This window comes from Podarcis filfolensis, assembly GCF_964270895.1.
Source record: "Podarcis filfolensis genome assembly, chromosome: 9".
Classification (NCBI taxonomy): domain Eukaryota; kingdom Metazoa; phylum Chordata; class Lepidosauria; order Squamata; family Lacertidae; genus Podarcis; species Podarcis filfolensis.
The window spans coordinates 43,249,230-43,314,493 of record NC_139610.1 but is presented as its reverse complement, the minus strand read 5'-3'; the positions used below and the strand labels follow the sequence as shown (position 1 = coordinate 43,314,493).

The 65,264-nt window shown below is 41.2% G+C and overlaps 3 protein-coding genes across 8 annotated transcripts in view; 1 reads left to right on the top strand and 2 right to left on the bottom strand.

The window, feature by feature from the left end:
* The window catches only part of NOCT (nocturnin), a 14,125-nt gene extending 11,908 nt beyond the window's left edge, over positions 1 to 2,217 (top strand). For all 3 annotated transcript variants that reach the window (XM_083571558.1, XM_083571560.1, XM_083571559.1), the window contains exons 2-3: positions 1 to 123; positions 841 to 2,217. The exon at positions 1 to 123 is cut by the window's left edge and continues 147 nt beyond it. In XM_083571558.1, the coding sequence (XP_083427684.1) occupies positions 1 to 123; positions 841 to 1,676 (959 nt within the window). In that variant the 3' untranslated portion in view covers positions 1,677 to 2,217. The remainder of the gene's footprint in view (positions 124 to 840) is intronic.
* Positions 2,218 to 5,298: 3,081 nt separating this feature from the next.
* ELF2 (E74 like ETS transcription factor 2) lies at positions 5,299 to 45,137 on the bottom strand. 4 transcript variants are annotated; one of them, XM_083571372.1, is made up of 9 exons: positions 44,765 to 45,137; positions 30,242 to 30,473; positions 29,257 to 29,422; positions 12,742 to 12,855; positions 11,466 to 11,639; positions 10,989 to 11,078; positions 8,285 to 8,477; positions 7,483 to 7,821; positions 5,299 to 7,013 (listed from the first exon to the last, which is right to left on the bottom strand). In XM_083571372.1, the coding sequence occupies exons 2-9, from the start codon at positions 30,314 to 30,316 to the stop codon at positions 6,386 to 6,388; spliced, it is 1,779 nt and encodes a 592-aa protein (XP_083427498.1). In that variant the 5' UTR covers positions 30,317 to 30,473; positions 44,765 to 45,137; the 3' UTR covers positions 5,299 to 6,385. The 4 variants fall into 4 exon arrangements, with proteins under 4 accessions (XP_083427498.1, XP_083427499.1, XP_083427500.1 ...); XM_083571373.1 differs by lacking the exon at positions 44,765 to 45,137 and adding an exon at positions 31,866 to 31,915; XM_083571374.1 differs by lacking the exons at positions 29,257 to 29,422; positions 30,242 to 30,473; positions 44,765 to 45,137 and adding an exon at positions 21,267 to 21,584.
* Positions 45,138 to 57,953: 12,816 nt separating this feature from the next.
* MGARP (mitochondria localized glutamic acid rich protein) overlaps positions 57,954 to 65,264 on the bottom strand; it is a 13,176-nt gene continuing 5,865 nt past the window's right edge. The window contains exons 3-4 of the mRNA XM_083571984.1: positions 64,643 to 64,748; positions 57,954 to 60,532 (exon numbers count right to left, since the gene is read on the bottom strand). Coding sequence (XP_083428110.1) covers positions 60,291 to 60,532; positions 64,643 to 64,748 — 348 coding nt within the window. The 3' untranslated portion in view covers positions 57,954 to 60,290. The remainder of the gene's footprint in view (positions 60,533 to 64,642; positions 64,749 to 65,264) is intronic.

Genomic DNA, 65,264 nt, shown 5'->3' with positions numbered 1-65,264 from the left:
AATGCCAGATGGTTCTTCAGAAACGTCCTGCCCGGTTCCAGAGGGACTTTGTGAACCTGAGGACCAGCTTTTCCAGAAGCCACCGACCTATTAGGGTCATGCAGTGGAACATCCTTGCACAAGGTATAAACCCTGATTCTTGAGTCATTGTAGAGTACAAATGTGGTTGTGGTTGGGAAAATACAGACAGAATACAGTTGATCGCTCTCCTAGAGTATAATGGGCAAAAATCGAGGTGATCCATGCAGAGAAAACATGGAAAATCTGGTGTATTGACTTGGACTGTGGCATCCAAACAGCATCAGCTTATATAATATTTTTGAGATTGAAAAACTATTGGCAGTGTTTGCTGAGGAAGGGTTCAAAAGGGCAGGGTTTCTATCTCTATACATAATCATGGGGAGAACTGGGGGCATCAAAAGTAGCTCTGTGAAATGAGCAGCATGTAAGTTTGCTTACCTTGCATCATTTGCAAGCTACAGAACTCTGACCCATTTTATTTAAAAAAAATAAGTATGTGGTAGACACAGCCTTGGGGGGGGGTGTATTTGCTCTGTTTTTGTAAGGTCCCTTGAATGATTTCATGGCAGAAAGAAAACAGGAGGTTGAAAACCTTTAGGAGTACTGGGTATTTTAGAAGCTTGAGGTGCTCTTTAGACACACATCTCCTCACATGCTTAAACTGCTTCTAGTCTCTTAGCTGGCTAGTAAAAAATAATTTCCAGCTTTTGTGGGCTTATATTGCAACGCTTTTCTAACAAATGGAATAGGCTACTTCTTTTCCCACAAGTGTGTTTTGGAAGGGAAAATAATGCTATGGGTTTATTGCTTTCCTTCCAGCTCTTGGAGAAGGCAAGGACAACTTTATTCAGTGCCCGATGGAAGCCTTGAGGTGGGAAGAAAGGAAATGCCTCATTTTAGAAGAGATCCTGGCATATCAGCCAGACATCTTGTGCCTACAGGAAGTGGACCACTACTTTGACACCTTCCAGCCTCTGCTCAGCCGGCTGGGCTACCAATGTACTTTCTTCCCTAAACCGTGGTCTCCATGTTTAGACGTGGAATGTAACAACGGGCCCGACGGCTGTGCCTTATTCTTCCTCAAGGACAGGTTCACTCTCGTCAACAGCACCAACATCAGGCTGACCGCCATGAAGCTGAAAACCAACCAAGTCGCCATTGCTCAGATTCTGAAATGTAACGAAACCGGCAAACTGTTCTGCACTGCTGTTACTCACCTGAAAGCTCGCAACGGCTGGGAGAGATTTAGGTCTGCGCAAGGGGCCGATCTTCTGGAGAACCTGAAGAGGATCACCCAGGAGGCAGAGGTCCCTCTCATCGTCTGTGGCGATTTCAATGCGGAGCCCACCGAAGAGGTGTACAAGGAATTCTCAAATTCTAGCCTGAACCTAAACAGCGCTTACAAGCTGCTGAGTGCAGACGGACTGTCAGAACCTCCCTATACGACGTGGAAGATCCGACCCTCTGGAGAGTGCAGGCACACCCTCGATTACATCTGGTACTCCCAACATGCCTTAAACGTGAATGCTGCTCTCAGTCTCCTGACTGAGGAGCAAATTGGACCCAACAGGCTACCGTCTTTCACTTACCCCTCAGACCACCTGTCTTTAGTATGTGACTTCACATTTAATGAAGATCCCGACAGGCTTTTATAAATAGGTGCAAGTAGCTGGATGTGTGGGTGTGTGGTTGTTTTTTATATTTAAAAAGATGTACTGTGTTTATGCAGTGGCCTTTTAAAATGGGCTTCTGAAGACTTCAGGGGGGTGGTTATTTATGAACGGAGAATTAATGGTTTTATTTTCAACTCTCTTGTCGAAAGACACTTTTGTCATTAAACACCTTGCTGTGATATTAGAAGAAAAAACAAACAAACCAACAAAAAACATGGCTACTTAAATTTGAGGCATGCTTTATGTTTTCGCCGTCCCCTGGTTTGGAGGACTGATTCTGTAACAAATGCAGATCTTTATTTGAAGACCTTTGCTAGAGCAGTTGCCCTCAGTGTAGCATGGTTATTCTGTATTTGAACGAAGTGGGCCAAAAGGGTATCACACACGATAGGGTGTTTTTTCAATATTGCAATTAAAGATGTGCTGAATGACCAAACTTTGGTAGTGTAGGACCTGTTACATTTTGAACATGTAAAGGACTATAGCACTGGTGTTAGCTAATTAAAATATTCCTGAACTTGCACTGGATGATGTCTCTTTCCTGAGTAAATTGAGGCAAGACTGGTCAACCTTAGAAGCGCTATTGAGTTTGCAACCTTTGCTGTGTTGAAGCTGCCCTATTCAGGGGAGAACGTGCCGATTTAGCTCTCTGCTTCACAGCGAAGTTGTTTGGGAAGAAGTTTCTTTGCAGAACATTATGGGCAGCAAGAATTCCCTAGGCTACCACAGTCCCAACCTGAATTGAGAGACCTCCATCTGCTTTTAGTCCCCATGTCTTGTTGAACTCAGGAGAATCTGCCATCAACTTAATATACCTAGGAATGTGCTGTTGACCCACAATCACCAAAGCTGGCAAAGCCACAATAGCAGCTGTAAACCTTAATCCCTTTTGAAACCCTGAAGGTATTATGGGAGGGAATGTGAACAGGGACAAAGCTGTTTCCTCTTAACGCCAGGTTACCAAGTGAGAATGCAGCCCTCAAAAGTAGGTAGGAAATGAGATGTCCTCTCTTCTCCATGCATGAAGGACTGCGGCCCGTCTGCCCAACCCAAGGTCTTTTCCCACCCATGTTCAATGCCAGGTTCCCCTTTTTTCCCCCCTTTCAGGTGCCTGTCTCTTACTTTCCCCTCATTCTCTTGAACAACTTCCTTTTCGTACTCCGTCTGTGACCCGAGTAACTTTGTCAACGTTGCATAGCAACCCTTCGAATTAGTGCAGGAGTCGGAATGGCGACCAGAGGCCCTGTGACACAGATGGGCAGTTGAGCCAATTACAGCTGAAGATTCTGGACTGCGTCCAGGGGTGGCATTGCCTGTGTGGAAAGTACTTTTACTGTTGAAAGGCAGGAAACAGATTTTGTTTGGGGATCCCTGCTACCCACTTAAGACCCCAATTTTGAACTAGCAGGTGCCCTTTCCACCAAGGTAAAATCACCTTTGGATTGTGTTGTTAACAAACCACTACAGCTAACACAAAATTTTAAGCCCATTACACTGCCAGCAGTAACAACTTCAGGGCTTACATCTTGACTTCCAAGTAATTCATGGAATTCATAGTGCTAACGTGGAGTATTGGCTGCTTGTGAAGACACTGGAAAAACCATACACGTTTGAGAGGTACTTTTAAAATAAGATATACATTTAATAAGCAGGTTTGATGCTGCCGAACGTAAGGGTGATAGCCAGAAAAGAAAGGGTCTTGGCCTGTGTGCATTTGATTTTAAAACAAGAAATTAAAATCTGCTATTTGGAATTTTGCTGAACTGACTAGCAATAGTGTCAAAGAATTGTTATGATGTGTATTCTCTTTGCCCAGCAGTAAAAAAAACCCAAGACATGAACTGCACAGTGAACAGTGAGTTACTTACAAAAAAGAGGAAATCCTTCAAGGGAGACTCCATTAGTAAAAATACTGCCCTAATGTATTGCTTAGTTTCAAGGGAAGGGAATTCTCCGCTTAGCTCAAGCTTGTCTGTGTAGTTCCAAACCATGGATTGTTGAATGTCTTCAATTAAATTTGCAAAAGCAAGAAAACTAGATTAAATTATTTTCCCTGTTAAAAGTAAAGTAGGATTGTCCAGGCCTACTAAACTGCTGAAAAGCCACTAAAGTATTGTAAATAGTCCCTGCTGGCAGACTTACAAGAAGGCTGGGAAGAAAACAAGGAAACTCAGGCTCCCAGTCTTAAAAGTGAGCAGTTTGACTGGAAACAGGGAAGGAACCAAATTGCAGGCGATTGGGCTCTGCCTTTCCCTCTGCTACAGCTTGCTGAAATAGTCACTATTAGCCCTGTTATTCGCCCCCTTCCCTCACTTACATTGGGAATGGCACCAGTGCTTGTAGAAAACCGTGCACCAAAGCTGATGCAGTGCAAGGCGGGTTTCGTACATACATCCACAAAAAGTTGCAAAATATTGTTAGATTGGCTTTTTGTTTTCTCATATAGCGCTCCCAGCACACATACATATTCCTTATGCCAGAAGGGCAGCTGCTGCATTCGGCACATTTAGAAAGGGAGATGGCAAGTAGCATTTTCAGTGAGACTTAGTACAGGCATGTCCAACAAGAAGTAGGGTGTGATCTACGATCCAGTATAAAAACTGGCAGTAATCTACCACCCAGGGATGGGTGCAGGGTGGGCGGGCGATGCCGATCCTGCCTCCCTACACCACCACCACCACCACCCCAGTCAAAGAGAGCCACTCAGGCGATCCTGATGCCGATCCTGTCTTCTCCCCCTGCCTCCCTCCACCCCTGCACAGGCAATGCTGTTGCTGGTCCTGATCCCGCCTTCCCTCATCAGAGACCCGGCTCCTTCTACGCCCCCCCCCCAGCACATCTCTCCTCAAACTGGCTGGGCTGTGGAGCTCTTTCATGCCCGCTTTGGAGCCCTTGTCTTTCTGGCTGTTGAGGAGCACCCTGTGCTCTGGCTGCCTTGGGCCCGCAATCGACCCAGATCAAGCCCGTGATTGACTGATCGATCAGGATCGATGGGTTGGACATGTCTGCTGTAGTACATAGGTACTTTCAACAAAAATACATTGCGCTCCCAAAATGATTTCCCTTCACAGGTTATAACGAATGCTGCTTGTGTGGTCAAGTGTTGCTGGAAAAACACACAGAAGAATGGGAAACACCAGAAACCCCCTCAAATGGTCCTTGGTATCTTGAAATAGTTGTCTCTTACGTTTAAAATTATTAAAATTATTCTGCAGCAGTTTTCCACTGATGCCTCCTGCTCACGTTATGAACTGGGTATTACGGCTGTACTGATTCTGTTCCAGTCTGCCTCTAAACCACCCAATTTTCTTCCCTCCTTTCACACTTACCGGTAAATGTTTTGGGCTAACTGCTCCCTCCACCACCACATTATCCCTACTAATATGAAACCAAGTCAGTAAACACACAGGCCACAATTCACATCTCAGAAGCAAGACTGTGGAACCTGTTATCTCTTGCTACATTTTTCATAGGCTAAGCTACTCCATTGCTTGACATTTCTTCAAATTATGAATTTATAGTTTCAGAATAATGGAAGAATGAAACTGCTGTACTGTGTTATCTGCATGAACACCAGAGACTTTTTAAAAAAGAGAGACTAAACTTAAATTTCATGTTTGTATTTCAGTAAAACCTACTTGAATACACTTTGAAACAAGAGTACAACAAAATAGAATATACTTTAAATGTTGAATATACAAACTATTATAGTTCATTCTGAACACTGGTACTTCCCTCTAACTTTAACTAAAAAAAAATGTACAGGCTCTTTTAACTACCTGACAAGAGTTCATGCCAAGCGTGACCTTTCAAGTGACAGAGTAGAAGCTGAAATTGAAATGTATGCACAGATGTCGAGGCTAAGTGGGTGACCCAGGCCTGTGGCAGCAAAAGGCCACCGCAACCCTATGGCCACTTTGTCCACAATTAAGAAACTGACAGACTTAACTACCATACAAAATATGTTACATGTAATCCTATAACAATACTGTGCTAGGTATAAGATCTTTAAAAAATTGTTTTAATAAAAAATGCTTTACACAAACAAGCCATTAGCTTATTTCAAGAAAGAGAACTGAAAATCAGTCTAAGGCTTTCGTTTTAAATCTGCTTAAGCTGTATGATACAAAAATCCCTCTAGATCTTCGTCTTCTTTTAGAAGCTTTTTAATCCTCTCCTTTAATTCACATTCTAAAATACCTAGTAGCAGAGTTATTCACATAGCACCAGTTGAATTCTGTGAAGACACAGTAATAATTGCTGGTATGCACATTAGAATGCATCAGATTTGTCATGTAACAGTGAGACTCTTTCCCGCCGCCCTTCCCAGAGACATAAACCAGGAACCCTTCACAGAACCAGCTTAGTGTTCCATGCCTTAGTGTAACTTGATAATGCAGTGAGCCTCGAGCCCCACTCGACCCCTGAATTTTTCCTTATCAGCTTAGCAGTTTCCCACTTTGCAAGAGGCAATTGTGTCAGCGTGAGGATGTGGTTCAATTCCCACTGAAACATGGGACATCAATTCATTTCCAGTAAGTTTCAAACGTATGCATAACTATTAACAATTTTTAAAATCAGTTTTGTTTTGTTAACTTCTTGATTGTGTCCATTTCCCTGCCTCCCTAAATATGTCAGTTTACTTAATTCCACAATGGTCTATGTAATTCATGTCCATAGCTGCCTTTTCTTCATTTCTCGCATGTTACCATCCCCTCCGTTTTCACAGTTACAGGGAGGGCAATAGCCGATGGCGTACTGACCACAACCACATGCGTAACCGTCTTGGTTCCATCTGCAGGCTTTTCTTCCTGAACAAGCTGCAGCGTCTTAACCTCCCGCTCCTGCTTCAAAGCCATTGCTTCAGATTTCACCTCTGGACCTTTTATGACTGCGCTAATAACTCTGGGAGAGGTATGGCTACCTGCCTGCTGGGCCGGCATAGATAGTCTCATCACGGGTGTCCCATGGGCTATGGACACAGGAGTAAGTGCTCTCACGGCTAGTGGCGTTCCAACTATGTTAATGCTTCCTGTCCCGGGCAAACCAGTTTTTGTTTGCAACTGGCACTGCGCGAGCTGCGTAGCAGGGATGGTAATGATTTTCGTAGGCTGCATTGTGATTTTCTCTCCATTTTCAGCAGATGCTGGCATCACTGTAGGGATTGTCTGGATTACGACCTTTGGAGTTGCTGCTGTGGTTGGGCTTGTGCTGGTAATCAACGGTGACCCTGCATTTACTGACTGCACTGCAACAGTCGATATTTTCTGTCCCAGAGACGTCATTACGACAGGCACTTGCATGGCCACACGAACAGTTCTGTCAAATAGATGAGGACAAAACATTGCATTAAGACCAAGCAAGCCTCATGGACAAATCTGCTAAATAAAGAACTTGCCACAAATCTAGGCCTGTTTGCCTATATACAAAGAAAAATGTTGTTATCCCCTATAAATAAGAATTGAAAACTGAAGACTTCCCCAGGCCAAATTTCATGCTTAAAATGCGAAGGCTACTTGTGTCTCTACTCATTCGATTGCTTGAGATTCACAACAGAAATACCAAAAAGGTTTGTTTTGTAGGACTAGACTAGATTAACAGTTCACCTTTAACAGATCCCGTTTCAAACTCCTGTGTTTGAGTAATCTGGATTATGGATGTTGTACTGAGAACATCTGCCTATATTAAAACTGAGAATGTTTCCAGAAAGACAGGTACGTCATTCAATAACACTGTACTAATTCTTCAAGCTTTGGCCTATCCAACAGGCAAATCATGCAGTGCTAACCTGGGAGCGGTTGTTGCTGGAACGGTGGTTGTGGAACAAGATGTCATTTCATGCCCAGGTGAGGAGATATTCACCACTCTGGTAATGGGCTTCTCTGCTCTTGTGCAGTTCAACTGAGAAGCGTTTTTTCCTGCACGAGCAGAGGCTGCTGCTTTCAAAAGGTTTTCTGCAGAAAGTGACACTCGCTCCAATGACTTCTCATCGGTGGCGATTGATAAATCTTCACTGCCACATTCACTTTTGTCATCAATAACCACAATGTTTTTGGGCATTTCCTTGAACTGATATACAAGTCTTTGTCCTTCAACTTTTGCCAGAATTCCTCTTTGATAGTAGTATCTGAAGGGGAGGGAAGTACAAGAAAGGTTTATATGATGTTCATATGAAGCACCTTTTAAGTTTATAACAATCAAGAAACCCTTGTTGGGATGACCAGAGTCTTGTTTACCCCATCATAAATTACCTATCTTTTTGTAATCAGCATTGAGGTGGGGATTGTTAAAAAAACCAACAACCTATCAAGCGGTATATATATTTTAAAAATAAAGAAATACTCCTACATATGGGATTATAAAAAGCATGCAAGGTAAAAAACAGAACATTTTTTTAATAATTAATGCTGTTGCCACAAAGAATAAAAAACTAGAAACTGGCTTAAAAAGCGAAATGCCATTTTATCAAATAAAATTCTCCAAAAAAAGCCTGAAGCAAAGTTTCAAATCAGCTGTAACACAGTGATTTGTTTAAAACAAAAAACTTCAACATTCTTCATCCCCCCCACCCCCATTTTCTTTCTTTTTACCTCAGAGCCCTTCCCATTGTTTCGTAGTTCATATCAGGCTTGTTTTTGTGTTTTCCCCATAGTTTGGAGACTGCTTTAGAATCTACAAGCTTAAATATGCCCTTCTCCCGCTGAGTCCACTTGATATATCGAGGACAAGTATTTTTGTCCTGAAGAAGATCTAGAAGGAATTCCCACAAGTAGGTTGTATTTCCTATGATAAAAATATAAATAACAGGCAATTAATCTCTTTAAAGATCTCTAAAACTTAAGAAGAGCATTATATTCTTACACAACTAGCTATTACTAGCCTATGGTATGTGAGCACTTGTTTTTGAAACTTGTGGAATGGGTTCAGCCCATGTGTAAGGGAGACAGCTGTGGAAGCACAATTAAACTAAATTCTGGTAGAAAAGAAAGTAAAGAGTGGGGTTGGTTGCCAAAAATATCCACATGATGCTAAATCAAGTTCTTTGCAGACACTAATGCCTCTTCCCTCCTGTCTGTGGTTTTTAGTACTGGAACTTCTGATCTTCCGGGCATTTATTTTTTCAATGGGTCTCAAACAAACTCTGTTCCTCCCCCAATAGCCAATCCTAATGATCTTATCAGGAGTTTTTGGTGATAATGAAGCAGGATTACTGGCAATGGTGTGTTCGTCAAGAACAAACTAATCTGGCTCAGCTCTGAAATGTTTCTTAAAGGATTTTTATTAGCCTGATGAATATAGTTTATTTTTAAAGCTTTGTGAGAGTATTAGAAATCACCAGTATATATTTTTTCTAAAATCAATATATAATTCAATCTTCTTCTAATCTAATTTTGTTTAATCTTCCAGCTCTAACCTTGTTTTACATCTTCCAACTTTAACCAAGACTTCTCAGCAGCAGGAAGTTGTCAAGGAAAGATGAATATTAAGATAACCAAAAACCACCTTGCAGTTCTAGACACTTCTACATACTTACTAGGAAAAATATTTAAAACAACTATACGCTTGAATTTTACATAAATTTCTCTTTTAAGTCCCTAAAATATCAGAATTCAGAGTTACTGTGTAGCTACCGATTATTTTGTGGAAGAGTGTCCCTGTTGAGATACCAGTGCTCACGCTTTGTACTTTCCAGAAACAATTGAGAACATTTTTGTTCAGACAAGTTTTTCTAGCTGGAAGCAAGCTTCTGCCTTGCATATTAAGTCTGTATTGTTTTTAAATCTAGTTAGTTAGTTGTTTGTGTTTATGGTATAGTTGTAAATCACTTTGAGATGCATGTAAATAAGAACATCATCTTTTTACTGGAAGTTCAGTAGGGGGCAATCTACCACTAGAGTCCGTCTCTGAATACGCAAGAGTTCTGCTTCCATGAGCTGAACATACTGTGCAAGGTCACCTCAAATAAACTGAGGGCACACACACATATTATATACTTTTACACACACTACGAGGGAGATGGTAGCAAAATGTGATTTCAGAACCACTTAGGTTCAGCTAACAAAGAAATGTTGTTTTTGAATTTCTGAATGTTCATTCTGGTCCACACTCACTCTTACTCCCTTATACCTCTCCAGCACTAAGAGGATATTCAAAACATGACAAAATTAACTTCATCTGGGCATTGAGAATCACCAACTCAAGCAACCTTACAGAGGAAAATAATCAGGCATTAGCTAAAGTGAGCAATGACAAGTCATCAAGTGAGATTAACACACCATCACAGGTCAACATTAATATCGCATGATAAAATGATATTCCCTCCCTACAAAGTTTTTTTAAAAAACAACCACCACCACCTTTGGCCAGTGGCAAGAAAGCTGTAGCCACCCATATGTCGCTGAACTCCAATTCTTGGGGTTGGGGGGGGGTTGCTATTATTGATACTAAACTTTTGTATCTTTATTTTAGCTCTTATGATTTATGTGGAAATTGTGTGATTTGGTTGTGTACTTTTCAATGTTTTACTTATTGTTTGACCTAATGTCAGGGGTCCCTTTACCTACTTATTGTTTATGACTGCTTTTGTTATGTTTGCAATTATGTAATTTTTAAATGCCTTGAGCGTGGCTTTAACTTTGGGAAGGCAGCATACAAATAAAATGACTGATTGAGTTAACTCTCATCAGTCCCAGCCAGCGTGGTCAATGCTCAAAGATGATGGGGTGACTGGACCACAAGTCCTCCCACTTGCTCAGCATCAGGCTTCTGGAATATCACTCTCGTTTTTAGCAGCACAAAAAAGAAGCAGGGCACAACAGAACGGTATCTTATAAGAATAGCAGTCCTGTGCATTGCAAATATCTGAAGAAACTCTCCCAAACTTAAGACAGGACTACCTCAGTCGCCTGCTGAGAAGTTTTAAGCCACATATTTTCCCTAGGCACAGCTATTCAACCCCCTATGACTGAACAGGAGCACAAATACTCTGCATGTCTCTGGCTGCAGTGGCAAATCTGAAGTGAGCAGCACACCACTCCAGCATGTTGAGTGAGTGTATGTTCACTTCTTACTTATAGAAGGTACCTGGTGCACCAGAAATCTAGCAGCAAATAAACAGTTTCAAGAGCTTGCATGAGGCACATCAACACATTTACATTCAAAAGAAAGGTTGCGACCGTTGTTAATAGAGCATTAAGGTATTGTTGCCATGTAATCATAAACACTGAAAATATTAATACACAAATAAAATAAACAATTTATTTATTTATTTGTTTATTAATTAAATTAAATTACCTTTGCCTTCTCTTGGCTTCTTCTTTATACTCAGGTCTGGAGACGCACTGGAAATGGCTGGTGGCACTTGGGTTTTTGGCTTACGGCCAGCTGCAAAAACAGTTGGAAAGACTGAAATATGCATGGAGAAATGTTTCACAGCTTGAGTCCTCTCACAGCTTAGGTTTTCATTCAAATCTAAATAATGGGCCATTATCTGGCGCTACACTGAGATGCTGGCAACATGTCTCACAAATCACAATTTTATCCGATGTTGAATTAAGCAGAATCTCCGTCATACTTACATGTTCTAAAAGAATTCCAACAATTAAACTAACATGATAATCATTCCCCTTGTGTAAATGAATTATATGACAATGATCCATCCATGAACGTAAATGTTATTTCTATGGTATAAACCCCCTTCCACAAAATTTCTAGGACTTTTATAGATCTGTTGCGAGGCTGGATGAGATCAATTACATACTACATATGTACCTTTCTTTTTCTTCATTGGCTCATGGATCTCTGGAGATGTTGGAATAGGAGATGTATCCATTGGTTCAGACTCCTCAGTTGATACTTCCACTACTGTTTCTGTAATGACATCTGGCCTCATAGCAGCATGAATGAACTCTGGAGTTGACACACAAGGTGGGACAAAAACTTCCACTAAAGAAAGCAAATAAATAAATAAGATTAGGCTTTGGCTTAAATCCAACAAAGAAACTGCCTTATCATTTGAAGAACAAAAACAAACTAGTTTCCCACATGTATCACAATACAGGATAAGATATAATACAGTAAGTAACAGAACTGGAGGGGTTTTTTCTTTTCTTTTTAGGTATTACCAAACACTTGCTTCCCAGAAATGTTCATTTATATGAAATGTTCATATAAATTCAACTTTCGAAATGACTGAACCCTGTACTTTTCTACGTTGTTTCCATTATACTTTGCATATGATTTGTAAATTGAGAAAAAGCAAGTAGTTGATTTTCTTTTCAGAATGAAACCCAGTTCACGATTACATGGGTTAGGTCTCAGTCTCAAATAACCATTGTAAAGTACAATTCTTTAGTAAGTCATTTCCCATCTTCTTTGAGTTTTGTCATGTGAATATGAAATTACAGATCCACAGAAAATGTTGCAGTATGACAGGCCAGAGGACAATTATAATATTTCCAATGTCCAAATTCAATTTAAACTTGCCTGTTCAAAATCTCTTCAGTAAATGAAAGAAACCCAAAACACCTGAAAACATGCTATTCCACTACAACCATCAACCTCAACAGGTTTTATGGACCGATTGATTAGTCTAGGGGGACAATTTTAATACCCTGTCATTCTATGCAACCAAATTGAATTTACAAATAATCATCACAATAAAACCATGAGTACTAGTTAGCCATACAGTACAAATCACTAAGATAGTTTGGAAGTGACCTACATGCCTTTCCTTCCCAGTATTGGAAAGTACTGTACCTGGATCAGGCTCAGAGTGGTGGTTGCTTCAAATAGATTAAAGTAATTATTTATATAGAGAAGCACTTTTGTGTAGGGATTGCACAACACTGCTGTCAACACATGCAATATGTAACTTGTAGACCAGTCCTTAAGAGTATTAAAAGCTAATGAATATATCCTTCAGGGGAGCAGACAGCTCTTGGCCCTGAAAGAAGCATACTCGCAAGTTAAACCTCAGGTGCAGTTAATGCAAATTAAGCCACCGTTTCAAAGAGGGCAAAAGATTGATTTGTTATCATTGACATACCTGGAGTTCTAGCATCTCTTAAGCAGGTTGGAGATTCCATATGAAGCAAGGCCTCTGCTGCTTCAATTGTCTTATCCGAACAGTGCACATTGCTGCCATGTACAGATGCTTCCACTGTGCAAAAAACAACAACAATCCATCACACAAGTAGATTTGGTTCATTGCTTTTTCTTTTCTGGCCTTAAGATTTGTTGAAACCTTACAGTCCTATCAATAGGAGCTTGGGCACGAGTTACAGTTGTGCCTTTCAATCTGGCTAGTAAACCATCTGCATTAAGACTGAATACCTTTGCATTCTCACCAATTCACTTGTGTGTTCGTTCAATTAAGGTATTGATAGTCAAAATATTAACAAGAAATCAGCACTTTGTGAAAGTTAGACCATAATGGTGAGGAAAGATAAGAATCTGTCCCACTGCATCAAAAAGGTTCCCCACCCCTGAGAATTCAATCAGCTGGCATCAGTACTAGTTACAGCTTCATCTAACATCAACTCCAGAGAAAGCTTTTTTCTTTTCTGTGCAGCCAATTATTAACTCCTATACGCCACTTATACAGGGGGTCACCAACATTTGAGGACCCTAGGCCCATTTGAAAATCTGAAAAATTATCATGGCACACAACTACAAAATGGTTCATAGTGTGATTGCCACCAACTTGGGTGGTTTTAAAAGAGGATTAGACAATGTCATGAAGGATGGAGCTATCAATGGCTATGAGACATGGCGATAGTTGTGTTCCACCTCCACATCTGAGGCAATACCAGTTGCTAGGAATCACATGTGAGCAGAGCTCAGGTCCTGCTTCTGGGCTTCCCATGGAAAACTGGCTGGCTGTGAAAACAGAGTGCTGGGCTAGATGGGCCTTTGGCCTGATCCAGCACAGCTTTTCTTATGTTCACCTCCTTCCCTTCCTCTGGATGCCTCTTGGCCCTTGTGTGGCTCAGAGGCATTCTAGGGCAATGAAGGGAAGAGGCTGGAGTGGCTGGAGGTCTGGGCTAGTCCAAAGGAGACTGTGGGCTCTCCTTCCTTGGATGCTTTTAAGCAGAGGTTTGATGGCCCTGTCATGGATGCTTTAGCGGAGATTCCAGCATTGCGGGGATTTGGACTAGATGACCCTTGGGGTCCCTTCCAACTCTACAATTCTATGATTCTATGCTTCTAAGTGCAAAAGAAGCGGGGGGTGAGAACACCGCTGCATTGCTATTTTGCATACTAGTTCTACTTCCCAGCAAAGTCTGGTCAAGTATTATTATTATTTGTTGTTGTTGCTAAATCTATATCCCACCTTCCCACTAGCTGGTCCTCCAGGATTGTGCTTCATACATGATATGTTTCTTATTTTTTTTCCATAAAGGGCAAGAAAAGAATGATTGTTGACATGAGTTTGGTATTTCTCATTCAAATTGATATTGCAACCTTATAAATTCCGCAATAAAAGAAGCCTTAAAGTGATTGCATAGATGTATGTAATAGGATCTTGCCTGGAAAACACAATGGGGAAATGCTAGATTTTTAAGTAGTGATTGTGATTTTATAAAAAGGCATTTTCTCTTTTCCCCATGAAGATTTTATAAACCAGCAATACGTAGCCACCTGTTGAGTATCATCCACACATATTAAGGTATACACACACACTCTCTCTCTCCAGTTGCTTTTTCCATTTATGGAAATCTACTCAAAGCTAAACCATTCCAGCTCCGCTGCCAGCGTCTAATCTATCTTTAGAATAACTACAGTCACCTATCTGCAGTGCCAGTAAGCTAATGAGGATTCAAACCACGGTTTCTTCACTGGAAGTTCCTGAAGGCTATCCAGTTACTTCAATATTCAAAATTAAATTAGGGAAGAGGAAGAACATTTTAAAAAAATGCTTCAGTCACCAAGACCCAATTCACACATATGGGTGGCTGCTTGACATTGCAAAAATAGCAACAACCTTTTTTTCAAAAGAGCTCACCACATGACCCAGCAGCCACTAATAAGGAAAACTGGCTGTGTGAATCAGGCCGTAGCACTACCAACAGGAAAGGCTTGGAAAAACTCATAATAATAATAAAGGGGGGTGGTGGGGGAGACCAGGAATACATGTCTAAGTCATCAGATAAATGCCACAGCCTGACTGTGGCACCTGAAAACGTAACTCCGGCACAGCTATTAAGCTTGCTGGTAGCAAAGGACATGGCACTGCTTGAGTCCCCATCTTTAAAACCGGACGCTTGCAAAGGTTATAAAGTACTTTTGTAAGTACCAGAGTAATTATTACTGAATTACCCTGTGCATCCAGAGCTAATTATCAAGAAATGGGAAAGCAAAAGATCTCTCAAGTACAGTGCCCTTAGTCCCAGACAAAGACATCCATTAGCCTGTACTCTGCAATACTTCATAGAACCTGCCATTTCTGCTGTAGAGTTTGGGAATGAGATAGGGCTTTAGGCACATGTATGGGTTACTTCTCAGATACTGCACTAAGAAAGAGGTTCACCTTCAGATTGCTTTTAGACTTTCTCTAAGCAGCAGCTATTACTAAATGCAAGATAGCATACAAACGAATAAACTGCAATTAACTGTAAAATATGTGGAAATCAACCAACCTTGAAGTTAATTGCCATCAAATTTAGCACATGAACAATTCCATTCCCTCCCGCTCCTTTCTAAAGCATCTTCAAGAAGAGAGAACAGGAAGACTTAACATTATAGAACATTCAAAACTAAACTATAGGACAAATTCTCCAATATACACATCCTCAAACTATACTGACCCAGGCAGTTTGAAGCACTGGCAAACAATTTGTGTAAAAATTGAAAATCAGGTGTAGTACACCCAACCACAATAAAAACAGACAAACTGCACCAACAAAGCCAAATTCTGCACACAATCTGGAAACTTGCAGAAATTTATCTGCAGAATCTAACAGAGTGAGAAGAGTGACAGCATAGACTGGAAGTCGTGGAAAGGGACTTTGTGCTCTTTCTCTTAACACGGGAGAGCTACTCAAAAGCCTATTTCTGGGGTCTAATACTTAAGCAGAATTTCATGGGTATGAGCAAGACAAAAAGCACTGGCAAGTGTGGGGAGGGGCTTAACTCACTGATGAGCATATCTTCTCCTGACAGCCACCGGCAGCAGCAAATTCCCCCACTCACCCATCGCATCCTCAACAAAAATATTGGCGTGTTTTAGAAAAGAAAAATAGTGCCCACTCCATCAGAGCTCTGGGAAGCAGCAAGTTTCGCCCCACTCCCCAAATTGTCCAAAATAACCTACCCATTTTGCTCACTAGGTAGCATTAGGCAAGAACACAAAACCTGAACAGTGAACTTCCTTGTTTACAGCTCAGGCTACTATCTGACCCTCACTCTTATAGGTTACACCTTAAAGCAAGGGAGGAGAACCTGTGACCCTCCATATATTGTTACCAACTCCCAGAATGAATATTGTAGTCCAGCAACAATTGGAGAACCAAAAGTGCTCCACCTTCCTATTAAAAGTTCCCCAGCAATGAAGTAATTATGAACTACTGTACTTGTGAAAAGCTAGCGAATACCTCACCTGGCAAGAACATGTTTTATAGAATTAGTAACAGAGTATCACAACTGAAGCAGATATAGAAGAGCTGTGAGAATATAGACTTGTTTTCTGAAAACAAAGCCTAAGCCCTAAGCTGACCCTTCCTGTAGAGAACTTGTTCAGATAATGTTGTTTTATTTTTACTTTTTTAAAAAAGGTGGGCGTTATTCAGAAGGCATCTCCAAAGTCCCAAAAACTTTTTTTAAAAAATTAAGTTGACAACTTGCTCTTAGCTTCAACTCAAGTTAAATGTCTTTAAGAAATTATTTTTCCAAATCAGTGCAATGTTTCAAATCTCCAATACTTGTTATTTTAGTTTATTTTAGTTGATTTAGTTGAATGAAGCTCCAGGACTTCATTCAAACATGGAATAAACCACAACTGTTAAGAACAACCTGGTGAGCCGCCATCACCCAGCTTCTCAGTGGTGTCCCTCCTCTTCCAACTGTCACTGGAAGAGATTCTGAAGGACCATTTTGCCCAGAGGGGAGTAAAGAAGCAGCAGTTACAGCTTATTCTAATCTAAACAAACAGTTGTCGTTCCCGTTTTATTGTAACTTTTGTTTAAAAATTGATGCTTGTTGGTGTAATGCTCTTATGTAAACTGCTTTGAAAGACGTACCTGAAAAGTGGTATGTAACTACCATAAATAAATAAAAATCCTACAAAATGCAGTTTTTTGTGCAATTAAATTGCTCGATAGGCCGTGGTCTACTGCTCATCCACCCACCACACCCTGCCTTTGGATCACAGTCATCAATCATTCTTGCTGCCGGCCAGTAGTATTATACCATGCTCTCCAATGATAATGTACAAAACACACATCTGCACAGCATCACTGTGATATAATCAAACTGATGTCCATAAATATTCCAAGTGTTCCACGGCTGCCACATACGTCCAGATATGGTGGTAATATTTTTTCATATTTATCTAGAAACATGGAAAGCACTAAAAGCTGGACAAAAACATGAAAGAACAGTGGAACATTTGAAGAGGAAAAGCAAGGAGGGAGATGCACAGATATTGTTTGCCCAGCTGGACCTGCAGGTGTTATTTCTGACATGATACAAGTATTCAATAGAAAAGCATAGACCTGTAGTTCCTGTCTTATGATAGCTTTTCCACATATAGCAAAAATACTCAAGATTTTTAAAAAAATCTACAGCTTTATCTTAAAATTGAGTATAAGCTTATTCTATTAAACTTTTCAGTATTCATAGCATTTTTACTCTTGATTTTGATATCTCAGAGAGTATGCAGCAGTATCACTTTGTTACACTGGCATTCATATCTTCTTGTCATGCCAAAGCAACCTTACTTAGTAGAAACTCATTATCATGGATGGAATTCAACTAAGTTTTACTCATGAAGCTCATTAATTTCTATGAGTATCATTCAAGGAAATATTAGTTGAAACATTCCCCAGGGTTACATGCAATGGGAAAAACATCTTCTAAATCCACAGCAATTACATAAATCCCCAAATAATCATGGCATCACATCAACTATGGACAATATGTATAGATAATGTATATAGCAGTAATGTGAATTTTCCTATCCAAATTATGCTCATTTGCATTGCACTGGAAAATTTTCTGCTGCAGGGCTAGGAAACCAGGCCTCTACCAGGGTTTCCCATTAGACCTGCAAGGGCATTTCAGCAAAGCCACACCTGCTGTACAGAAGGCACCAGTTACTAGCAAAGGCAGTGCAACAATTATGTCTACAAATTTTCAACCAACTCCTCTTCCTTCTCCCAACCATAACTTGTCAGGTTGGTAAGCATAAAGAGCAGCTACTTCTTCATGACACTTAGCCCCATGCTTCAGCTCCATGGATATTGCATTAGGAACTGGGAGACTTGTTCAAATCCTGCTCCCCAGTAGATGGCACCATTCCCTATTCTGAGCTTTATCATCTGTCCAAAGACAATGTTTCTGTACAATTCACAATTTATCTGCATAGGCTCTTGTTACAGTAGTAACTATTTTGCAATAGGAGGGACTGGAGGCAGGAAGTGACATGGTGGTAACTGAAAACAGAAACGGGCATGTGCAGAATGAAGAATCTCTGCTCTATGGGGTGGCTCATGGTCAAAGGTGCTGCATTAGGAAGTAGGTAACACTAGTTCAATTTCTGCTCCTGGGTGAAGCTATAGTCCAAGTCCCTCACTTGAGCTCCAAACCTGTGAACATGTACTCCCAAGTTATAGGTAACCAGCAGACACACCAGATCAAACTGATCAATTCAGTAAGCAGTGGAATTAGAGCCCACATCGGAAAAAAGACACAGCACAAATTCTATACAAATCATTCAACAGCCATAAATTTGCTAGGTGGCACAAGAGCATTTGAGTGCAGGCTTGTCCAATTCTTGGCTTTTCCAGGAGCTTGGATTCTGCTATTAAACTACTGCCAGTGTGGTTCTCAACACAAATTTAGTGTTTGGGGATAGGCAGCACATAGGTCAGTAATATCTAGTCCATATTACATCATACACCAGGTGCATTTTAAGCTGTGAACGAACTTTAGTGAAATAAAATCTCTTCACTAATATTTATGGCCAGAATTTCAACTTCCTAAGAGCCACACGTGTTTATAAAGCAGGTAGAACACAATATCTTCAACTGACTGCTTTAGAAAGCCATATTAATAAGTTCTAGAGCCCTGAAGCCACTATTTGGCTGATTATTTCAAATATAGAAAATAAAACCCTACCCCACTCCTGGGTCTTTGTTCCCTAGCTTGTTTCCCAACCCCCATCCATAGGCAAGTATCCCTGTACAATTCTATGCAAAGATTCCACCCCCAGGCTACCTTTCTTCATTCTCATTCCCTCTATTCCCTGCCTCCTCCTCCTCTCTCTCTCTCTCTCTCCACCTCCCTCCCTCCCTTTCCTTCGAAGAGATTGCAGCTCTTTCATTATAACAGCACACAACTCCTTTATATCTAGATCTAGCGTAAGATTTCTCCAGTCCAAGTAACCAGTCATTTCCATTGTGGAAGCTACATCATTCTGTACACTGAATTTTCCCTGTTAGTGTTCAAAATATTTATAAATGTTCTGTAACATCATAGTAGAAGTAGCTTATCTGCGGCAAAAAGCAAAGTGAAACAGCAGGCAAGTAACTATATAACTCTCTGTAGTAGCAACTGGGTATGCAGAATGAGGATACACTTGGAAACCAAGCCAGGGGGAGGGCATTGAAAAGACCACATCTACCTTTGATTAAAAAAACACCATTTACGTGTACAGTATCCTCATGCTACAAAGGAACCACAGCAGCAAACAGCAGTGCACAGACATAAACCCCCAGCCAGCCAGAACAGAGAACTACTTCTACTGAACACCAATGTTGTTGGTGTCCTCAACACTAGCATGCACATGAAATAAGAGACGAACATATCCACACTGCCTCACAGGAAGAGTCTCCTGACTAAATAAGATACACAAAAAGTAGCTGAAGAAGGCAAAGAAAAAACAATGGCCTGTACATCCTTGGAATTCACCTACACTTCACCCTTTTTAATCTCATTCCAATGAAATGGATCCATAAAACAATATAGCTAAAAAAGTATTAATAAACACAGCTTTGAGGTTATTTGGAGGACCATAGTGTTCGAATAATAATTTTTTATGTTGGGATAACAAAACCTTTACACCCAACACTGAAACCTTTACACCCAACACTTGTCCTTCGCACAACAGTATGAAATTTTGTGGTGTTATTGCTAGAAACTCAATTAAAACTTGTGCGAAAAGCAGTGGTTAGTGGAAATGCAGTCACAAAAGCTACTTCGGGGTGGTGCTGAAGCTCTCTCTGTATCATCAACGACGGGTAATTAATTAAGAGGCAAGAACGTTCTGGTCCTAAATGTGCAAAAAATCCCCGTTACCTGTTATCAGATCCAGGAAGATCAGCGCTTCCTGCGCAGGACATTTATGAACGCTGTAAACCCCACTGCGACTCTCCTCTGCTCCTCCCCCCCCCCCCGCGCTCACACCAGCCCCGCCCTCGCTTCCGTATTTACAATCCTTCCTCTTCCCTCCAATTCCGTGCTCGCATTGTCAGAGCCAGAAAGCGCTGCCACTCAACGTCCCCCTCGCTGCTACTGGCTTGGAGGAGCCTAGCCCCGCCCATTAAAGACGGTAGCATTCTGATTTCGAACATTCTTGACAGTTGATTGGCCGGCCAGGCCCGTCACTCCCTCCCCCCCACCCAGCGCACAGGGGCTCCTGAGGGAGCTCGGCGCTTCCGCTATGGTGGTTGGGGGGGGGGGAGAAAATGAGCTAAATATCCTCGCTGGAGGCGGCACATGCCGTTCGCCCCGGGAACAGCAGCAGCAGTACCGATGCCCCCGTCTCCCCCCGGCCCCGGCTGCTCCCACACCCTTCCCAGCGCAAAGCAAAGTTTAGAGGGCAAGAAGCGCCTCCCCAAAAAATGAGGACCTTGAGCCCGTCGTGGCTCCTGCACCCGCCAGAGGCACCTCGGCGCAAGGGAACAATTGTTGGGGACCAGGAAGGAAAGGCGCTGCAAGGGGAGCCGCCTCTCCCTGCTCGGGAAGCGCGGCGTGGCTCGCTGCTTGGCGGGAGGACAAGCGCAACAATCGCCACACGCTCTTCCTGGTCCCGGGCTGCAAAAAGAAGCGCGGCGGCGGCGCCGCAACAGCAGCGCCCAAAGCACGCCGCCCGCAACCACTGCCCGCTCGCCCCGGGCGCAGCGCGGTCAGGTTGCTAACGCGCCCAGCACGCCAAGGTGATCACTTCCTGGATTCGCCCTCCTCCTCCATTACTCCGGCGCCAGTGCCGCCCCCGGGAAGAGCGAGCGAGCGGCGTGCGCGCCTCCCTCCGCATCACCCGCCCTTCGCGTCTCTCTCTCCCCCCCCCCAGCGCCTCCCTTCTCTTCTACCAAGCACCCCGCTCCCGCCCCGCCATTTCGCGGCGCCGCTTACCGGCGCGGATGAGCAGGTCGAGCTGGTTCGTGGGCCCCTCATGCAGGGAAGTCGCCATGTTTATGCCGCTGGAGCGAGCGGCGGCGGCGGCGGCTTCGCATTGACCCGCAGGGGCTCCCTGGCGCTCGGCCGCGCGCGCGCGCGGGCCCCCGCGGCTGGTCGGCGCGCGCCTGCGTGCGCGATCCCGCCCGCCCCGAACGCGTTAAGAGCCGAGCCAACCCGAAGGGCGCCTCGGCCGGATCTATCTCCGCGCGCTCGTTCCCGCGCCCGGCCAGCCAGCCACGCAAAAGGTTCCGCTCGGCTTCCTTCCTTCCCTCCCTCCCTCCCCCCGCGCGTGTAGCGGCAACAACGGCGGCGGCGAAGCAGCAGCAGCGGCAGCGCTTCCTCCTCAAGCGGGGCGCACACGATCCTTCCGCCGCCAGCCTCGCAGACAGGAAGTGCCGGGCGGGCGGGCGCTCGCTCGCTCTCCCTCTCGCCCTCCTCCCCTCCTCTGCTCTCCCATTCTACAGCAGGGACAGGAGTCGGTTCCCACAGTCACGACGAGATGCCGTTCTTCTTGGGTCGGAGGGATCCCACTTCAGTCGGTCCAGCTGGAGGAAGGCAAAATCTCTCTCCTCTTCCGTTATCTTCCATGCAACTAGGTGGCAGGGATGCCAACAGAAAGTAGGTGCCCGCGGCTCAAGGCAATCGACGCCGCCTCCAGAGCCGCTTTTCCTTCTGCCACTTCTTCGCCAGCCTCCCGCGCGTCCCCCTCCGAGATGAACGACGCCTCTCTCTCTTTCTCCAAGATACCGCTTGAGGAATGGAGATAGCGCCCTGTCTTCTCTCCGGTGAGAAGAGCAGCCTTGCATTGGTTCCTGCGGAGTCCCGAAAAAGCCGCCTTAAAAGGAGCTCTGAAATTAGAGGGCAAAGGCACCCGAAGTCTTTTTGGACAACCCGACTGGCTTTGCTTGAAATGCATTCGGTCCTGTCAACGGAGCAACTGCTGCCCTGATCTCAACCACATTGTGTAGTTTTTCCTTAAGCTCAAAGTTTATTCATAAGCAGAGCTGCTAAAGAGGAGGAATGTCATTTCCGCACCCCCTTCCATTTCAGAGGCCTTGCATAAGTTGTCACACGGCCCTTGATGAATCCCACCTTGTCCATTAGGATGCAAGTAGTTGTCTTGCAAATGGCAAACTTCTCTGTGATCCAGTTTCAACCAGTAATGTGCAGGCAGAAATGGAAGTGATTGGTTATCCCACAATTTCTTTTCTTTAAACTATGTTCTTATAAGCATGTACTGTACTATAAACGATGTGCCATAAGCATATCACAACCAAATTAGAGGACAAACTATTATAACTAATAGACATTCAATAAAGTCATGGTGAATAACAAGCTGACATTACAAAAACCACTTCTCAAAATTTGGCAACAAGTAGAACTCGAGCAGATGATAGCTGCGATCCAAATCACATTTATCTGAAAGATACTGAAATCAGTATGACATTTCAGAGGAAACATAGGCTGTAAGGTTATATACACACTGCTGTTATCAGTACTGCTGCCTGCTTCTATTTATTAGGATTAAATCAGGGGTAAAAAGGTAAAGGTACCCCGACTGTTAGGTCCAGTCGCAGGCTCGGGGGTTGCGCGCTCATCTTGCTCTATAGGTTGAGGGAGCCGCCGTTTGTCCGCAGACAGGATGCAATACCCACAGATCTATACCAACAAAAACTGGGAGGATGCTACATTCCCTTATGGTCTCAATCCCATTTGGTTCTACACTTTTAAGTGTTCAGTAACAGGCAGAAGGACTGTTGCAGTTAAACAGCACAAATTTGGTGCTAATGTGGCTTGGTAGAGCTGAGGCCAGAATTGAACTCCAGCTTCCTGAAAATTTTTCAGTCATCAAGATAGAATCCAGTGTCTTTATTTCTTTATTGTTTGCAGCCCTGGACCCATCTGAGAGAAAGGACAGAATATAGATTTAATAAATAATAAACTAATTCAGTTGCATTAGCACACCCAGGTGTGCTATTCACACATAAAACTAAGCCAAACTACAGCTTAGTGAGAACATGTGCTCTTCCAGGGAGGAAGGAGCAGTTACTTTGTCCTCCCTGGTCCTTGTAACTTAGCACAGCATGACAACTAACCTAGGTTTGGGTTAGTGTGTTGTCAAACCTAGGTTTTGTAACTGAAGAAACCTTGGCTACACCTCCTGATTAAGGATACAGGTTAACCACTTAAAGAACACTTTAAGCCAAACCTTGGTTTACCATGGTACAGAAACAAGAAGAGGCAGGGAGAACTGATGCAGCAGTGAGCTCTCTGAGAGCCCCCAAGGATCAAGGGTACAAACATATTTTTGTAATGCTATTTTAAAAATCTTGACTGTGAAGAAACAAAATTAGCATGAAGAGCAAGATTTCCAGATTAAAGGGTTTAAATCACATATTTCACCAGTAGTCCAAAAATTAACTTGAAAGATTCTTTAGAGTAGGATCCTGATATATAAACATAATACAGTAAACTGTCCACTACTACAAGGTTTGATTTGATGTTGCAGATGGCAATCAGTTATTTACATCAACCATAAAATCATTGTTATTTTTAAACAGGAAGTTGAAAAATCTAGAGGAAGATATTTGAAATTTGTGTTTATGTAAGTGGCAAACAAATGAAAGTCTGAAGTAGTTATAAGATTAGCTTTCCATAATAGTGGTATAAGTAGTAATCTGAAAAAGAAAGAAGTTTCTTTTAGAATATACAAGTTAACACTTTTTGCTGAAAGGGATTAAGGGCTTTTCTAGAGCTATACCACCCCTGATTTAAAAATGCATTCTTCATTTATGTATAATATTACCAAAAAGCTATACATACCAACACTGTTCTGGATCAATTTTATTCCCCCATCATGAAGTAACTAAAGGAGGTGCTCTTGCTTTAGATCTCCATTATTCATGCAGGTCTTCTACCTCCCTGTGGCAATAATATTCATTTAAAAAGGTAAAAGTTTGTTTATTCCACAGGGAGGATTTCTGATGCAATGTGAAAAACACAGGAGAAGAATGGCATCCCAAAAATAAGTCACCACTCCCATCTCATTGTTCTGAAAATATCAAATTGACACCAATTCTGGCACAATTAATGAGAAAGCAGAGAGTTGCATTCCATATGAACTCCTCCCCAAATAGGAAGCCAAACGCTAGAATATCTTTACTTAAGACATTTTCCAAGAAGCTGCAAACTACATTTACTTCACTTTAGGAAGAAAGTTTCCCCATTCGGATAACAGCAAAAACTGTCATCCTACCACCACTTTCTTCCAGTAGAAGCATTTCATGAGCTGAGTTCAGCTCACATGATCACTGGATCTCAACCACTGAATTCTTTAAGAGAAATATGTACATCCTCCTATTAGTGATGACGACAAAGGAATTTAAAATAACAGCTTGCCCTCAGCACAAAATACTAATAGAATTGGAATTTATATTTATTATTCAACAACTCAAGCATCAAGTGTGCTCATTTACACTCAAACCAACAAATGTTCCAATAATAAGTTCCATGTTCAAATTAAATTAACGAAATAACAGAAGAACAGAAGTTAAAAACATGCTTGACTACTTGTCCTGAACTTGTGACTTTCTTTGCTAGGACTCAAAAATAAAAGGGAGTCAGAGGAGAGGACAGGAACAATTATATCAATGGCAAAAAAGTAAAGGGCCTAAGTTTTGTATGTCAGAAAAATATTTGCCTTCTGAGCCTCTAAATAAGCTCTACTCACAATTATTTCATATTATCCAGGAAAGCTTTGAATGCAAAAGAATAAATCAAGACAAATCATAATCAAAAATGAAATAGTAAAAAACCAGTGGTGGAACACTTCAGTTTCACAGGAAAGTTAATAACTAATTTTTAAGGAGACCATACTGGAGTGAAACAGCAGCATGAATCTGATTAATTGCAATTCATCATGAAGTTCATTGCTGAATCAGGACAATGGATTTTTATCACACTAAAAGTGTTAATTGGCATATTATTGTCAGAATGTCTGTGCCAATGTATTATCAATGATACATGCCAATTTTTACCATCTGCTTTCTGCATTTCATTTCCCTCTGTCCTCAATGTTTACAATCCCCTGCATCCAAACCATACCTGTAACTCACAAAAGCGCTTCATTCTTCCCTGATTAAGATTTCCATGAAAGCTTCAACTCATCTTTTAGTCTTAAGGTGCCAGCCTGTTTGTTGAGATATTCATGATTCTCAGTTCTATGTAAGCCCACAGCTTCAAGTAGGCAGGTATGTTTCACTGCATCAAGCCGTTACTTTGATTATGTTCAGTATTCAAAAGGGAAAACACTAATATAATTTTTAAAGATTGTTTCTCAAACCTTAAAAGCAGATTGTGTTTTAATGCCTCACGATTTTTTTACTGTCCATGTTCTAATATGAACATGTCTTTTGGGCGTGTACTACAGAATACTCCTTTATTGCCCCCAGTGGCACAGTGGATCAGTGCATCTGGCTGTTAACCAGAAGGTTGGTAGTTCAAGCCCACCTAGGTAGGGATGGCTGTGGGCAGGGGGATTAGACTACACTACAATTGCACTGTAGATTGCACTACAGGGGTTTGGAATAGATGACCCTCGGGATCCCTTCCAACTCCATTATTCTATGATTCTATACAATAAAACAGTACGTTCAAATACATTTTTAACTTTTGGAAGAACTTTTATAAACCCACTTAAGGTTCAAACATAATTATTTTTAGAAAGCCTACTATAGAAAAAAAAGAAACCCCAAGCATACCATTTGTACACACCCAGTATTTCAAAGGAATGTATTTCTTTGAAAAGGAGCCACCCACTCCATGCCATATCACAAACTACTTTTGATATTTCCCTCTCAGTTTCATAATAAATTTGCAATACAACATGCAGAAGTGCTGCTTGAGAAGCTGAAAGGCTCTCGGGTGTGCAGTTCTTTAAATGCTGGCCATAGTTATGTCAGAACCTATAACCTTGCTTCATGCAGAAGAAATCTACTCTGAGAAATTGGTGACACCATTTGACCTAAGTGAAGCACAATAGTAGCTGTTATAGATAGAAGGAAGTATTTTCCTTCAAGCGTGTTTTTCAGGATTCTTACTAGCTTACCTCAAAGCAGGAACTAAAGTGATGGAACTTTAGGGACGGGAAGAGAGATATTTTAAAGGCCAACCCTGTTGTATCAGACCAAAGACCTATCTAGTCTAGCATCCTGTTTCCCACACTAGCCAACCAGATACCTCTGGGAAGGACACAAGTGCCACAGCCCTTTCCCACTGCTGTTCCCTAATGACTAGTATTCAAAGGTGTGCTGCCTCTGTCTTCCAGTCCAAGGGCACAATCTAGAGTTGTGCATGGCTAGTTCATATAGCTATTTTTCTCTCTACCTCATTTCTAGCAGCATCCTCTCCATATCATAGCACAAGTTCCTCTTTATGTCTCAGGAATTTTTGAAATTAGCATGGCATGTTGCATGATGGGACGAGGAGAGTGTTGGCTGGGACCAGGCCTGCTGGCAGGGGTGGATTTAGGACTGTGTGAGTGGTGCGCACACACCAGGAGCTGAGCCAAGGGGATGCCAGCTCAAATCCTGGTAAGCAAGGCGCTGGACTTCGGGAAGGAGGTGTGAGGCTCTGACTGGATCCTCCTTCTCAAAGCTGGGTGCCTCTTTACCTGCCTTTGGGAGTGGGATTTTGGCCTTGCGCAAGACACCATAATACCCAAAGTCTGCCACTGTTGCTGGATCTTGAGTAAATTACAAATCTCACCTAACTGTGGAATCTGGAGTATGCCATTTTGGTGAAGATCCACAAGCAATGCTTCTGAATGCCAGATGCTGGAAACCACAGGAGGCAAGAGTGCTCTTCTGCTCGAATCCTGCTTGCTGGTTTCCCACAAGCATCTGGTTGGCCACTGTGAGAACTGAATGCTGGACCAGATGGGCTATTGGCCTGATCCAGCAAGCAGTTCTTGTGTTTTTATTCCATCAAGAGACCATAATTGATCACACGACTAAGTGAAAGGAATTAAACAGATATTAAATTTTTGGTACTTTGTTGAACTAGAACAAATCCAAATCTTACTAATGGCAATACAGGGGTACCTAGGGTTAAGTACTTAATTCATTCCGGAGGTCCGTTCTTAACCTGAAACTGTACTTAACCTGAAGCACCACTTTAGCTAATGGGGCCTCCCGCTGCCGCTGTGCCACCGGAGCACAATTTCTGTTCTCATCCTGAAGCAAAGTTCTTAACCCGAGGCAATTAGCGGAGTCTGTAACCTGAAGCGTATGTAACCCGAGGTACCACTGTACATTTCCCAAGCTAAGCTCAAGGTATTACTGTTAGTTTACAAATCCCTAAACAACCTAGATCCAAGTTACCTGAAAGAGCGCCTTGTACCTTAAACACCACTCAGATTACAGAAGTCACTTGGAAAATCCTTCCTGACTGTTCCAGTTATCACAAATTAACCTAAACATTTCATTTCTACAAAAAGTTTTAGCATAGTAGCATCAGTACTATAAAACACTGTTCTAATTGAAATCAGGCAGGTACCTATATTTTTGATATTTCATTACACCTGCATTTCTTTGGTTAAGCATTTATAAAGAATTAATTTGATTCAGTGTTGGTCATTCGTTTTGTATTTTATGATGTTATAAGAATTTTATTGTACATTGTTACACAATTTTTTAAAATGCTGGCCATTTATAAATTCACTCATGAATAAATAAATGCAGATTTATTTACTCATTGTACTAAGTCAAAATAGATTTATAAGCCAGCCATACTTTCTATGAGTACACTAGTCTTTTAGCACATTTAAATCAGAAGCATAATATAGAAATAAAGCCACAAATGCCAGTGGAACTTTCTTCCCCATAAAGTATATTTGCAGTGCTAAAAATCAATCAGAGAGCAATGAAGATTAAAAATATCTTGTTACAATTTAGTTTATAGTCCTAATAAATTCACTGCCTTGCTTTTAACCAATGTTGCTTTTAACCAATGTATTTTAACCAATACATTGAGTTATTAATTTAAGTCTTGCTTACGCATTGAAAAGCATAAATGAAGGTGTATTGAGGATACCAAAGGAAACAGGTTTTTAGCACTTTCTTTATAAAAGTGCAAATCTCCACATAGTTAAAAGTTCGTATTTGGCATTTTCATTTCATGTCATAAGGGAATGGGAAGTAGTTACTACCATAGTAACACCAACTAGTTTTCAACCTCCCCTTCCCTTGCCCTCTTCCAAAAGCAGGTTGAACCATATTGACACTGATTAAATGAGTACTGTTGGCCTGATAGCCATTGTTTTCATTATTAAAAGGAAAACCTCATAAATTTTACCCTAAGAGGCAAGCTATCTACTAGACTGGTATACAAACTGTAAAGAAAAGTATATCCTAAGCTTATTCAGATTTTATGCAGGAAAGATAAGTTAGCACATTTGTGCAATGTGCAGAGCCTAAAGACAGGATATTTTCCACTAACTGTATTATTATGGAATTATTTGAAAGGTATAGTTCCTGAATCAGATCTGGAAATGGCAGTCGATCTACTAATTGCAGCAGAAACGGTAACTGGCAAAGGAGGAAGAGTATAGCACTGCCAAACTCAGATTGCTTTGAGAAAGCTGGAACCTCATCACACTAATGAATCTTACATATTCAATTTTTGCTATGCTTGGGAATGATACCCTGTATCCATATAATTTGCTTGCATTGTAAAATGATATAATAATGATGTTACTTGGTTGAGCATATATATATAAATTTTCCCCTTCAAGTGACCTGCCTCCTCCCCATCTCCTTTTCATTAGCTGTTCCCATTAAATGGAAGGGGGAATCATAATGTGCAATTAAAACAGTAGTGATGCATACCAGCTGATTAATGTTTGCATCCTTAGCAAAAAAAAAAAAAAGTAAGTAAAGAGGTTTACCTGTTTTCACAGTTTCTGTCTCGATTTCCTGTTCTTCTGCAACATCTTGAAGAAGGTAAGTTTCATCATCATAAACAAAGATCTGTGCAGCATATCCTTGTTCGACTCTGGCACTTGGTACTGGCTCTACAATCACTGCTGGATATTCAGAGACTGGCTCGTTCTCCTGTAGAGCACAGTAAGAGAATGTGTTGCCATCCTAATCCAAATAATCCCTTCCATTTTCCCTTTAGTGACTTGATGTCTTTCATAGAATATTAAATAAAAAGTATGTATTTAAAGGATTACAAATAAATTTGGGTATATCTGTAGGCAGAATGGGGTGGAGAGAGGGATAGAGACAGATACAATGTATCAACCACTAAAGCAAGGCTCATCAGAAACACACCATGAGCCACAGTATGCAAACATTGTTGCATTTAATTAACAAGCGGCCTATCATTTCCATGAACTTTGGCACTTACCAAGATATATTATTACAGAAATAACTAGAAGTGACAGTATTGCAGAAATAATTAGAAATGACATTAAGGGTTTAGTCCAAAGTTGCACAATTTAAAGACCTATCCGTTTCAATGTGATAAACATGTAGCTCAGATCTGGGCTTTTCATCACTGCTCATTCCTTTACCTTGCCCACGTATTTGAATGTTTTTAACAGATGTGTGTAATTACCAACTTATCTTGGAAGCAAGGTAGGCAAGTCCTTGTTTTTCAAAAACTGCAGTAATTCTCATAGCCCGCATATGGCTTCAGGGACTGTTCTAAATACCAAGTTATTTTAATGAATCTAGCACTTACATTCAAATAAATGCTCTAAGGCACATTCCCCCAAGTCAAAACCTGTAATCCATCTGACACAACAGTTCTCTTTTCTCTCTGAGCATGATCTAGGGCATGATCCTCTCCCATTACATGTTTCATTTGTATCCACAATTAGCATTTACAAAGATCACATGAAGAAAGGTTGTACATCATTTTCTGACCTGGCCTTGAATTTGTACTCCATTGCTGTCAAACTCAAGACCTGAGCCTCCACTGTCAACTGCTGCTGATGTCATGGTGCATTCCCTGGGAAGATTAGAAGGCTAGTAGCAAAATATGTAAATCTTCTCAGTGATGTTAACTGGTAACACAGAAAGCTTGAGATACAGGAACTTCGTAAACCAAGTAGAATATTTGCAAAATCAAAGTTCTTCCCTTCTGGTGCCACAAATCCTAAAAGAGGGAGCAGAAAAAACATTGGTATATGCAACTATTTTTAATGCTATTGCTTATAGAAATGTGTTACAACTGTACATGAAAGTAGGGCATTGGTTGACACTAATATGATCAAATAATACAGCTGTCATTTGTAAAACGTAGCCTTCCCTAATCTGGTGGCCTCCATATGTTTTGGACAAGAAGTCCCATCAGCCACAGCCAGCATGGCCAAAGGTCAGGGATGATGGGAGTTGAACCTGGAGGGCACAAGGCTGAGGAAGCCTGCCTCTGTTTGCTATCATATGACAGTTCCAAAGTTTATACTTATGAGGAGAACTCATTCCCCTGCAATAACTATACAGAATTACTTCAATTTTCAGCTACCCTTGTTTAGCCTGCTTTGTTATTATTTCAGGAGCTACATATTCATAAATTGTTGCTTTTATTAAAGTCATACAGTAGCTACGACCTGACCTGCAGACTTTTCAATAAATAAATGCCAAATTATTCATATCCTGTGCACATGAAACCAAGCAATCTTATCTAGCTACTGTTTGGTGTAGAGCGCTGAGCTGGATCTACTACTGATATACTTTATAAGGTTTCCCCTATATTCTTACATATTTTTAAAATACTTTAATACCAAACACACTGTCTTCAATGAAATTCTAATTACAAAGATTGTCATTTACAAAAGGGAAGAATAAAGGACTCCCAACACAAATCCCTGCCACCCCCATTGCAACTGCGTCAGCAGCTAAGAGAGGCTGTCTCCTCTGTATTAAAAAGGAACAGGGAAAGCAAACCTGAGCTCAGAAAGAGCAGGTGAAATAGGAATTTCTTCTGAACCCAATTCTCCTCACCTACTGGCTTCAGGAGCAGAAGCTAGTTGTCTCTTGCTGCTGAAGCAATTAAAGGTGATGACCAAGAGGCTCCCACGAAGCCTGTTAGCACATCCTTCCCACTGTTGTCCAATCTGACAGTTTACTGTGTTGACTAGAGGAGAAGCATGCTGTGCAAGACAATTTCCTGTCACAGCAGGCCCAGGGCTAGTGTCTGTGCACTACCCTTTACTGCCAGGCATATTCCTTGGTAGCATGCATGAAGTTGTACTGTGGTACCTCAGGTTAAGAACTTAATTCATTCCGGAGGTCTGTTCTTAACCTGAAACTGTTCTTAACCTGAAGTAACACTTTAGCTAATAGGGCCTCCCGCTGCCACAGCGCTGCTGGCACACGATTTCTGTTCTCATCCGGAAGCAAAGTTCTTAAACCGAGGTACTATTTCTGGGTTAGCAGAGTCTGTAACCTGAAGCGTCTGTAACCTGAGGTACCACTGTATATGTACACTTCTTGCTTAAGGGAATTCAGGGTTATGAAACATACTACAATTAGTAAAGACTATCACCTATCCTGCTTCTCCTCCATATGGACACCCTCAATGTCCCCACAGCAGACACCTACTTTACAAAACAAATAATAATAATAATAATAATAATAATAATAATAATAATAATGTCTGTGTGGAAACATTATTTTACAACTATGTTTCAGTTGGTTAGATAAGTATGCAGATTTCACTAATTTTAAGAATACTGCATTATACAATTCCACAAGTATACATTAATCAGAATGAACTGTTCCAGTTCAGTTCCCCAACTCCCAAATAACATGTATCTAAATTTCTCTTTTCTGTCTCACTTTCACAGTCACTTTCTTCCTGTACAATTAAGATCCAGATTTTGAACTTATAGTGTTCTGTTGCAATTCTTGATTCCATATCTGACAAATTAATAAAATTATATAGTTAATGAGGGTGACTGCCCTTCTACAAAATTCAACAACAAGAATTGTATTAAATCTGGTTATAATGAATTATTTGGGAAGTCCTCAACATTGCTATGTAATGACCAGTTTGTTTACACATCCCAAAATATTTTCTAGCAATCTTGTGGAATAAAGTAGCTCCTCTGTGATACATTTTAGAGGGTATATATGAGAAGACACATGGTTTGAGAAGCACTGGACTATCTGATGTAGTGGATGGCATTTCCCCCAACCCCAATATGCCAGGGACTAGTATCATATTTGGTCCCTGAAGTTTCCCAGCCAGCCAGCCAGGGCGGCAGCAGAGTTGTTCTGGACCGGCAACCAATGCCTTGTGAACTGTCACTGGTCCATGGACCACCACTTTCAGTAGCAATGACATAGCCTATTGCCTTGCACAAGTAATCTTGCACAATTCTTTGGTTACAAAACTTTTTTGAAAAAACACCTTGGGCTCACTACAAATCAGAATGTTGAGATCTTAACTTCAATATTTTTAAAGAGATCTTAAACTGAAAACCAAAAGCACTTAAGGAGAGCAGCTAAAAGGAGCCCGCTAAGAGCTGGAAAGGGTGAATTTAGTGTGTATCGTCCCTCACCAGACCAGGAACAAAAAAGTGTAACCCGTTGCAAGGTTCTTGTCCTGCTTTTATTTTGAGATTAGAATGGTACACAAGGAAAGTGCCAAGTTGCAAGGATCAGAAGTTACATGAGAAGTCAAAGGCATTGCTAGGCAAGAGCTAAGACATTGAACCAGCAAGCAACAAGCTCCCTACACCTTCCTTTTAAATGAAGGAATGCCTGCTGTACATCATTTATCGTGGCAAGCAAATGGGCATTCCTCCTCATGGGCTGGCTAGCTGAGGTTTGTGAACACTGATGTCCCTGTGTTCTATGTGACAGAGATGAGGAAGGTGCCAGCTTGGCACCATATTTACTCCTAGCTCCCTTCCCTGAAGGGGGAGGCACTGGAAGGCGCTCCTCAGCAGCAGAAGCTAAGGGGGTGCGTGTCCCAGTGGTAACAGGAGGGACTTCTGAGAGTTTCCATGAGCAACTCTCAACCCACTAACCAATTGGGATCCTCTGCTGGATCAGATGTCTCTTGGGATTCAGAATCCATGACCACCACCCTACTTGGACCCTCTCCAGTGTCTTAAAGCTTTCACTCCTCAAGCTCCTCCCACTCTTCAGGGTCAGACCGCACTCTCCATCATACCTCCACAAACTCCTGACAAACTCACGACAGTTGGGTACTTCTAGAAGCAATGAAGGGGTTACTGATAAAGAACTCTAATGACCAAGCATTTAGCATCAAATTTGAATGGGATATTCCTGCTTAAGTTTGAATCCTACGTACAGTGCAGAACTGTGTATGTAAAACTGTGAAAAGAAAAGTGCCCAGAATTAAACAATAGTGGGATTGACTGAATCTTGCATTTTGTGACAGCCTCTGAGTCACTGTTTTCAGAAAGGTGTGGGGAATGATTTCTGTTTTCCTCTGACGTTACTGTTTACGATATCCATCCAGAAAGTCTCACAGAGATGTGTGTATGTGTGTATACACACACACACACACACACACACACACACACACACCCTACCTGTAACTCAGGATAAAACTTCATAAAGTCAGTGCTTTTTTTCTAAAAGAAAATGTTTAGGGGTACTCTCATTTTGACTCAAGAAAATCACCATTTTATAGTTCAAATTTGGAAAAATAAATACAGTAAATGGACAAAAGTTCAAAGATTTACAAAATGCTTAGGGGTATGCGTACCCCTGCGTCGCCCCAGAAAAAAGCACTGCATAAAGTACATCTGAAGTCCACAAAAGCCCACAAAAGTCTTTAAGTTTCTACAAGGCTTTGTTGTCTTGTCTTGTTTGAATAAACCACAATTTAAACTAATTGCAGGTCTACGTAGTTAGTGGTGGTTAGTTTAAACCTGGAAGCTGATAGTTTTGATCTCTTCCTCTGACACATGCTGGAAGGTAGGGGGAGTACAACTTAAGTAGCTTTGTTCACATCAGCAGGTACCTTCTATGCCAACTTTTAAACACCTGCTGAAAACTTTTCGATTTTGCCAGGAATAGCCTAGGCAGGCAATTAAGGGTACATCCCCAAAAATGGTCTACTGATGCTTGTTGTTAATTTCTTTTTGCTTTTAATTTGCTTTTAACTTTTTATGATGTTAATGTTTGATTTTGTTTTTATATTGTTGTAAACTGCTGTGATATATTTTTAAAATACTCCAGTATATAAATATTTTTATAAATAAATAATAACACAATTTTCCCCTCTACTAAAAACATAGTAAGATGGAAGGAAAAAAAGAGAGATAAAATTCACACATTTCCTGATATTCCAATAGCTTTCTCACTCTTAAAAAATACATACTACTTTAAAATAGATCAAATTTCCAAACCAGCAACAAGCACAGGGGATACATTAAAAAAACAGATTACTTGCTATCTCAGCAACAGAAGTTGACAAAATGCCACACACACAAAAACCAGCAGATAATTTGTTTTCAACAGTTTTGCCATTTGGGTACGTACATATCTTCTTAATCAGGTGCCTAAAGATGACCCATTCTCTGGGAAGTACGTTTGAAGTCAAGAGAGAGATGCTTACACCTAGCATATGTTCACATTACTGTTTTTTCCACATGCATCTTTTAATGTAAGTCACTTTCCGTTACTTTGAAAGAGAAACAACTAAAATAACATAACTCTGATAGTATATATTATAATATATTATAATAATACAGTGCATTCAAACTGCTAGTTTTTGAAGCTGCATTCACACATTCGCCACAATTTATATCAATCCTGTAGTTTATTAACAAATAATGTTGTTTGATATGTTTTATCTCAAACCAGCTTTAATCCAGCTATAAAACCGAATGAGAAGCAAGCAGTAATGTGAAATACTCTAGCAGCCATAGCTATCAAAGTTTCCCTTTTTTAAAGGGAAATTTCCTTATTCTGAATAGGATTCCTCGCAAGAAAAGGGAAAAGTTGACAGCTATGCTAGCAGCTGTCACACATGCACAGGTGACAGCTTAATGTGAGTTCTGAGGGAGTTGCAACAGCTAGGGAACCCAAATCATCATCCATGTTGGGTGAAAACATATCTGCCCCATCTCTGATGTGACCACCACCACCACCACCACCATGCAAATGTGGCCTGAAATGTAGTGTGGGGGAAATTACCTCACTGTGTTCTAAGCTCCTAATGTGAACATACAGTAATGTATTTTGAGGTAACCTTTTGGCCCCAGTTTGAGTGTCAATTACTCAGTTTGGGGGCAGCACAAAATGTAGGATTGGCGGCACAAAACTAGCACAAAACTTTGGCATCAGTTTGGAAAGGACCCAAAATTTTGGGGTCACATGTTAATGAAGCTCTAGTTATCTATAGCATGACTGGAGTTGTAAGGCCAGGAAGACTGAAGCAACAAAGGATGATTCTTTGAAGGCATGCTTAATTTTTAATGGACTGCTTAATAGTTTGCATGGATAATTAGCTGAGGAGATAGTTATGGCTACACTGTATTTGTGCAAAATCTGCTCCTAAAGAGGAAATAGCAATTTCAAAAGCATGTGCTTCCAAGCGCTACTCAGAAAGAAACTTGGAGAAGGTGGCTTCTGTGCTGGAATCTTAGCATGTGATATGCACAGAGTAAGCCCCATTGAACTCAAACTGACTTTTTTTTTTAGTATACTTGAATACGATCAGACTATCAGTAGGTAGGTAAAGATCTGAATACAAGAGCCTATTGGATTCCTTAGCCTGAGGGACAACTTCACATACTGCTGGAAAAGCATGCTATGTTCCTTTTTCTTCCTCTACAGTTAGTCTCAGTCTTAGCAAGGAATGATCCCTGCAGCTGGGACTCAGAGTGGTTATTAACCCATATCCTGGATTCTTCTGAAATGTGACTGAGCGATCAAATTTTGTCAATATATCATACAAGACAAGATGTTTTCCTCTCCGCCTTTCCTGAGCAATACCCTCAAAGGGAAAAGAACTGAAGTTATCAAGCTCCATACTGTTTACACTACACAAGATCTGTTGAAGCAGAAGAGATACAAATCAGATGCCTTTTATGGCTTCTGGTTGCCCCGAGTGATGTAAAGCCCAAGGTGAGTCCCTCAAGGTCAGACACAACTGTTCTCTCAGTAAGTGTAATTAGCATTTGTGGGAACAACATCAAATTATTCATGACTAGTTTTTGAAGACTAAATTCCTTTTTGTAACTCGCATAGGCTTCAGTTTGCATAAGCCATTAAATTCCACTAAGAAATCACGCACTCTATAGGGGAAATAGAGTAAAAGTAATATTAACGTTTGCTTGGAAATACAGGCAACTTTCCGTTTATGCATGGGTTGCGTTTAGAGGCACCATGCCCTTGCTGTGCAGAAAATGGCACACATGTCAGCAGTCACACAAATACTGAATGTGCACAAATAAGGAATTGCCTGTATATAAAAACTAGGCACAGATCAAAAACTCCTGCCAGACTCCAAGGCTGTTCCCATGGAAAAATTACAACCCGGAAGTCATCACAGGAAAAGCTACTCCCTCCAAAGACATACTATCACTATCGCCACCTCTGAGTTATCTGGTTTAAATTTCATACTATGTACCCTCCTCCACCTGACCCACTATGCACTGCTTCCAGACATTGATTCTGAACAGACATAGAAACACCTAGGTGTTCAGTGACTAAAATATAGTGTTAGATGTCAGCCTGTTGATGATGCATCATTCCAACACTGCAAATTATCTCACCCAATAGTTTCATATGGATGTCAAACAAAATCAGAACCAACACCAATCCACTTGGGACTGAGCAACAAAATGTCTAGAGGGCTGAGGTAGCATCCCTAGTAACCACATTCTGCATTTAACAGACACAAAAGATTTGAACCACTGGAGAAAAAGACTCATTACCCCATTTAAGAACTGAAGCCATTGCAAAACAGCATAATTAGCAGCATCTGCAACACCAAAAGCTGCTGAGCATTTGACTACTATCAACACTCCTGCATTGCCTCAAGATGAAGATACTCTCCTACTGCAATCACATACTCCCAGTGCTTCTCCAGGAAAAGGGAAGCTAGATGCAGACAAGTCTAAAGGTAGTTAAATCACCACTGCATACTTCTATATTTATTATTTTACTTCCTGTGTTTATGAGATGCCTTGTAAATTAAATTATCTAGGCCAGTGGTTCCAAATTGGTGGTCCATGTAACCCACCTAGGGGATCTGTGGCACCATTTACATAACAAAAACTACCATAGAAATTTCAAAATTTTCAAAAATATGGGGTCCATGGCTTGGCTTTTTAAAAACAGGGCATCCACAGTACTTAGCTATTTGGGAACCACTTATCTAGACATTATTCATAATAAACATAAACAGTTGAACTGTACTGGCTGAGACACAAACCTACATAAAAACCAAATACAAATAATGATGACTTCTTGAGAAAGTGACAAACCACTACCTTCTTAAGGACTAATAGGTCACTATCCTGCTCTCTAGGGAGACATTACACAATCTATTGGTTGTTCCTAACTGTCTTTAATATCCATGTGAGTCAAGGTATGTGGGGTGGCCTTCACAGTATCAGGCAACCAGTACCCTTAACAGAATTGTTGTGTTCAAGTCACAGCATAGAACTAAGAAAGGACAGAGATCATCACTGGCTCACCTTTTGGTAGAGAACATTATTGGCATAGAAGACCCTTCCCTAACCAGAAGAAACCCACTGGATGTGATTCAGGGGATATAATTGTGGCCAAAAAGGTAGATTTCATTGCTGACATCACTCAACTCATGGGCCTGCAAACAGACTCCACTGCATGCTTCATCAGATTCAGCCAGTCTTTCAACAGCACTGCTCAGGAAGTTTAATTTTACACTACTCCTCACTAAACCAAACAGCCAAGTTGACCCAAGTGGATCAGTCTCCAATGGTGGACCATCTCCATAAGTCCCCCATCAATCTGAAGATGTGGAAGCCTGTTTTACACAGGAAGACAGTAATCACCAGAACCAATCATGACAATGTGTTGCTATCAATATATGCATAATATTTTAGGTTTCACTTTTCATCTGCATTGGTAGAGGAAGATACTAAAAACAAGACAGGGATGAGAAAAGTTAGAACACACATTTTTCTTTATGGTCCAACTGTGTGAGGCAGCGGGGACAAAGAACACTCAAATATTTTTTCTTTCAGAATGAAGGTATAGCTATTTTCAGAGGGGTGGCTTTGTTACTGTGCTAAAGCAAAAGAATAACAAAGCCATGAGCTTCTGTAGGAGAGAGCCCTTTTTTCATCATTACTGATGATTTAGAGTAAAATTTCAAAGAGTCTTGTGGTACCCTAAAGACTAACAAACGTGTGGATTAAAGTCCACTTCATCAGATGCATGTTATACCAGCTTGGAAGGTACATAGCTGTAGGGGGGGGAATAATATAATTACACAAATGCATTATGTGGATGTTCCATTTTTGTTTTTCTCTTTGAAAAAAGAGGTTTTTTTTCATTTCTGCTCAACAGTCCTGAGCCAAAAAAAATGTGACCTTCCTTTTTGTTTACCACAGTAATGAGTGTGTCTATTTGCACATTTTATTTTTTCCTATTTGTCAGCTGGCAAAAGACATGCATTTTTGCTCCGAAGTAACTACCACCATGCTCAACTGAACTTACTCTCATGTAAATGTGCAGAGATTACAGGCCAAGCAGGGCTTATTGCTGGATAAATATACATAGGCTTGGGGCTGTTAGGAGGCATCCTTGTGCAGGTCTATTTCAAACACTGGGTATATTTGTAACTAAGTTCAAATAAAACAAACGTTTTATACATGGAATATTTAAAGGATTTTATATCCCTCTGAAACAACTGGGATTTAAAGGGGCTAAACTGGATTGCACCGTACCACCAAAAAATTATACTTTATTCCATAAATACAACAAACCAGATATTTCAAGGTAGTATTTTACATGGCAACTACTACATAAAATATGAACAATGAATTTCATATCCTTGAGATAAGAAACAGAGGGTTTGATACTACCACATAGAAAGTTTTTTCTACAAAAAAACACAAGTTTGTTCACTCATTCAAAATCTCCAGAAATTTCACATCTCTGACAAAAACAATGTAAATGAAATAACAAAGAGTAAATTAAAATTAAGTCCATAGTCCATATACACATCATTATGACTTCTCCCCAAGAATGACCAGCTGACAAACTGGCTACAATTATCATGCAAAAAAGCAAAGAAAATGACATTGAGGTTTATATAAAACCGATAGAAATAACATTGCCTCCCCTTGCTTTAGATTCATTTTCCGCAAAAGACAGTTAAGTACAGTAGCTTGTTTTTTGAAGACAGTGGGACTTTAGCTCTTTTGTTAAGTCGAATCATTATTAGCTATATACCGGTACCTTATCTTTGGTAAAAACTTGAAAGCAGCATGTACCCTGCATGTACAAGGTCAAACTTAACCACACAGAAACTTTAAAGACACACAGAGAGAAAGAGAGAGAGAGTGTGTGTACTGCCTGTTGACTATAGATATTTGGATTTGGTTTTATATAAAAAAATTAAGGCCCACTGCAGTCTTCTGTTTTTCATTTCTAAATGCAGGGTATTCAAATTAATAGGTATTGTTTTCATTCCTACAGATGATTGGTGGTTCGGGAATCAAAGGCAGCTTGTACCAGTGGCACCTGTACTGTTGCCTTTTTGTTGTTGTTTAGTTTTTAACAAATATAAGAGTTATCAGACTCCTGTACCACCAACAGCTGCAGAGCAGAGATAATTTCAGCAGTGCAGCATCTCTCATCCCTGCAAGTTACATCTGCTGAAATCTCCCCCTTCTACACAGCTGTTAAAGTTGCAGGAGCCCTGCTATTCTCATTTGCACCTGATCATCCTAGAGAAAAAGAAAGACATATGCAATAAATAATGTAAACTGGGTCTCATATTACAGGTTGGGATTAAAGGTCGGTCTTGGGTATGCTAAGACTGAAGAATACTGCCACAATGATATACCAATGTAATAAAGATGTATTTCAAGACAATTGCAAAACTGTATGGATATAACACAAGGAGAATTGCATTTCAGTGTCAGACACTGTCTGATGATTACTTTAATATTCAGAAAATTGTACAGTATCTATAGACACGCTGCTTGATTTTTTTATTTTTAAAAAACCCTCCAAGAGGTTCACAAAAAAACATTAAATTTGTTTGCAAAAAAAGTTACAAACAAGTATATAAAACATTCAAAAGATGAATTAAAATCAACAATGGCTAAATAGATAAAATGTGTATAATTTCCACATGTCTGATTAGGCTTCCCTAAACAAATATGTTTTAAGCAGGTGCCAAAAAGAGTATAGCAAAGGCACCTGATGTCCATAAGCAAAGAGTTCCAAATGTAGGTGCGGCCACACTAAAAATATCCAAGTGTGGAACAGGTATTGCATGGCACCTTTAACATTGTCAGTTCTGCATATCATAGTGGTTCAGTGAGCATATATAGAGTAAGGCAATCCTAATAGTAACACCTTGAACTTAGCAACAGGTAACCAGCACAGATTTATATGCTGTCAGGGTCTCACTCCTGTCCACAACAATGCTGTAGCACTTTGCACTAACTGCAGATCAAGCACAAGGGAAGCTCCAATAGCCTGCATTGTAGTAATCCAATCCAATCCAACTACTGTGGTCAAGCTCTCCCAGAGTCCAGTTGCACCAGTTGCAACTGGTAAAGGGTGTTTCTAACCACGGAGGCTACCTATGCCTCCAGTGACAAAACTGGATCCAGAAACACCCCCAAACCGTAACTGCTCCCTCAGGAGGAGTGCAACCCTGTCAAGGGCAGTCAAGTGTCCAATTTCTCAGCCACAGGAGCCACTCAACCAATACCTCTGCCTTGCTAGGATTCAAGGTCTATTTTTTCCCCCTCATCCTTCCCACCACTGCATCCAGGCACCAGTCCAGGGCCCACACAGGTGTTATAGAGAAACAGAGATTAGTATTATCAACATACCGATGGTACCTTGGCCAAAAACTCCAAAGACCACTTGCAGCAGGTTCATGCAGACATTAAGCAGTGCTGGAGACAGAATAGTGTCCTGTGGCACCTCATAGTGTAACTTTCAAGTGATTGAAAAGCACTCTCCCAGTACGTTGTCCCGAAGGCTGGACCAGAATCACTGTAATACTGTGTCGCCGCCAACCTCCCCACCCCCCAGTTCCCATGCCACAGAGCCAGTCTAGCAGGGTAACCATGGCCAATGGTATCAAAAGCCACAGAGATCAGGAAGCAGAAGAAAGATAGAACTCTTGTCCTGCTCTCTGTTAAAGGTCATCATATGTACATGCTATTTGTGGTTGGGATGAAAAAGTTATCATTTTAGCTGGTATCTACGGAAGCAAGAGTGGGGCTCTTTTCCCTGTGGGCAAACTTGCATGGGTGGGGGTGGGGAATGGGTAGCATAACAGATGCAACCCTTACACTAAGCTGCATTCAAGCTGCACAAAAGTCAGTGTTTCTATGAACTTTTCTCTCCAACCCCGTCTAAACAAGTAAGCTTCCTCGCAGTTCAAGGACACATTCCAATCAAGTAAAGCAATTGGGGAGGTTGAATAGCAGGGCCAGTCAGAGGCATGACCTAGGGAGAGTCCCAAGGACTGGAGAGAGATGGCTCCCCCAGACAGAAGGGTCCCACTCCTGTACCAAAGCTGGGCTGCATTCAAGTTCCATTGATTTCAATAAGAATTATACCATGACTAAATGCTTTTGTTGGGACCCAAGTGTAAGTCTGGATCCAACACTCAATTTATGGTTCATTTCTGCTCAAGGTATACAGATAATGTGCATAATGGTTTGTTTTAACTAATAATAATTTTTTAAACAAAAACAGCATATACTGATACAAACACAAGAGCAACAGAAAAAGATGCAAACAAGTGAATCACATGAACAAAGACAAGAAAATTGGACTTAAAGTTTCTATTAAAATTGCTCTAATTGCTTGATAAATCAGCCTCAGCAATACAATTTTATACACATGCTGACACATGATTTTGCAGAATATGATTTTGCAGAGAACCAGTGTGGTGTAGTGGTTAAGAGCGGTAGTCTCGTAATCTGGGGAACCGGGTTTGAGTCTCCGCTCCTCCACATGCAGCTGCTGAGTGACCTTGGGCCAGTCACACTTCTTTGAAGTCTCTCAGCCCCACTCACCTCACAGAGTGTTTGTTGTGGGGGAGGAAGGGAAAGGAGAATGTTAGCCGCTTTGAGACTCCTTAAAAGGGAGTGAAAGGCGGGATATCAAATCCAAACTCTCTTCTTCTATCCTTAAGTGACAGATGCATTTTCTTCCATCCAAATATTCCAGTAGCACTTGAAAAATTAAAATAGAGATCAATATCATTGATCTCTATTGTCAACACCACAATTACAACTGTCATGAAATTTAACACTATTTGTATGTCTATATGCTATAGCTGATACTGTACATCTCTTGCACAGCCTGCATGCTAAACTACTAATAATTACTTTGAAATTCAAGTCTCTTGTCATCTTACATCTATTTCAAAAAAAATATTTCAATCCTTTAAAATATAATTTAAATGTACAGTAAGGAGGTCCACTTTCATTATGATTTATTTGTCTCAATCCTTTACAATTTACTTCAGCAACATGTGGATATGAGCAAGTACTTCCACGAAACAAGTCCCACAAAATAATGACAGCTGAAAAGAGTTGCAAACATATGAGGTGCAAATCTCCCACCTCCTTCCAGAAACTAAGGACTACCGGTTCCTTTTAGTTACCAGTAGTACTAGGTCGTTTAGAAGAAGTGAGATTTCCCTCTCAGGTCCCATGACCACCACCAACAACAAAGGCAAGCCATCGCTTCATCGAACTACTCGACTAATAAAGAACCTCTATCAAACAGCTAAGAGAACATGTCAGGACATATTTACAACAGCTCCTCCCTTAAAATACCGTCACGTGCAGAGGCCAGTGCTCCACATCCGTTCTTCGTAGACATGGAAAATATTTGTAAGCCACGCGGGTACAAGGTTGTTTTTGTTTTGTTTAACGGGGGGGAGGGCAATCTATCTTTCACAGCCACGAAGGAAAGCGCTCTGATAACAGAAGCAACCTTAACCGACGCTCCACCAAGGATGTGCATATGCAAGTCTTATCCGGGAAAGGGAGGCAACCTCGACACCAGAAACTGAAAGTAAAGGCTTGCGGGGGAGGGCGGAGAGGCCAGCAGAGCCATCCCAACTGACAGGGGACGCGCGGATGGAGCTGCCTCCCTTCCAGGCAGCGGCGGCGGCGATGGCCTCGCTTACCCCACACATCCCCTCCCTTCCCAGAACCATCAACAAAGCCGAGCCAGCACGGATGGCGGGGGGTGAGGGGGGGTGGGGAGGGGACGACTTTCTTGTACTGTACAGTGTTTTTCAGATACCCTTTTTGCGCTTTGTAAGCAATTCCTTTCGATGTCTCCCCCCAGCACCACCACGACTCGTGTATCCCGCAAATATTCAAATAGATTTGGGGGGGGGGGTGAGGGGAGAGAAGATGACACTGTTTCTGCACTCCAGCCCCAGACAGACCCCCCCCCCCAAAAAACCTGACAGACCAGCTTTCCCTTGGTTTAATCGCACATCCCTCAGAGGATTTCCTTTCCCCGTTGCCATTCCCCTCCACTTGCACGCAGCATACACAATTGCACAATCGCTCGGCGAGGAAAGGGAGGGGTCCCGCAAGGACTCCGAGGGGACTTTCCAGGGCCAGTCTATGCCCAGCCTCCCTCCCCTGACCCGGGAAGACTTCCATTTACACACACACACTTATATAAGCCGATGGAGGGATGGCACTGACAAGAGCAGGGTCTCCCCCTCCCCCCGCCCCACGCAACTGAAGGGGGTCCCTTCGGGGATTTTCCAGCCTGCGCCCGGCGTCCCTTTGCCCGCCTTGCGCTGTTCGTGCTTCCAGGTCACAAACGTGAAGAGGGGAAAAGACACGGGTGCAAGGACAAGAGACCAATTATCTCCCCTCCCCCCCCCAACCAAAAAAAACTCCGGTCTTCCCGATGAGGTCGACCCTAATGATGGGGCGGGGGGGGGGCCGAGAGAGACCTCCGTCCCTCGACTTCCCATCTACGGGCCCATCCGCTCTTCAAGCGGGGCGGGCGAAGCGAGGGGTCTGTGCCCCTCAGCCACCACCGAGGCCGGGTTTCAGCCCCGGAGCTCCCGCTGCCATTTCTCCGCGGGCCGAAAGAGCTCCGCAACGTCGCCTCCGACGGACAGGAGCGCGTCGGGGGCCGAGGAACAGCCGAGTGACCCCCGGGACTCAGCCCTTCGCTTTCCTACCGCCGCCTCCCCCCCCCCCCGCCAGTGCTTCCCTCCCGCCTTACCTTGTTTATGTGTCAAAGGGAAACGTCACGTCGCCGCCGCTCTCCCCTCTCTCAGGCCGAAACAGCGGCGGGAGGAAAACAGCCGGCAGCAGCGGCGGCGGCAGCAACAGCCAGGAGAAAACCAGCTCGCGAGGAGGCGGAGGGAGAGAGGGAGAGACGGAGAGGGAGGGCAGCTCGCTCGAAGCAGCAGCAGCAGCAGCCGCCCAACGCCGGGGGAGGAGACACGAGGAGCGGGAGGAGGGACGGAGGGAGGGATCTGCGCCCGAGAGATACAGCCTCGGCTGCCCGCCCTCCTCCTCCCCAGCACAGCGCGCGAGGGCGGCCCTCGGCCTCCCCTTCTGCACATGCTCGCGCACCTGAGGCGCCTCCGCCGAAGGGGCGTGGGCGCGAAGGGAGCTCGCGCCCGCCCCGTGGCCTGGCTGGCGGCGACCGCCGCTCCTGTATGCACTGTTGTTCTTTGCGCCCAACAGCAGCAGCAGCAAACTGGCCCGGCTTGGTAGGCTTTTATGATCCTTCTTCTCTCTCGCATACACTGACTGACTAGCTTGCTGCATCCTGAGGAAATGCAGGTTCCATCTAGGGTGGCCCCCTGTGTGCCCCGTCTAAAATTGCCCAACTGCCCCCCACCCTCAAGGCTGCCTTAAAGAAGAAGATAGCTCTGAGGAACCCGTTTGATTGCATGCTTGGGATTATTATTTATTGAATTTATTGAATTTATATACCGCCTTTCATCCAAAGATGCTAGGGCGGTTTATTGCAACGAGAACACAAAATGCCTATCACAGTAACAATAACCAATAAGTCTTATTAAATTTGTATGGGACTTAGGTCTGAGTGGGCAGGTTTAGGATCCTACTGCATAGCTGAAATCCATGGGGAACCTCAGGACTAGGGTTTGGATGCAGTCCTCCCAGACTTTATATCTGTCTAGTCCTGGAGACTTTCTGCAGTAAGCACCCCGCCCTCAGAGCTTGATCCCTGCCCTCCTTGAGTGCTTTTGCTTGGCCGGAATGTGTCCTTGAGTTGTAATGGGTTTATAGAAATATCTGCCTTTTACATGGCTGGGCTGTGTGACCTACTGTTCAAATCTGTAGGCTCCACCATCTCTTGTCTCTGGCCCTACCCATAGCAGGCATCTGATCCCTAGAAAGTTACCCAAAAGACCATGCTTTACCCACCCTCAGGGTAAAAAAAGGCTCTGGTTATATGCTGTTACTTGGAAGTAGCACCATTGGTCCCAGCAGAACGCATTTCTGTATAAACATGAATAGGCTTTGGCTGCACAGCTGTGTAGAGAATTTGGACTTTGGGCAGGTACTAGAGCCATTTAACAGTTGCTACTTTCCCTTCGTTTTGATCTTAAGTGCATCATCTGTTTGAGGTCAATATACTAGTCATCCATTAGGCAGAGGACCTACTCCCAACCGTCTTGGCCATCCACCTGTGGAATGATGTCAAATCCTCGCTGGCATCAGCTTGCAGAAAGCCCCCAAATGGGGGATGGGTGGGCAGGGAAGGGCTGAGACAGTCCTGGATCCCAAACTAGCCTCACTATCATCTCCTGATGGCATCAAGCCTGGTGATTTGCCTGTCCCAGCTGGCATGAGCTGTATATTACAGATGTGGCAACAGTCCTGACACACTTAAAGTCCCGCAATTCCCCAATTGAGGTCTTAATTGCAGTCAGCCCTATGCGGTAACCATTTCCATTGTCTACTGAGGACTGTCTCACACAATTCTACACCTGCCTATTCAGGAATTTAAAAAGAGGCATACTCCTAAGTAAGGGGGTGTATCAGAAAATAAGTCTTGTTGAACTCAGTGGCACATAAGAAGATCACACATCAGTAAAAGTATTTTTATTCATCTATAAAAAGAAGCTTGTTTGAAAAATGATGAGTGGCCCATTGTGACTGAGAGATTGGGTGGCCAAGTGAAAGAGGATGGGACTCTTGCACGTTCAATAGTTATACAGAAGAGGAAGCTTCAACTGATGAAGTTTGTTACTCAAGCTAAATCTGCTGAAATCCCCTCTTCTGCACAGCTGTTAAAGGGGCAGGAGCCCTGTCTTTAAAGCTCTTAAAGGGGCAGGAGCCCTCTCTCCAGATTGTATCGCATTACAAGATTCAGATCCCAGATGCCGCACTGCAAGTTGCAGCCTTGCTTAGTGCCTAAGCACCTTGAAAGGCGTTTATATGTTCAGGTGCTGTTCCAGGGCGATGACCTTGAAGCTCTGACTACGAGTTCAGTTTCTTCGTGGCCTTGCCATCTGCTTTCTGATCTACCTACATCCTATCTACAGAACAATATTTCATCAGTCTCTTTGTTTAAGGATTAGGCCAACTGATAAGGTGTCAAGGACATTGACCTTAAACCAGGAAATCTGCAGAGAACTGGAACCTTTCAGAGATTTGAGTGTCATCTCTGTGTGCAAAATCCTTTTTAAATAGTCTCATAGGAGGTTTGATGTAGTAGTTAGACGCAGCCTTTCCGAACCTTGTGTCCCCAGATGTTGTTGGACTACAAGACCCATCATCCCTTACCTGGTCCTGTTAGCCAGGCATGATGGAAGTTGTAGTCCAACAACATCTGGGTACCCAAAGATGAGAAAGGCTGTATAGTGTGTGAACTAGGACCAGGGAGACCTCACTTTATGTAAAAATTATCTCTCAGCCTACAGCACCTCACAAAATTATTGTGAGGATAAAACAAATGGGCCAAACCATACCATTCCTGCTACATATCAAACAGCTGCCATCTCTGTTATCTGTTTGATAATATCTGTTACCCTGTTGAAGACCTTTCTTTTTTAGCAAGATCTTTAAGTAGAGATTTGTTTCCCAGTCTGTATCTGTGTTGGACTTGTTTTTAATACACTTTCATTATTGATGTTTTCATTGTTAAATTGCTTTGAAGTGTTTTATGGGGAGCAGTTCATAAATACTAGAAATAATAATGATTATTATAACACACTGCCTTCAACTCCTTGGAGGAAAGATGGGATATATATTTAGTAAATAATTAAGTTCCCATTGCAGTTGGGATTACTGTCCCCCACCCCCCCTGAAATAGTACCTAAACTCAAGACAGTCATTTTCCCCCACAACCTCTCTCCTATGCTTCTTATAGCAGGTTGATTTGCAGACAATAGTACTTATCTTTATAGCAGGAAAAGCAATATTTGCTGGAACTGGAGATATAGTTGATTTTAGACAGACAATATCCTGATCATCACATAGTTATCTAGTAGACTTCTCTCAGTCTGGTTGACTCTGATTATGCAAGACTTCCTAGATCCCAGCCTCAGGCGTGAAATCAAAGGCCCTTTGTTACATTTTCCGCACCTGACTTTCTCTGTCATGTCATCAACACACCTCTTTGCTTGCCAGAGTCCAGATGACAAGCTGAGGGTTACAGATGTTCTGTGTATCAGTTACTAACCTGGTGGGAATTATTGCCAGGGTGATCACTTCCAAAAGAAGGCTCTTGTGCCTTTAATGGTTGTGCAGAGTTCATAGAAAATTTTGGCAAAGGCAACTTGTCTTGCAAGGTCGAAAAGCTACACTAGCTGCAGTCCCTTGTCTGTACAGCTGTTAAAAGAGACAGGAACCCTTTTCTGTTTTGCTTCCAGTCAGTCTGTCCTCAGAGGGGGGAGAGATTCACTTCTTTTCACCATGTTATCCCTGTTTTCCCTCATTCTTCAGTATGAGATTCATTGTTGATGTACAGGTAATCCTAAAACTTCCTAATTCAGATTACTTTGGCAATTCTCTGGAGGAATTGGCAGGGAAAGAGCTGCATAGGTATGTGATGCTGATATATAAAGTGCCTTTCATTTAATTGGGAACATGCAACCTTTTGTTAGTTTTTAGCCTTATTTGTTTAAGGTGAAAGGAAAAGAAAACTGAGCAAGGAGGAGCTGAGCTGTGTTTCATGGGGTATGTATGTTAGGATAGGGATGGGGAATCTGTGGCTGTCCAGATTATCTTGGACTCTAATTCCCATCATCCCTAACTATTGGCCATGCTGACTAGGGCAGATGGGAGCTGGAGTACAAGGAGATATCTGGATATGGATTTCCACAAACAATACATGTTGTGATGTGGGTTATGATTTTGTTTTAAATATGCAGAACTTGTCTATGAACAAAATGATCTAAGCACCAAGGAATAATGAGCTGTTCGTCGTAACAGTTCTACAAAGATTTTTCCTTATTTGTAAACTATAGGAATTCAACACTTCACAAGGCTTATGAAGGTTAATCTCGTTAAACAAACACTTTTTATATCTATGACAAGTGGAAACAGCATTAGAAACAGAGATATGAAAGCTAGGAGCTAAATGTCACCTTAAACCTAGGTTATGGCACAACAACAGAATGTCTAGGCGTGATTTTTTTATAGAAAGAATACAAAGCTGAAAATGAATGAACTTCAGCTAAAATATTATGTTCATTTTTCACATGGTCTAGTCTTTCCCTTGCCTTCCCCCCTAATATTCTTAAAAGGGTCTCTTCTTCAGAGAGTAGCTGGAAGTGGGGAGGAAGAAAAAGATCCTTCTTTCCTTCCACTCTGCAGTTTTAATTTGAAATCTTAGGCACATTACTGCACCCAGAGCTCAGAAACTGCTTGCGCTAATGAAATTCCTTGTCGCAAAATGTGCAAAGAACAATGGGAGTTTTGAACACTGAGTGGAAAAGTTTACAACTGTGGTGATTTGTGCCTGGGGGAACATCAGAACACTTCTTATCCAGGTGTTGGATTATTATCTGAATCGTAAATGGGTTTTTGAAGGTAAAGTTGCCCCCGTTTGGACTCTTGCCCAATAAAACAGAACAAAATTATGACCAACCAGTTACGTTGCAAATCATTCCAGTTTACTGTTCGAAAGAACTGTGCTTCCTTTAAAATATATTTAATAAAGCCACTATTTTCCATTGAAAGAAAAGTACATTAAGTGATCCCGTATATGTTGTTGTTTAATGTTAGATCTGTTGCTAGTTGTATGTTTGTTTGTTTTAGTTCAAGAGCTTCCAGCAACCTTACAGATTTTGACTTAGTGCCCCCTTCTGTTTGACACATGTCACTACACTCAAAGCAACTGGCTGCCAGTTAGTCACCAAGCCAATTTTAAGTTTCTGCTACTTGCATACAAAACTCTAGATAAAAGGCACAATGATCAGCTAACAGAATCCAGTTCAGATTATTGGTTTGCGATAATACAGAGGGAGGCTTTTTTCTGGTGGCAAGGGATGTAGCTCAGTGGTAGAATATCTGCCTGCATGCAGAAGGTCTCTGTTTCAATCCTTGGCACTCCCAGAAAAGACTGGAAGAGAATCCTGGCTGAGCTGATTCAGTATAAGGCAGCTGTATATGCTCCTTTACTGGTTTGGAATGTCCCCCCTCCTGAAATAGGAAAAGCCCCATCATGGTTGCCATTCTTCCAGCTTCTGAAGGTACTCCTGTTTAAGTAATCATTCCCCTGAGGTAAGCTTCTGCTTTTATTTTAACGGTATGCTTTTTTATTTATTGTTTTATTATATGTTTTAATTAAGAATGTTTTAATGCCCAGTGGATTTGTGTTTTAATTATGTAATAATTTTACAGTTGTAAACCGCTGAAGAAGCCATTTTGACACATAAGCGGTATATAAATTATTAAAAAATAGTGCACTTGGTCAATCATCTTAAACATTGCAACAGAATGCTTCAGAAACGTCTGTACTGGGTCCCAAGGTTGAACTCTGAAGGCATCTGAGGCTACTACCTTGCTGAAATGAAGCAGGTCTGGATCTAGTCGGTGTTTGGATGGGAGATTTCCTGGGAACCACATGAATGTCACCTTAGGTCCCATACAGAAGAAAAGTGAGTGAGACAGAAAACTAAGGGAATAAATAAAGCAAGTAGGAAGAAATGTGTATGCTGTGTTATAGCGGGAAAGAGGTATAAAAAACCATATAACTAGAAACCAGAAATGGAAATTTTGACTCTTTTGAGTGCTCTACAGCATCAACACCATAAAGCCCTTCTGTTCCTAGACTGCACCTTCACACACACAGCATACCTTTGAAGTACATTTGAAGCACATTCTTTCCCTCAAAGAATTCTGGGTACCATGGTTTGCTATGAATTGCTGGGAATTGTAAGTCTGTGAATCCACTGTAGTGCCCACAATTCTTTGAGGATGTGTTACAGATCACACAGCCTGGTTTCCTCTCTTCCTGTCCTCTTCACTCCCTGGTCTGTATGTCCCTGCCTCCCCATGCTCCTTGCTCTTCACAGCCCTTTCTGCTCTTAGGCCTTGTGTAAGTTTCCCCTTCCCAAGTATAACCGTTCAACCAATGAGCGGAGGGTGAATTTGCAGAGGTGTGGAATCCAATCTGTTGGGTAAATATATCAACCTAATTTGAAGTGATCTCGCTCCTTTAGTTGTGTATGTATGTTTTTAAAAGAGTGTTTCTTTAGTAGAAAACTACCTTCTTAATGCCAATACAGTGGTACCTCTAGATACAAGCGGGATCCGTTCCGGAGCCCCATTCGCATCTAGAAGCAAATGTAACTAGTGATGGCACGTCTACGCACGCACGCGCCACTTTTCGCCGCTTCTGCGCATGCGTGTAACGTCATTTTGAGCGTATGCGCAAGCGGCGAAACCCGGAAGTAACGCGCTCCGTTACTTCTGGGTTGCCACAGAGCGCAACTCAAACGCACTCAACTCGAAGCATATTCAACCCAAGGTATGACTGTACAGTGGTACCTCGGGTTACATACGCTTCAGGTTACAGACTCCGCTAACCCAGAAATAGTACGTCTGGTTAAGAATTTCGCTCCAGGATGAGAACAGAAATCGTGCTCCGGCGACGCGGCGGCAGCAGGAGGCCCCATTAGCTAAAGTGGTGCTTCAGGTTAAGAACAGTTTCAGGTTAAGAACAGACCTCCGGAACGAATTAAGTACTTAACCTGAGGTACCACTGTACAGGCTTTACTTCAAGCTAGTTCAGATTCTGGGGGGAAAATAAGATTTGAGATATCTCTCTTCAGCGCATTCTGAACCTTAACAATGTGTTCATGGTCCTGAATAAGGCCATAATCCCAATGGCAGTTAATGAAAAAAAGGCTTACTCCGTCCGAAAGGTGAAACTATATGGATGTTAACAACTTGATGCAAACTGACAATAGTACGTAGTTCTGAACTGAAGTAATAATCTACACAAAGCATGTTTGCCACTAGTGCCAAGGTCGGTATACTCCTCTACTGGAATTTTTATCAGCGATTTCCAAAAGAAATTAACGCTTCATTTAATATATGAATTGTTAAATTGTTCACTGATGAATCTTTGTGATTATTACAAGGATACAAAATTCTACTGCCTACTTAAAGCTGTTATTCATGGAAATCACAGTACCTTTGCTTTATGATACAACCACACAGATCCAAGGCATAGAGGCACCTCCAGTCCATCAGGAAACCACCCTTCTTATTCATGAATAGCATTTTAAAGATCCCAGATGCACTACTGGATTGTACAAAACAGGGATCTGAAGCACAAATTCTTTCAGACCATCTCCAAAAATCATGACATGACAGATGCGAACACAACATCGGAATAACATTAAGTGTGTTGGCCAACATGCACTGTCAAACTAATAAAGAATGCTCAAAACCAGGAAAATGAGATATGTCAGCAAAACACTGATGAAGACGACAGTGGGCTAGCTGCAGTATGATCACATTATTCTGTTCTGAGTTAGTAACAGGTTATCTACAGGATATTACATTTGAAAGCAAAAGGAAATAGTAAATTGCCATGAATGTGCCCTAAGGGAGGTACTGTAATCTTTCCAAGAGTGTATTCCTTGTAGACTGAACATTATATATTCCTTTTAAAGCCCAGCTATGTTTTGATAAATGGCTCTGTTATAGGTAACCAGAGCAAAAACTGTCATTCTCAGCACCTTTACTTAAAAATCAATTATGTTAAAGCCAATAGGACTTACTGCAGAGATCTTTTCTGCATTCAAGAAAACACTTGGTCAGAATAATCTTGCCTCTATTGAGAGATCTGCTTTTACTGTCTTATATTGGAACAAGGCATGTAGTTGTATCAGGGAGGAAAAGATAATTTCCCAGTAAATTATAATGTGCCATCCTATTCACAAGAAATATTTGTAATTACAGTGGTACCTCAGGTTACATATGCTTCAGGTTACAGACTCTGCTAACCCAGAAATATTACCTCAGGTTAAGAACTTTGCTTCAGGATGAGAACAGAAATTGTGCTCCGGCGGCAGCAGGAGGCCCCATTAGCTAAAGTGGTGCTTCAGGTTAAGTACAGTTTCAGGTTAAGAACGGATCCAGAACGAATTAAGTACTTAACCTGAGGTACCACTATACTGTTGTGAGGTCATAATAGAGGCATGTTCAGCATCAGCCCATAGGCCCCTCCCTGCTTATTTGCAATACTTTGTAGGAATTCCAAATGACTATTTGTGGTGGTCCTTTCCAGTCTTTACAGGCCCATGTTAAGCCCAGTCAATAGTGGGAGTGAAGACAGGAAAATGCCCATATTGTGTTCCTCTTCTCCCTGGATCCAGAGTAGTATGGTGGAACAAGCATCCATTTTTCAAGCCTGTTACAGCCAATCAATCACTGCTTACTCAAGGCCAAACTAGGCAAGATATAGAACACAGGGATGGTCTCTCACCTTTTTTTTTGGTTTATTTTTATTAAAATGCAGTCACTGAATAGGGGCTTGGACACACAGCAACAAGGATCTGGGTAGAATGATAGGACAAATGCCATGGCTGAGAAGTAGAACCAGTTTGTGTACATATTACTGTACTGAAACGCAGCAAGGTTGTTCCTTATCTCAATTGGGATCAAAGCTGTTTTGGGGAAAATGGCATCCAAACACAGTATTCCATAAGAAACAAGAGGATAGATGTGGATTGTGGCTAATGGGTGCATACCACTTTCAAAACTAGCAGTAGGAGCACACTGGATGGAATAAATGGGAGTGTGTACACATCCTTTACTTTCTTCATAAAAAAATTAATTCTTTGTACTGTCTTTCTCTTCTTATGCTACCTCCTCTGCTTTCTCTTATTGTCTCATTCCAACACTGACATTGGGCTCAAATGCCGAGGCAAATAATGGGTGGTGGAGCCTAACCAGGCTGTAATGCCAGGCTGCATCTCAAGTACACTTACTGGGGAGTAAGCCACATTGCGTTCAGTGGGACTTCCTTTTGATTAAAGTATTATTAGTATTGCATTGCATTATAAACATAATATGTAGGACTGTATAGTGTCTCCCCTGCTCATATAATGGGATAGAGCAAAAATATGTAAAAAAGAGAGGGCTGTGAGCCTTCTTGCAAGTTCTAAAGATTCCAGTTGCGCCATGGCTCATGACCTGTCAAATCAGTCTGGATCATGAACCAGTTGAAGCATGAAATGGGAGGTGGAGAGACAAGCAACTGTTGGAAGAGGGTCAATGAATGGCAAGAGAAAACAGACTTTTTCAGCAAAGCAACCCTGCAACAGGGTTTTAGATGCAGTGGCCAGACTACAACAAAATAACGTCTGAAGGAAAGAGTCCTCTTTTCACACCACCCCTAGTCACTCTCAGATATGTTCCAGCTACTAACTTGGTTATATGTCTTTCATTCTGACTCAGTTACAGCATACTGCTGTAAATGTTTGCTCAAAAGTAATTTCCAAGTCCATAGTTATTCCCATGCACCGGGTGGCTTACCCAGACTTGCCTCCCACCAGCATGAAAAGGGTATTTTGGGGTGACAGGCCATTGAAAATTCTTATGAAAAACAGCATGGGAATAATAAATATTTATTTTTTATGCTTATGTTAGAAATAGGTTGTTGCATTTACGTGAGGAAGAACTTGTTCCCCAGAAACATGTACAATGAACTATTTACACTGCCTAAGTCTCTTGAACTGTGTTAAGAAAACAAAGTAATCTCTGTGAATGAGACTTGTTTAGTTCTCTATGAACTTCATCTTTCATTTAATGAACTATTCTATTAGCTAACCCAGCCATCAAGACATTGTTCGCTCTAATGCAGAATGTCACATTCAAATACTTCTGAAGATACTTCTTTCTAAAAACTATGGAGCTAAAAGAATAGCAGATGGCTAGCATAACACAACTTGGAATTTGCCTGGAGCTGTGGACCAGCATGATCAAAAGCTGGAGTCCACTGCAATTTAATTCATCTCTTAAATTGTGCATGTTAAATCAGTGGTACTGAGTAACGCACAGTAATTTTAACATATAAGCACACAAGCTGTTGCATTGCCATTGTCAAGTATGACATTTAGGGTCTTGCTTGTATTTAAAAGACTATTTTCAAATTTGAACTTTCTGCATAGTTTACATTATTTTAATAAAGTCATATTCAAGGGAATAATATTTCCATATGTTGCCAGGGGCGGAAAGCTGTGACTAGTGGCATCCAATGTCTAAAGTTATTCAAGATCAGCACCAACAGAGCCCTCCATGTCTACTTAGAAGTGTGACTGAATTAAATTAAGCTTACTCACAGGTAGGGGTGTATGGGGTTTTAGGGGAGGGGTAGTACCTCTGGTGAGGGACATGTCATGCTCCTTCTGGGGTGGTTTCTCCAGCTTTGGTCCCTACCCTGCACTCAGCTCTCACCTGTGGCTCCTAGAAGCTGTCAGCATGTGACAGTAGCCACACCCCAGGAAATGGCTTTGACTGGCCAGTTAAACCAGGTGAGAGTAGCCAATGGATCTCAAACACTCAGTGAGTTAAGAACTTCCTATGCATGCAAAGACAGGTTCCAGCAGATTGAGCGGATGAGACCAATAGTAGGTCCAATGGTCAAGAAGGTGGTTTCTGCATGTGCTATGAGGGAAGTGAAGGGCAGATGGGGCTCATCAACTTGGGAAGGTAGCCCATCTAAGAGAAGGAAAGCTCTGATCCAAAACCTCTGCTGCCTTGTGGGACATCTTCAGGAGAAGAAAAAGGCTAAGGAGTAAACCCTACAGGAATCCAGAGTGGAGTCCCTAACATGGTTGGATGACGCCTTCCAGCAACTCCTGCAGTCAAGCTGGTTCCGAACATATTGCTCTGCTTTCCTTTGGATCGCATCAGTGAGGCCTGAGGAGCTGGATCCTGAGAACCCATTACCTTCAAGATGTTGAGGGATTCCAACTCCCATCAGCCCCAGCCAGTATGTCTAAATATCACCACAATCCAACATAATCTGGACAGTGCCGTTGCACTCTGCTTGTGGATTTCCCATGGGCATCTGGTTGACTACTTTGAGAAGAGGATGCTGGACTAGATCCAACAGGCTCTTACATTCTTAATAGAGAGCCACAGGTTCTTGACTTCATCTTTAAAACTCCTATAAACCATGTTGGATTTTATTATAAACAAGTCCCCCTGCAAATACACACAGACACAAATTCTCAGGTCAATATTTCCAACGTAACTCTTAATCTACAGGTTTCAGTATCTATTCAGTTGTTAAGATCTGCAGAAGAGCCTCTTCTCTGGGTGCCCCCACCTTCAAAAGTGAGGCATGTAGCAACTGGAGATACCTCATTTGTTAAGCAAGGGAGGTCCCTACTTTGGAGGGTTGTCTTGTGGATTTTTTAATTGTGAGAATTGATTTGGGAACTGTGAAGTTCAAAAGTGGCATATCAATAATTAGAGAAGGAAGGGTTGGTATGGGACAGTTGGAGCACATGTGTACAAGACGTCTGTAGTTTTATTTCCTTATGACAAAGAGCCGTAATATTCATCTTCAGTAGATTGTTAGTTAACTTTAACATCCATGGCACATGTTTATTTAAAATGCCACAGTTATGACTAAAACTAAAACCCACTGAATGCTCTGACAAATGGTATTTTAAAACTAATAGCAGGACCTTTGTACTGTCAACAGTTGTGTTGCAAAGCATAGCCGCTCTGCCTGCATTTGCCATTGAGCCCTACTCTGCAAATAATCTGAAGAAAGTAGAAGTGCCAAAGTCTAAAATACATAGTAACTAATTGATGTTTGGGATTCACAAAAGACATTTCTGTCCATTACAGTTAAGTCTGAGTGGGGATAAAAGTTCAGCCTGCGAAATCCTTTTAAATATTTCAATTAAAGACATATGAATCTTCGAGTAAATGGCAATATCAATGCATGCATTTTTCTTTTACTATATTAATGGAAGTGAATTATTAATGCTCCATGAACATTTAAATGTGAATTAAAAGAAAAAAGGAAAAGCAAACAATTAGCAAAGGCATATGGGCTGCTTATCAGTCATTACCAAAATGAAGTAAGATAACCCTAATTCTCAAGGCAAATGTAGCATGAAAGAAACAATAGCATCTCTGGTGCGTTAGACTAACTTAAGAAGGATGCATGTTAAACACATTTTAATTACCAGTAAGTGTTGCTCTAGAATTCTGAACTGGTTGCTTTTTCTCTGCCTTTGTGTGCCATCCTCCATATGCAATGGAATCCTACAAAACTGCCTGCTTATATTAAATAGAATGTATCATGGCAGGCTCTAAGGTTTCGTTGTCATCTGCACATACCCCATACACATTACACATTACACACAGACAAACATTGAAAACTGGACTTAATACTAAACGTTGACTAGTTTCTGGACCAAATTCACTAACACTGTTCAGCTCAACAAATCGGGACCAAAAAGGTTGGCTTGTGAATCTCGGGGTACTTTCGTTGCAGTTTGCTGTTAGTCAAACTTGATAATAGCATGAATTATAAAAACTCAACTATTATTTAAAAAAACTTTGTGAGTGGCAGGATGTCACATGGTGTCACATGAGTCCAACAGATGCCCAGTTCTGACAACCTCTGATGCTAGACTTGGGTCAGAACCATGTTTGTAGCAGAGGTATCTACAATTTCTACACTATTCAACAGGCAAGCCAATTTCAAACTGAAAACGGTTAGCCTATTAAAGCTGTGTGGAAGACTGCAATAGATACTGCAAAGTTTCCTTGGGTACCCATATGCATACATTTATAGAACTGCACCCTTTCATTGTGTGACACCATACTAAATATTATCCTATTACAAAAATAGTTTTTAGTAGATACTGGTATCTGTAGAAACATAATAGACATAAACATAATTCAAGGAACCACTACAGGTTTCACAAGAATGCAAACAAAAATTGTAAAACAAAATCCTTTATTAAGAGGTAGGCAAGACACAGATTTCAGAATTCTGTTTCCCTGTATCATTATTCCATGTGAAAATGATCTTAATTAGGAATTCAAATCTTCAATTCTGTTAATACAAAATATTTCAGTGCAATACTACATTATGACTGTGCTTACTAATTGTTTTTCCAACTATATGTGTGGGGAAAGGTGCTTCCCCCTCAAAAGTTGAAGTGTTGTAAGGAAAATTTGAGAACCCCTTTATTTTGCAGCTGAAATAAAGCAGCTATATTTCTATCTGATCTCCTAATGTTCTTGAATGAATTTAGCAGTTCCATTTGGAGATACAGTAATGGAAATCACCTATGTTAAAAAACAAAATTAAGTTTATTGTGCCAACTTGAGTACTTTTACACATTAAAACTGGAATTTCTCCAACTCTGCTCGTGGTTTTCACTAGTATTGCTTATATTTAATTGTATTGCATCTCATTATATCAGTGTTTTTATCCCATTCTCTTCAGCTTCGGAAATAGCAGTGTGTGCACATTATGCACACAGAGCTATTTCTGGGAAGCCAAATTGGCATTCTCATGAAGCCAAGGGAAAGCAGACAATACAGTAGCAGACAATTATTTCCATCTATAAGGTCTGGAGTTCAGTTGGCTTGCCCCGTTCACAGCATTTCAAGCTTCATGGCTGTGGAAAACTTGACATCCCAGTTAGTTATTGATAAACAAAACTAAGCTAGCTAGATAAATATAATGCAGTTATTTACATAAAATGGGACAGTTATGTTGCAAGAATGTAAAAAGTCCCAAACAGACTTGGAAGTTTGGTTGGGAATTTCTACCGCAGGAAGGTTGTGTTGTTGTTTTTTAATAAAAAATTGTAATTTATGTATTGCATTTATATCCCACCCTTTTCTCCAAGGCGCTCTAGGTGGCATACATGGTTCTCCCCCTCCCCATTTAATCCCCCCAACAACAACCCTGTGAAGTAGGTTAGGCTGAGAGGGAGTAGCTGGCCCAAGGTCACCCAGTGTGCTTCATAGCCAAGTGGGGATTTAAATCCTTCTCCTCTAAGCTCCACCCATTCCAATTCTTTCTGCGGTCTCCGAAGCCAATTTCCATACCCTTCCAGAGGACCCCTAAAAACCTCCAAAACAGATTTTGGGAAGGTACAGAGTGCTTTGGGTCTTTGCAAAAATCACCTCCCCATCCCCTTCCCTCTGGCAAGAGTGACTTGTCCAAGTAAGGCTTGCTTCTATAAATCATTTAAGATCAGGTCTTTTTAACTGCAACATCACCAGCAATGCCAAAACTGAACTCACGTTACAAATTACTTAATGATGGATACAAATCAGATGACTAAGGGGTGTGTTGGTACTATAGAGCCCTTCCTAATAAAGGCCTATGTTTTATTCATCTAGTTTTTACCAGTTTAATGCTGAAGGCATTATCTGTGATTAAGAGAATGCTGAACAGTGTCAGGTTCCACTGTCCACTACATAAGACAAAGAGTTGCAAGGAAATATATTTCCATGGCCAGCAATGAAACAGAGCCTAGAAAGCATTCATGTTACTCACTTCCTGGATCGCAGCCATCAAAATTATTTTGGAATGGTCTTATTTGGTCATTGTTTTTAGGGCTAATCAGAAATCACATTCTCATTCTTCACATAATGAAGTCTGAAAAGCACTCAAAATTATAGGTGGTATTCTCTGCTTGTCTCTACTCAGAGTAGAAACATTGATGTTAATGGACATGTTTAACTTGGGTTCATTCGTTTCAAAGTATCCACCCTGAGTGAGAGAAGCATTGAATACAACCCTCCAAATAATGGATGGTTTTGGAAACACGCCAAAAATAATAATAATGTTGTTTTTTAAAAAAAAATATATTCAGAAATGCAATGGATTTGGCAGCAGCAGAAAACCACACAAGATTTTGTAATAGTAAATATATTTCTAATGGGCCAAAATGCCTCTCTACACATCTTACAGCTTGTGCATTTAGGAGAGAAAGAGCACACTGAACTGCACTCAATTCTATTTATAACACACTCTAGGCATGTTCAGCTATTTCTTCTGGACAAAATCAGGAGCCTTCTACCACAAATGGCAAATTAGGGCTCCTTCTTCCAGAAATATTTTGCAACAAACTACCTAAAATAAGTTGCATGAATTAAACTTGGAAACTGCAGCTGAAATCATATCTCATTTATATTAAAATTCAATTAAGGTTTTAAAATACAAGTTTATTCTGTGTGGAATACTATGTTAACGCGAGCAAAGCAGTGCTTCCTGTGATACAAGGTAAAATGCCTACAGATTTCCATTTGTAATGTTAACCTTGCGTTTGGGCTGCCTCTGAGCTGGAAGGAGCATCTTGCTCTTCTTGCACACCAGAGGATGCCTCTTCAACAGGCGATTCATCTTCTCTCTGTGCTTCTGCAGATTCAGTGCGCTTTTCATTTTGCACTTCCGATTCACCAGTAGTTACTGCTGCAGTCTCTTCTTCAACTGCATCCTTTACTTCCTCACTTGCATCAGTAGTTTCGTTTGCTTCTGTTTCATCGTTTTCTAAGGCTTCATTTAACATAACAGAGAAATCATGAAGCACAAACATGCAATGTGAAACAGGTTAGCCTGTTACCTTGTTAATATGTGGAAAGAATATATAGCATGAAGCAAAGGATTACTATGAAGTACATAACAAAACAAACAGAAACATGCTACGATAACAGAGAATTATAAATGTACAGCAGTTAAAGACTGCAGCCATCGGGAGGGAAATGGCAAGGATGCCATTGAAAAGAGGCTCAGTTCATGTTTGTATTATATGTTTAATATATGAATGATATTATTAAAGCCAACCTTAATAGGCTGCTATGTTTAGAAGCTGCTGTGGAGCATAGCATCATGCTATAGAGCTGCAAACTAAGAAACAGCAAAAGCAAATCTGCTCAGGCCACAGGTCAAACTATACTATCACCTGGATGAAAGAGCAGTTTGTGTATGCAGGAACAGTATTGTCATACTTGAAGTTCCTGAAATGCAATAAATTCTCTGTCCTTTTCACCTGGAGGAAACGGCTCTGCACATTCCTTCTACTGAAGTAGATCGCGAGCCAACCACTTTGAGGGTTTTTGTTTTTTTCCAAGCAAGCAGTATAGAAATAAGAAATAAATTGTAGGTTTGATGTGAATTTTTAAACTGCTGCAAACGTCAAAAATACCAAAATGCAGGAATAAGACCAAAATGCAGGAATAAGACAAGTGCTATTTGTGAGCCCAGCTTTCCCCCGTTCATGAATTGCGATTCCATTATTATCCGTCTTTTTGCAATAAATGCTGAAGTCCACTGAAACAGAAATGCACACCCCAGCCTAGAAACCCAAGGACATGTTTTCAAACAGGGATTGTAACATTCTAGGTAAGAAGGCATGGAAATGAAGATGTAATTGAACAGGCACCAGCATCACACAGATGAGAACAGTGACCCACAAGCTTTGTTAGCTGACAGACAGCAGCCCAACTGGCAAACAAAGCTGAGGAGAAATTAACAGACAATGACATGCAAAGATAGGTATGTGAACAAAGGGAGAGAGACACTGTCAGGTTTAATAATGATTGGCTACAAAGAACATAATTAATTATTTGGTGTGATCAAAACATCCAAATATTATCTAAGTTTGTACTGAGAAGTAGGTATTTTGTTTAACTTTGATAGTAACATGAATAGAGACAATTATTTTAAGTTTTTTGTGTATGTCACATCATTCTCTTATGTATTGGTACAGCAGTGTGTCTTTAAGACTTGAATAAATTGACTTTTAAACAGATCCAGCTCCTCTTTTTCCTGCTAAAACAGAGACCATACTACCCAACTGTGTCCCTCTATGGGATATAACAAATTTCTAGAAAACTAACCTGTTCACACAAAACACAGATTGACAAGCAAGATAAGTGTTCAGGACCCTTTATTGGACAGTCAATTACAAGTGTATTAATTCAAAACAGCCAGTGTCTTAAGAGTGCCAAGTTATCTTCTATAGCATGTATTTAAGTTGTGTTTTATCTTGGCCTTGAAAAGATATAATTATTGGGGAGTGTTCTCACAAAAATGGAGTTCTATAAGAGATGGTTTTCTCAAGTTTGGCTGCGAGGTATACAACGATGGACTGTCCTTAAAAAAATTAATTCCTCGGTTTTGGAAAGATTTCCTTTGTATTTTATTCTGAAAGTGTAAAAGCAGAGGAACAATTAGAAAGATTTAAATACAACCTTTCTAGTGAAAGAAAGATTAATACAGCAAAGGAGATCAGAAACAAGATTAAGAGAAGGAAACAGAAATTGGAACAAGAAATTGCATGAACACACTCAGAAAATTGCAAAAACTGGAACGTTAGCATACACTATAAACACCATTTTGGAATTTTGCAGGTTATTTCTATTAACATTTCCCTATTCAGTTCAATGTCAAAGAGCTGGTTCATGACAAAAAATCATGGGTTTGCCTTTGAGTGCACACCTAACAGGAAGCTAAGGCATGCAGTATTTTTTCTGTGGTACCCATGTTTGTCACATACATTTTACAATTTTGAGTGTACACTTAACACATTATAGGTGTACAGCTGAAAATATATTACGTGTGAAGTAGCCTAAAGTCTTCTGCTGAGAGGTTAGAGGTTTTGTCTATTTTTTTAGTAAAGTATAGAACAAGTTATGGGTTTTCCAAATCATAGGTGAATTTGAAAGGCATCACAATATTTAAAAACTTGAGGGAAATATAATACTTGCTTTTCTGAATGTTTCACTTGTTAAGATAATTTAAGCATACAATTTAGATGGAGGTAAGGTCATTTATGAAAGGCAATAAAGGGCCAGGGAAGGAGGAATATCAAATACCCTGCATTCTTCTCATAACAAGGCACATGAAAAGAAGGCAGAAAGACAGGAAGAGAGAAAAATAGCATGTAACATATGAATTAATGGTTTTCAAAACCCAAACGTATTATTCAATATAAATGTTTAAAAGGGGGTGGGAGAAAAACCAGGTCAGGTAAATGCAATTTGATTGCATTCATTGCGTCTAGGTAGGGAAAAGAAAAACAGCTACATGTGTTGGGTGAGATCCAACAGTGCACATTTTTCAGAGAACAGAAGTAGTTGGGGGAACAGGTACTCCCTGGAGGGTTTTAGGGGACCCTTCAGAAAAGATTTGAGGTTCACAGGGGGCTGGAGAGAGGAGGAAAGGAAAAAGAAGCGTGCTCATGTAACAGTGGATAGTGCCCAGGTAGTCTGAGGATGCATTCAGTGGCTGAGCTGATAGCTATTTGTAATGTCTAGCTCTGTGACTGCAATCTTAGGCAGCAATCCTTTGCGTACTTCCCTGGGAATAAGTCTCACTATACACACAAAAAACTTATTTGTGAATAAATATGCACAGTAGCAAACTGTTTAGAATTTAACTGTGTTGGAAGTACTATTGCATTAACTTACTAAGCAATCCTATACATGCCTACTTAAAAATACATCCTATGTAGAGCTTACTCTCAGGAAACTGGGTATAGGGTCACAGCCTTCTAAACATTCCTTCATCCCTAAGATGAAACAGCTTCCATCAAAGAAACAGATCCTAACTCACGGACTATTCAGTGAGATTAATTAATAGAATTTCACATTTCTATATACTCAGCAGCACTATCTTAATGATCCTTCAGTATGAACTGTATGAGTGAAAACATGTTGGTTCATTCCTGAGTTAAGCCACAGTTCAAACTGAGTTCCCTCTAGATACCTTCTTAGTTATTTCATACTGAAATATTTTCATTTATTTAAAATATTAAGCAAATTATAGACATAAAAGCAGTCATTTCAGGAAGCCATTTGGCAGTGCTCATTTAGTTATAATAAGCAGTACTAGAGAACAATTCCCTGGGTTTTGTGTATGGAATTTCCCCCATCAATGACTTAGCTGAGCGCTATATTCAGAGTTTTCTGAAATTCCTGAGCCATCAAGCTCCTGACTGACTGGAATTATAATCTCAAACAAAACCACTTTTGTAATTTTAGTGATATGAGGTCTGTATTTAGTTATCTTTCACTAAACATTCAACCTTCAGCGCTTTATATTTTTTCTCTGTGATGCTTAATGAAATTTTTAAAAAAACAACAACCCCAGACTATGTGTTACATGAACTGAATCACTTTCAGGAATGTCTTTGCATTTTAGTTGCAACAAAATGATCAAATGTATCTGAACAAACTAACAATCATGGGTGTAGCCAAGTGGGGCAGCTGCCCCCCCCCATCATGTAAATCAATAAAAATACTTAACTAACTGAAGTTCTTGGGCCCCCAACATAAAGTCTGCCCCCCTAACATAAATCCTGGCTAGGCCCATGGTAACAGTAGCAGTGTATGCATACGTAGCATATAAACCTTGCAACCAATAATATTCTAGGACCTAGGAGCCATTAAATTAGAACCATTGTAGTCCTGTCAAAAATAATTAAATTAAACAGAACTCTGATACATAGCCATGTAAAGTCTAACATAAAGTTCAGCAGATTAGCAGCTTCTATATTTCCACCCCCCTACTCCTGTCTTTGCTGTTTTAAAAAAACAAAACAAAATGCCCTTAAGACAATTAACATTGAAGTATCATTTGTAAATGCATAAATTCTCAACTTACACTGAGGAGGCCACGGTTTTGGTTTCCATTCTCCTACAGTTCTTTGCTGCATATCAGTGATACGTTCGTTGTACCTGGATTTGTCAGAAGTAACCGTTCTGTAGGCCTAAAAATAATAATTGCACTTATCTCCATATGCCAAGACTGTGTTCTTTGCTTTTCCTATTAATTTTTATAGTTTGCAAAAATAATACATATCATCAAGGGGGGAAATGAACCAAATCCCACATAATCTGTAGCTCTACCCACTTCCATTTAGGGAATGCTTGTAGTGTCAGAACATGGGATAGAAAAAACAAACCAATAATCCATACAGAACTGTTCACATAAAGTTCAGGTTGGAAAAAACAACTGTGACATCATTGACCAAGGGACAAGTGGGGGAATTGACTAAATAGCATTCCAGATTATAATGTGGAGGTGGACTTCTACCACTTTCTTTGTACTTATAAACATAATAAAGTTGCACCAATCAATGAAGAATGTGTCTTTCTTATATTCCATGTAAGACTCTCAGCTTTTACTAACTTTTCCATAAATGCAATAAATGCAAAACAAAAACACTGTGCTACAAATAATCCAGCATGTCAACTTTTAGATCTTTCTAGTGCTTACTCCAAGG

What these genes read in the sequence shown, in the direction of transcription:
- ELF2 (XM_083571372.1), bottom strand. Translation starts at nt 30,316, where the DNA reads ATGACATCAGCAGCAGTTGACAGTGGAGGCTCAGGTCTTGAGTTTGAC. An exon ending in AAGAGATGCTAGAACTCCAG is followed by an intron (nt 11,640 to 12,741) that starts GTATGTCAATGA and finishes TGCTTTCTTTAG; the next exon opens with TGGAAGTTTTTGTCCCACCT. An exon ending in ACAATGGGAAGGGCTCTGAG is followed by an intron (nt 7,822 to 8,284) that starts GTAAAAAGAAAG and finishes CCTCCCCTTCAG; the next exon opens with ATACTACTATCAAAGAGGAA.